Raw genomic sequence first — 72,089 nt, forward strand, 5'->3', positions numbered from 1 at the left:
ACTGCAGGGAGATCCAACCAGTCAGTCTTAAAGGAAATCAGTCCTGAATATTCATTGAAAGGACTGATGCTGAAGCTGAAATTCCAATACTTTGGCCACCTGATGCGAAGAGCTGACTCATTTGAAATGACCCTGATGCTGGGAAAGACTGAAGGCAGGAGGAGAAAAGGATGACAGAGGATGAGATGGTTTGATGGCATCACCGACTCAATGGATATGGGTTTGGGTGGACTCCAGGAGTTGGTGATGGACAGGGAGGCCTAGTATGCTGCGGTTCATGGTGTCACAAAGAGTCGGACACGACTGAGCAACTGAACTGAACTGAACTGGACTGAACAGAACTAATAGATAGTTATTGAAAAATGAAGTGGAAAAGAGAAAATCAATTCCTGAGGCCTCAGGGTAGTTCTCACACTCACAGCTAAGGGTTGCTATTCCTCTACAGGATATAATTCCATGTAACACCAGCATCAGTCAAGGCCATGCAGCAATTCTGATGAATCAAGACAAAAACAGGACATTTCCCAAACTACAAAAATGTCCCATTATCCCTTTGTCCCTGCTAATACGAGTCACTGGTCTTTGTTTTTCAATCACAGTTTTAGTCTTTCTTTGTTCTTCTTGCTTTCTAGATAAAAATTATTAAAATATTATATAACAACATAGAAATAGCCCATTTCTTGACAGCATTCCACAGACAGCAAAGCCCTGCCTCTTCATCTCTTTATCAAAATCACATAATACAAGCCTAATTCCTGTTCTAAGTCTTCCCTAACATTCTTTTATGATATGCCCACAATTCCCCATAGTTCAGTTACTTGTGTGTTCCTATAGATCTTTGGTTATGGGCTTGAAAAGAATGAATTATTGACTTAAAAATAGCCACAAACTAAGAGTTGAGAATTATAATGTATTCAGTGGAAATTTTTAAGTCTTAATTCTGGGAGGCAGCACCTCAAGTAGCCCCGAGAGAACACTCTGAGGAGGTAGCAGGGGAAAAGTCAGGTTATATAGAATTTTTGCAACAAAGGGCAGGTAGTCTCAACATCAAAAGTCTTTCTGTGAATTAAAGAAAATCAGATATCTCAAGTTAGGGAATTTAGCACTTTTCTATGTATGGGAAGATACAAAATCTGGGCTCTCTGAAATCATTCCTTTTATATGCATCTCAGCTATCTTGGGCCAGTATCCTGCATTTTTCACATCCTGAGTTCCTCAATGGTCACTGTAGGGCGTGGCTATAGCCTGATGGCTGTCAGATCATGCAGGTATTTTTGTCTTTCCTGAGTACACTTAGGGTTCAGGAATTCACATTTGGAAGGCTGGAATCACTGATGATTGTGGCATCATTGTTTACTGATATATTAGGAAATACTCCATTTTCTCAGAATGAAGGAAGAAATGAATGAATGACAACCATATGCTTTGTGTATTCAGAGGTGGTATCTTTTCCATCTCAAATTTCTAGATTTACATAGCCACAAAACACATGTGGAATGTACACAATCACCTTGACTCTCTTGCTGCCTTTGTTACCCTTCTTTCTACTGGGATCCTTCTGTGGAAGATACACCCTCTGCCATTGTGAGTGTTGACTCCCTCAACCGAGGATTGAGAATCCAGAACTGCAAAGGCTGTTTTCCATTATCACAGTGCTTTCTAAGTTACAAAACCTTGAAGACTATTTTATTTTGTTTTTAGGTGGTCAGTATCCAAGAGAGTCCTTTGGGCTCTGTGAGTTTTCAGGGCATGGAATCTTTTAAGTGTTGCTTTAATAACCTCAGTTTTTGCCTTTATGGCTGGTCAGGCAAAGATTCCCTCTCTTAATAGCTTCCTCACTCAGGTGCTACTCCTTCTTCACAATATTAATTGAGGGAATTTGCAATTTCCTTGATTCTGTCTTGTCACAAAAAAAAAAAAAGAAAAAAAAAATTGAAACCACAGACAGACCGGTGCTATAGCCCTATGTAATTTCCTCAGATGGACCAGTGTTACAGCTCTGTGTCATAGCTCAGTTTTATTTAGAAAGTAAAGGAAAATACATCTTTGAAGCATGAGGGCAGGCCAACCCAAAAGATGCGAAGAGAAGCCCTGGGCTCAATTTTGGCTCCTCTTTTTATAGCCTTTTTTCTCCTCCCCTTGAGCCTGCCCTATGTAAATTGGGCTAGCCAGGAGGGCTGTTTGTTTTACCTGAGGTCCTCACTCCAGTCCTCAGACCTTCCTTTGTTCTATTTTCTCAGGCTTTTCCCTTCTTTATCTTTGAGCCACCGCCATTTTGGACTCCTTTTTCCTATTCTAACTACCTAACAATATTGAAAAACCCTGAAAATATAAGTAGAGCAAGTACTTGATTTTCTATTATTTAGGGAAGAGAGTGTCTATGTCTTTTAGAGAGGAATTCTTGTAATTCCTAGTGAAACTGAATTCCCCTAAAACCAAGTTTTTGGCCACATTTATAATTGACCTCTCTATCTAATACATGTCCCCTTCAAGATCGAGGAAAATCAAATGAAAGGGGGACTTGAAGTCAAGCAGGACTCTGTGAGAACCTCCTATGTCTCCCACGTATGAAGGCCTTTCTGTGTCCCCCATTTGTTTGTAAGAAAAGGGTTTCAGCCTTTTAGACCTTCCCTGAGTTCCAAAGGGTAGATTCAAACAGTTAATAATAGAGGAGTGAGGGAATGAAAACACACACACACACATACACACACACACACACACACACAATAGTGTAGCCTGGGGCGTAGGCCAGATTCTTCTAGGAGGATGCACATAACAATTTGATGCATATATCTGAGCTCTTCTTGGAGAAGGAAATGGCAACCCACTCCAGTACTCTTGCCTGGAGAATCCCATGGACGGAGGATCCTGGTGGGCTACAGTCCACGGGGTCGCAAAGAGTCGGACATGACTGAGCGACTTCACTTTCACTTTCTGAGCTCTTCTACAGGAATAAAGGCCCCTACCCAAGTGGAGGATGGTGACTTCAAGCTGAGCACAGTGCCAGAACCCCAGACTGATTAGAACTAGAAAGTTGATGATTGGGATTCCTGGAACAACACCTCATTATCTTACCACCAACCAATCAGAGGAGTATTACATGCCCTGCATCCTTCCAACCCACCCACCTCCACCTCAGATTTTGCCTGCAGAAAATGTCTTCCCTGAAACTTATCAAGAGGTTTAGATTTTTAGAATATGAGTGACCCTGGCCTCCTTGTCTGATGCCTTATAATAATTGCTATACTTTCCTTCACCACAATTTGGTATCAGTAGATTGGCTTCATAGCAAGGGAGCAAGTGGATCCAAGTTTGGTTTGTTAACACTAGCTGAGAAAAGTATTTATTTCAAGCATATATGATGTTTTCAGTGGCTTCCTATTACCAATATCTTATGAGGACTATAAAGGCCCTTTGTGAATTAGCCCATCTTAATAGGATTAGAGTTATGCTTTTGTTGTTCACTGCTCAGTCGTGACTGACTCTTTGTGACCCCATGGACTGAAGCAGGCCAGGCTTCCCTGTCCTTCACCATCTCCTGGAGCTTGCTCAAACTCATGTCCACTGAATTGAACATAGAATTGAGATGTACAATTAGAAAATAAGGGAGACAGTTAAGCTCAATTACTGTTTCTGAAAAGAAGATCTAATTTATATTTTAAAAAAGCTTAAAAGAAGAGGAAAAATATCTTAAAGTATAAGTATGTTGCCTGTTTAGTTATTAACTTAGCTCTGTCTTTTATTTTTATTTGCTTTGCTTTCATTTTTGATAATTTATAATTCAGGAGCATGATGTGCTTTGTATATACAACAAGGGAAAAAAAAAGAAAGCCACTCCTGATATAGGTGGTGGCAGAGAAATATTGAGAAGTGGAAATATGTACTTAAGAATGTTAGGTAGTTAGAATAGGAAAAAGGAGTCCAGAATGGTGGTGACTAAAAGACAAGGAAGGGAAAAGCCCGTGAAAATAGAACAAAGGAAGGTCTAAGGACCAGAGTGAGGACCTCAGGTAAAACAAACAGCACCCCTGGCTAGCCCAGTTTATATAGGGCAGGCTCAGGGGGAGGAGAAAAAACATTAAAATAGAGGAGCCAAAATTGGGTGAGGGGTTTCTCTTCGCATCTTTTGGGTCGGCATGCCCTCATGTCTCGAGGATGTATTTTCCTTTACTTTCTAAATAAAACTAAGTGTAACATGGATCTGTAACACTGGTCCATCCAAGGGCTATAACACTGGTCTGTCTGAGGGTTGTAACACTTGTCTATCGCTTCAAATTTTTGTTGCAATGAGACAGAACCGAGGAAATTACAAACTCCCCAGACAAGACTATAAATATGCAATTGTTTAAATTTGTGACCTACACAATTGATCTACAAATTCCATATAATTCAATGTAACATGAGCTTAATTTGACATGGATGCAGGCAGGATGTCAGCTTCCAGGGAGGCACTGGAGAGGAACCTGAGCAGTGTTAAAAGGTGATGAAAGAAAAGACACACTTTTTATTTTGTGTGAAGTTGTGAGTTCAGGTATTTGTGTTTTACAAAAGACAAGTTGTAAAGTAAATCCTTGTTCTTTCCAGTGACCTGAAGGCCAGCCAGTTATGCTTCACTTGTGCTTACTAGTTAAACCTTTTATCATCCAACCTGGGAAACTTGTGAGAACAGAGGGAGTGCTGTTAGTAATTACACCATGATAATGCTCCCAAACCTGGACTGTTTGGGGCATATTCTGTAAACCTACCCTGCTTTCCTGGGCACCACTGCAGTGGATGATTATGAGACTTGAGCTTGAAGGCCTCAGGTTTACTTCCTTGTCAGTCATAATGAATTTAACTGGGATGGATGAAATATGAGAGCATGCTACTACAATTTCATAATTTTTGACCTCATCAGATATAAAATATACTTTACAATAAATATTTTAATACTACTTTATAATCTTAATATATATTGAAAACTATAACCAGTCTATGCAAGTTGTTTTGAAAATAAATGTAATGTTCTGACTGAATTATGAGAGAAGAATAAAAGAAAGTAATTCATAATAAAATAAGAAGTATGCCATAAGTAAATGTTTGGAATATCTTCACTACAAAGTAAAGTGAAGGAGTAAGATATTTGAAGAAAAAAATTTAAATTTAAGAAATGTAAGAAAATATTCAACTGGATACCATTACATTTTTGACTGACATTTAAAAATTATGGCCATATAAATGCATTCTTTTCCTACACATAGAATCATATAATGGGATTCATTGCTTGGCAAATCAAATATCATTAGTGAAAGTGAAGTTGCTCCATCATGTCCGACTCTTTGTGACTCCATGGACTGTAGCCTACCAGGCTCCTCCTTCCATGGGATTTTCCAGGCAAAAGTACTGGAATGGGCAGTCATTTCCTTCTCCAGGGGATCTTCCCAACCCAGGGATTGAACCAGGGTCTCCTGCATTGCAGACAGACGCTTTACCATCTGAGCCACCAGGGAAGCAATATCATTAGTACTGCTATAATTACTGACATGATTTTCCAGATTAATGAGCAAAACTTTGTTAATATTTCTAAACATAAGGAGAAAACTTACCTTAATGTTCATGATGTTGTAGCCATGAAAATTTTCACATATACTAAATCCATGAAAAATATTTTCTGTTTATTTTACAATAGAGTCAGGATTTGGGCTCTGATATTTATAAATAGATTTTCTTCTACAGGAACGTCTGGGAGGACAGTCACATGTATGTATGGACTACAGCATGGAGTCTTTATACAAAGAAATCCTGTACATTTTAGAGAATCTAGACTGTCTGACCTTTGTCCATTGGATGCCCCTAGTTTGGTGACAATTAAAATTGATCCTGTATATTTTCAAAACACCCACCATCAGTCTCACAATTTACGAAGTATTTTATTCTAGGAAGTTTCCTTATTCTTTCTGATCATGAGGGAGGAGTGAGATCAATGATAGGATGTGATAAGAAGGGCACAAATCCTCTATGATCTTCTTTCCCAAATCCTACAACCCTAGCCTGATTATTAAAAAAAAAAAAAAATTAGACAAATTTCAGCTAAGTAAGAGACTACAAAATCTTAACAGCACTTCTCAAAGCTGTCAAGGTCTTGAAGACTATAGAAAAACTGACACAGATTGGAGGAGAATAAAGGCTATATGATGACTAATGGAACATGGATCCCTGGATTGGACCCTGGAACAGGAAAAAAAAAAAAAATACTGGAAAAACTAGTGAAATCTAAATTAAACCTACATTTTGATAAATAGTAATGAATCAATTTCTTAGTTTTGACACATGGACAATAGCAATGTAAGATGATAACAGAAGAAACTAGAATTTTTTGTGGAATATATGGGAGCTTGCTATTCTATTTTTGTAATTGTTCTATAAACCTAAAATTATTCCAAAACAAAAGTTTATTTTAAAAAATAAATATGGTTTACACCTGATTTAGTAACAGCCTATGCTGCAAACTAACTAGCTAAAAGAAAGAAAAAAAAAAGAGGAAAAAAGAAAGCAAGGAAGGAAGAAAAGTACCTCAGAACTATACATGAATGTCATGAAAAATATTTTCCAAAATACATTGTAAAAGTATAATGCATCTAACTATGGGAATTGACATTTATGTGGCATCAATAGAGCTCAAAGATGTAATCATTTCAGTAGAAATTGTCAGGGAGATTAGTACATTTAGAATTCCTTTGGAGGGAAAAAAAAAGAGCATTAAGTGACTAAGCATTTTGATGACTACCGTGAATGCAGAGCAACTGCGTCTTTAGTCTGTTATTATTGAATTATTTCTGCCATACTTAAGCCATACTTCAATAATCATGTTATAGTATTATTTTTTAGCTCCATATTGAAGTCAACTTTTAGCAGTGGAAATACAGGATAAAAAAAATGTGGAGGCACTTAAAAAACTTTACTGTTAGATATTAAAAAACTTCCCACCAAAAGTGTTGCACTGACTTCTACCCCTAGTTCTTTTTTTCTTCTTTTTCTTTTTTTTTTCCTACTCCTAGTTTTAAGACCACTGATATTAACTTAGATCTAAATGTGTATGAAATAGACCAAGCCAGTCTAGCTTATTGACATTCATTTTACTTATTATTTAAAACATGAATGTATATTGAACACATAGCTACTGACTTGAATTTATGTTTTAATTCAGCATTATATGCTTTTATTTTAATCTACTTAAATTAAAAATTGGGTATCTTATGTTCAACAAATAAAAGCTGTGCTCAAAATCTCCTTTTTTGGAAGTATAAATTTCTACTGCCTGCATATTCTTTAGTTTGCTAAACTCAAGTCTTTTCCTTTGAGCACTATCATTCTTTAATGATCTGAATTGTATTCCCTATTGGAAATAATTTCTAACTTCAGATCATATTGCCTGCCCCTTGCTTAATGTATCAATAACAATACATGGTTGCTCTTTCTGGGATTTATTTATAAAGCAATATCCTCTCCTTGGGGCAAATTTTCAGACAGACTTTTGGTTTCCTAAGTGAGAATATCTCTGATGATCTCAATCGGTTTTCATGTGAAATTAAGGGTTGTGATAACTACAAAACTCAATTGTATCACCTAGCATTTGAAAATTACAAGCAGCACATCACTTTGAGAAAACAGAGATGCATGAATTATACAAACAATTTTAAATTGCTAGCTCCATGGAGATATTATGAAGAAATATCCCGCAGGAAATTGATTTCATTTCCTTGTTTGCACACATATTTGTAAAGAATTGATGGCTTATAGAGGTCTTTCACATCAATTTTTTAATCTCATCTTTATAACCCTAAGAGATGCCAGTTTCTCTGTAGTTACACTATGGACAAATGTATTGTATGTGTTCTCTTAGAGAGAAGCAAAAGATTCAAGGAAAAGTCACAGTGAGACTATTAAAAAAAATCCTTAAAGACTCAGTGGACTACTGCTTTCCTAAAATAGCAAAATACCATCTGTCAGACAGAATTTGTGTGGGAAGAGAATAATAATTTTTCATTTACTACATACACCAGGAGAACTGATGATCTTCGTGAGGTCATGGGTACTTTTCTGGAATAGCTTCAATTTAAATTTTGTTTTGAAGATTGCTGTCAGGAGGCAGGTGGAGGCAGTCGATGTGTCATCATGATGCCAGCTGTTCACAGCTCACCGGAGTAAGAGAGAACACTGACCCTGTGAGACAGGGAAACTAGGCCAGAAGGCAAAGGCCAGGACTAGAAGTTGAGCAAACTTTCTTAAGGACAAATTTTAGGGATATTTTAGGGAAAATAAATAAATAAATAAACAGAGGGGAAAGAAATTGAGTGATGGATAAATTAGTTTATGTTTATCTTACTTTTTGAACTCTCTTCTGAACTCACAATACTAACAACATAGAGAGGTACAAATTGTTGATTACTTGTCCTTAGGGACCTCAGTTCAACAGCAAAAATACTGAATATAAATAATTAGCAAGGCAGTGGATTAGGTAATGGTGATTCTCAGATGAGTATGATATGCTCTGTATCCTTGAGGTACTCATAGCATCATGAGGGAGCCAGGTAACCCAAGCAGGCAATTCCAAGGGAATTTATGAAGAACATGCACCTCTCTGGGGGCTTAGTGGTAAAGAATCTGCTTGCAATGCAGGAGACATGGGTTCGATCCCTAGGTCGAGAAGATTCCCTGGAGAAGGAAATGGCAACCCATTCCAGTATTCTTGCCTGGGGATTCCCATGGACAGAGGAGCGTGGTGGGTTGCAAAGAGCTGGACATGACTGAGCTACTAAATGACAACACTCATAGAATCGTATGTCTTGTGGGAGCATTGTGACCAGAAATTTTGGAGGATGTTTTCTAGACGAGATGATACCTGAACTGAATATGAAGCGCAAACATGATTAGAAATGTTTTAGTCAGAGTTTTCTGGAAAAAAAAAACAATCAATAGGTTGTATATAGACATATAAGAATCAACCCTGATTATTCATTGGAAGGACTGATGCTAAACCTGATGCTGCAATACCTTGCCCACCTGATGGAAAAGAGCCTACTCATTGGAAAAGAGCCTGAGGCTGGGAAAGATTGAAGGCAGAAGGAGAAGGAGGGCTACAGAGGATGAGATGGTTGGATGGCATCATTGACTCAATGGACATGAAGTTGAGCAAGCTCTAGGGAAGAGTGAAGGAGAGGGAAGCCTGGCATGCTACAGTCCATGGGATTGGAAAGATAAGACATGAGTGAGAGACTGAACAAAAACAATAAAGACATATGAGTATATTTATTATTAAAATTGATTTATTATTTTAATTTAATTTATTATAAGAACACCATTGTGGAGGCCTAGAAATCATATCATCTGCTATCTGCAAGCTAGGGAATCGAGAAAACTGGTAATGGCCTATGAATCTGAGAGACCTGAATCTGAAATCCCCAGAACCAGGAGTGCTGATATTAGAGGAAAGGAGAAAGTGGGTGTATCAGTTGGAGCAGAGAAATCAAATTTGCCCCTCTTGCATTCTTGTGTGTGAATATACGTATGAATCATATTTTGGTTCTTGTTACCTTTTAGTATGGCCATTGCAAAGTTTAGGCAGTTAATCCAGATTACCTCTATAGAATTTATTTATATAATCTGAATTTTTACTTTTAATTTTATTTTAAAGCTTTTCTTCTTTTTTTCCCTGTACTTTTTGTTGAGCTTTATTTCCAATTTCTGAATGTATTTAATATTAGAAAATTCCATAAAATTTTATGTGTGCAAATCAAATATCTGGCTTAAGCCATCACATAAGCAAAGATATTAGTGTTAGGCTGTACATTTTTGTTTCATTTATATCAGTATTTTCACATTATGAATTAATGTATATGTGCTAAGTTGCTTCAGTTGTGTCTGACTCTTTGAGAAGCTATGGACTGTAGCCCGCCAGGCTCCTCTGCCCATAGTATTATCCAGGCAAGGATATTGAAATGAGTTGCTATGCTCTCCTCCAGATCTTCCCACTCCAGGGATGGAACCTATGTCTCCTGAGTCTCCTGCATTGACAGGCAGATTCTTCACCACTGAGCCACCAGAAAAGCCCCATATTGGACCTGAAGTGAAGTGAAGTTGCTCAGTCATGTATAACTCTTTGTGACCCCATGGACTGTAGCTTACCAGGCTCCTCCGTCCATGGATTTTCCAGGCAAGAGTACTGGAGATGTTTCCCTTTCCTTCTCCAGATGATCTTTCTGACCCAGGGATTGAACCGAGATCTCTCACATTGTAGACAGATGCTTTACCATCTGAGCCACCAGGGAAGTCCTGGTGGACCTACATCACCTAAAATTATGTCTCCTGCATTGGCAGGTAAGCTTTTTACCACTAGTGTCACCTGAGAAACTCTAAGAATTAATAATAGTTTGTTAAATAAATTTAATAGATTTAGAATAGAAGTTTCAAAAACAATATAGGACAAAAGTAATAGAATACAAAGTGTTTCACACATAATAAGGGTGAATAGATCCAGAATATTGTTTTAAAACATTTAAGTGTGTGTGTAGTGTGTGTATGTGTGTGCATATGTTGAACAGCAATATATAGTATATTTCTTCTTATGGATCATTTTATCTATCTGTACCCAGTCAAGAAACAGAAAACATACCAGTTACTTTATAAGGCAGAATTTTAAATTGTTTACTGGACATTTAGGAAGTGAAAAGGCAAAAACAATAACATATTGCTCAGCTGGATCTCCTATTGCTGAGCTGGAAGGAGACATCCCATGGGGTTACCCCCAGACTCAGAGAAGGAACACCAGCAGATGGTACTGGTGTCTCAAGAGGGCACCATGACATTGGATCTGCAAGTGTTGGAAAGACTGCTCACTGGAATCGGTTGTGGCTACTTGAGCAAAGTGCTTGGTGTTTGGGTGACACTTGAACAAAAGGCAGCAACATGAAAGAGGAAGAAAATGAAAAAGATATTTCCAGTCAACCTCTGGTATAGCTCCTTTGAAGACTCTAAAAGGGGATCAGATAGCAAAAGATAAACATAATTTTCAGAGTCTCAGCCCTAGCAACACAAAGAAGCCTGTAAAATGCTGGAATCAAAGCTAAGAGATCTTACAGCTTAAGAATGGATACAGTTGTTTCAAAAGGTCTTCTCTGGATATTTTAAAAATTTCTCTTTCCTTCCACAAGATATGAGGCTACTTCTATAAGCTATACAATGAAAATAAGTGAAACAATCTTTAATTTTGAAGCAACTGTTTCAATCACATATATCTACTAAATATAACTAAACAGAAATAATTTAGCTGATGTCATCTTTTTCTCATAGTGTAGATGCCCTCAAATCATTGCTTTCTAAGTCATGTTGTTTTCCATTAGGAATGCTTTTGTCAAAATGAGAAAACAGAGGTAGAACTAAGTATTTGGAACAAACAACAAAACAAAATAAGAACAAAAATAAAGTTGTGGAATCTGCCGTTTATAAAGGACTTGGAAAGTTGACAAACATTATGCTGAAAGTAGACAAAATAAAGAGACAAAGCTTAGGGCGAAATATAAAATCTGGTGATTAGAATATACTTGGGTTACAGCATTTGTGAACAGGAATGTAAAAAAAAGCAGTTAAATAAGCATAGTAATCAAGGAGTAAAATGGAAATGGTATTGTACAAATTTTCTGGAACTGGGTCTAGGATCTAATTTTTGCAGATGACAATTTACTCATTAAATCCTTCCTTTGATTAATTCCTTTTAGCATCAGGTGAGTGAACTGGATAGATAGTTGGTTTGTGAAGCAATGTTCTTTTGATTAATTCTTCTCTTAATTTTTCCTGCTCTATTATATTAGATAATAATTTCAAGTTATATACAAAATGAAAGATTATCAAGGACAGAGTTTTAAGGCAGCCAATATTTCTATTTCTAGGTCCATTTCATAAATGAGTGTTCCTCACACTTACAAGGTCACCTTTATAGATAACTGTGAATAGATCCAATGTAAATGCTATAAAATTTCTTTAAATGACTGATTGAAATGGCAGATAAAGTTAAAGAAAGTCTGGAGCACTCCTCTGGAATATTACCAATTATTGATCCTTGAGCTTGTCCAGTTGGTGAGTGCTCTAAGTCCAGCCTGGTTGTATATAATTTGGAAAGTTAATTATAAATGAAAAGAAAAAAGGTTGGTATTGACATGGGAGGTAAAAACCATAGGTGAAAAAGGTATGCTTTGGGTAAACATGCAGGTGGAGATCAGTTCAGTTCAGTTCAGTCGCTCAGTTGTGTCTGACTTTTGCGACCCCATGAATCGCAGCACGCCAGGCCTCCCTGTCCATCACCAATTCACAGAGTTCACTCAAACTCATGTCTATCGCATCAGTGAAGCCATCCAGCCATCTCATCCTCTGCCATCCCCTTCTCCTCCTGCCCTCAATCCCTAACAGCATCAGAGTCTTTTCCAATATGTCAACTCTTCACATGAGGTAGCCAAACTACTGGAGTTTCAGCTTTAGAATCATTCCTTCCAAAGAAATCTCAGGGCTGATCTCCTTCAGAATGGACTGGTTGGATCTCCTTGCCGTCCAAGGGACTCTCAAGAGTCTTCTCCAACACCACTGTTCAAAAGCATCAATTCTTCAGTTTTCAGCTTTCTTCACAGTCCAACTATTACATTTATACATGACCACTGGAAAAACCATAGCCTTGACTAGATGGACCTTTGTTGGCAAAGTAATGTCTCTGCTTTTGAATATGCTATCTAGGTTGGTCATAACTTTCCTTCCAAGGAGTAAGTGTCTTTTAATTCATGGCTGCAATCACCATCTGCAGTGATTTTGAGCCCAGAAAAATAAAGTGTGACACTGTTTCCTTTGTTTCCCCATCTATTTGCCATGAAGTGAAGGGACCAGATGCCATGATCTTAGTTTTCTGAATGTTGAGCTTTAAGCCAACTTTTTCACTCTCCACTTTCACTTTCATCAAGAGGCTTTTTGAGTTCCTCTTCACTTTCTGCCATAAGGGTGGTGTCATCTGCATACCTGAGGTTATTGAAATTTCTCCCAGCAATCTTGATTCCAGCTTGTGCTTTTCCAGCCCAGTGTTTCTCTGATGGACTCTGCATATAAGTTAAATAAGCAGGGTGACAATATACAGCCTTGATGTACTCCTTTTCCTACTGGGAAGCAGTCTGTTGTTCCATGTCTAGTTCTAACTGTTGCTTCTGATCTGCATATAGGTTTCTCAAGAGGCAGGTCTGGTGGTCTGGTATTCCCATCTCTTCAGAATTTTCCACAGTTTATTGTGATCCACACAGTCAAAGGCTTTGGCATAGTCAATAAAGCAGAAATAGATGTTTTTCTGGAACTTTCTTGCTTTTTCCATGATCCAGTGGATGTTGGCAATTTGATATCTGGTTCCTCTGCCTTTTCTAAAACCAACTTGAACATCTGGAAGCTCACGGTTCCCGTATTGCTGAGGCCTGACTTGGAGAATTTTGAGCATTACTTTACTAGCATGTGAGATGAGTGTAATTGTGTGGTAGTTTGAGCATTCTTTGGCATTGCCTTTCTTTGGGATTGGAATGAAAACTGACTTTTTCCAGTCCTGTGGCCACTGCTGAGTTTTCCATATTTGCTGGCATATTGAGTGCAGCACTTTCACAGCATCATCTTTCAGGATTTGAAATAGCTCAACTGGCATTCCATAACATCCACTAGCTTTGTTCATAGTGATGCTTTCTAAGGCCCACTTGACTTCACATTCCAGGATGTCTGGCTCTAGGTGAGTGATCACACCATTGTGATTATCTTGGTCATGAAGAACTTTTTTGTACAGTTCTTCTGTGTATTCCTGCCACCTCTTCTTAATATCTTCTGCTCCTGTTAGGTCTATACCATTTCTGTCCTTTATTGAGCCCATCTTTGCATGAAATGTTCCCTTGGTATCTCTAATTTTCTTGAAGAGATCTCTAGTCTTTCCCATTCTATTGTTTTCCTCTATTTCTTTGCATTGATAGCTGAGGAAGGCTTTCTTATCTCTTGTTGCTGTTCTTTGGAACTCTGCATTCAGATGCTTATATCTTTCCTTTTCTCCTTTGCTTTTCACTTCTCTTCTTTTCATAGCTATTTGTAAGGCCTCCCCAGACAGCCATTTGCCTTTTTGCATTTCTTTTCCATGGGATGGTCTTGATCCCTGTATCCTGTACAATGTCATGAACCTCCGTTATAGTTCATCAGGCACTCTATCTATCAGATCCAGTCCCTTAAATCTATTTCTTACTTCCACTTTATAATCATAAGGGATTTGATTTAGGTCATATGAATGATCTATTGGTTTTCCCTACTTTCTTCAATTTAAGTCTGAATTTGGCAATAAGGAGTTAAGTTCAATAAAATGTCAGCTGAAAGGGTTTTCCCATTTTTCCACTGAATTACAAATTATCCTCTAGAAATTGGTGGTTCATTCTCTCTCATTGACTAGATTATGTACCCAGAAAAAAAGTGGATTGCTTGTGAAAATATACACCAGTGTCACTTTAAAACCTAGTAGAAAGCCTAGGGAATTTTGGGAGGTCTGAATAGTTAGGCAATAGTTATATTTTGTTTTAGTACCATGGGGAAGTCTATTTTGCTTTAAAAAAGAAAAAGCCTAACTTTGATGAGGGTATTTGGTGCTATCAAGATAATATATCATCTTACACCTAGAGAAGTCTTCTCTGAAAATTAAGGAAATATCTCAGAAGTAAATACTTGGGTGGGCTTCTCATTTGATTCAGTGATAAGGAATCTGCCTGCCAATGCAGGAGGTACACGAGGTGCTGGTTTGATCCCTGGTCAGGAAGTTCCCCTGGAGGAAGAAATGGCAATCCACTCCAGTATTCTTGCCTGGAGAATCCCATGGACAGATGTGCCTGGCAGGCTACAGTCCATACGACTGAGTACTCAAGCAAATACTAGGGCTGTCAGTGTTTTCTGTAGAGCTTCTGATTCCCACAGATGTTCTTGGCACCAAAGTAGACTTCCTATGTCTAGTTAATAAACTCTTCCATACTGTGGTAAGGATTCCCCTGTAGCTCAAATGGTAAAGAATTTACCTGCAATGCAGGAGACCAGGGTTTGATCCCTGGTTTGGGAAGATCCTCTGGAGAAGGGAATGGCAATCCACTGCAATAATATTGCCCAGAGAATCCCATGGACAGGGAAGTCTGGTGGGCTATAGTCCATGGGGTCACAAGGAGTCGGACACTACTGAGAGACTAACACACATACACATACACCATACTGTGGTAGGGCTTTCCAAGATTTTTTTTAAGATCGGTTCAGTTCAGTTCAGTTTAGTTGCTCAGTCATGTCTGACTCTTTGCGACCCCATGAATTGCAGCACGCCAGGCCTCCTTGTCCATCACCAACTCCCAGAGTTCACTCAAACTCACGTCCATCGAGTCGGTGATGCCATCCAGCCATCTCATCCTCTGTTGTCCCCTTCTCCTCCTGCCGCCAATGCCTCCCAGCATCAGAATCTTTCCCAATGAGTCAACTCTTCGCATGAGGTGGCCAAAGTACTGGAGTTTCAGCCTTAGCATCAGTCCTTCCAAAGAACACCCAGGACTGGTTTCCTTTAGGATGGACTGGTTAGATCTCCTTGCAGTCCAAGGGACTCGCAAGAGTCTTCTCCAACACCACAGTTTAAAAGCATCAATTCTTCGGCGCTCAGCTTTCTTCACAGTCCAACTCTCACATCCATACATGACCACAGGAAAAACCATAACCTTGACTAGACAAACCTTTGTTGGCAAAGTAATGTCTCTGCTTTTGAATATGCTATCTAGACTGAATATACTATCATAGACTTATCTAGGTTGGTCATAACTTTCCTTTCAAGGAGTAAGCGTCTTTTAATTTCATGGCTGCAATCACCATCTGCCGTGATTTTGGAGTCCCAAAAAATAAAATCTGACACTGTTTCTACTGTTTCCCCATATATTAGATATTAATTAAAACAGTGAACAGATTTTACTCAATAACTACTGAAAGAGGAAGAGAACTGACCTCTACTCTTATTTCACAGACATGACTGGACACTTTAAAGGAATAACAAGGGAATAGGGCAGAGGAACCAGTAGGGGCTCAAGTCAAGTCAGAAAAGTGAAAAAGTAAAAGTGTTGTTCAGTGTAAAATAAAGCCATTTGGGTCTGCTTGAAGTGAAGTGAAGTATTAGTTGCTCAGTCGTGTCCTTGTGACCCTAGGACTGTAGCCCACCAGGTTCCTCTGTCCACAGAATTCTTCGGGCAAGAATACTGGAGTGGATTGCCAGTTCCTTCTCTAGGGGGTCTTCCCAACCCAGAGATTGAATCTGGATCTCCTGCATTGCAGGCATATTCTTTACCATCTGAGCCACCATGGAAACTTAAAAATCGAAGTGAAAGTTGCTCAGTTGTGTTCGACCCTTTGCAAGCCCATGGACTGCAGTCTTCCAGTCTCCTCTGTCCATGGAGTTCTCCAAGCCAGAATATTGGAGTGAGTAGCTGTTCCCTTCTCCAGGGGATCTTCCCAACCCAGGGATCAAACCCATGTCTCCCATATTGCAGGCAGTTTCTTTACCGTCTGAGGCCCCGGGCAAACTTAGGTAGCGATATTGAATTTAGGGTTCTACCAGTTCACAGAGACTGAGATAAGACAGAAAACCTATGCTTCACGGAGATTGAGACAGAAACCCTATACTGTAAAATGTATGATGATTACATTTTAAAGTGATGATGATTACATTTTAAAGTGATAACTTTCAGGTCCTTGAGAGAGAGATTCCTGATTTGTAGGTGATTCATGTATATCTCGGAGAAGGCAATGGCACTCCACTCCAGTACTCTTGCCTGGAAAATCCCATGGACGGAGGAGCCTGGTAGGCTGCAGTCCATGGGGTCGCTAGGAGTCAGACACGACTGAGCGACTTCACTTTCACTTTTCACTTTCATGCATTGGAGAAGGAAATGGCCACCCACTCCAGTGTTCTTGCCTGGAGAATCCCAGGGATGGGGGAGCCTGGTGGGCTGTCGTCTATGGGGTCGCACAGAGTCGGACACGACTGAAGTGACTTAGCATAGCATGTATATCTCAAAAGGACAGAGGAAGGATCCATGATTGTGAGCACATTTTAGTGAATAGTCTAACAAAATAATATAGGAGGACTACTGTCACATGTTTATTGAAACGAACAGTAAATACTTTTGATTGTCGTAGGATTTTCCAGACAGAAACTCAAAGTTGGTGTTGGTCATCTCAGGGATATGGCTTATGATACTGAAAGTCATGCTATAGTTTGGTCAGGTTTCTTACTCTTAATACAGGGATTTGGATACAGTCTTTAAGTGCCAAGAATTCTTGCAATTTTCCTTCCAGGGCCAAGGAAAAGTGTTTTGGAGGGACCCTAGGATCTGTCTCATAGAACTTTATTTCAAACCTGGGCATTAAAAACAAATATGTTTATGTGAGTAGTTTATACTGAATATCTGAATTAAAAATGCTTCTGGGTGTGGGAACAGAAGACCACACATGTAAGATATTAGATCTGAAGTTTCATTTTCTCCAAATGCAAAGTTAAATTTCTCGTACATAGTAGAAATCATTGTTCTTATCTGGCTGGATGTTTTATGAAATTCAGCCTTTGGAAAGAGAGAAATTTAGTTTACTACTACTAATTTATAGACTCTTGGAAATATATATCTGGTGCTATTGAGGATGGCCCATGAGATGAGAGTAATGATTATAGAAGTACAGAGGACAAAGGAGATGGATGCACTGTGAAAGACTATCCATGTATTGTACCTAGAGTCACTGAACTTGCATTAGAGTAAATTTGCTTCTTATCTTTGGGTCAGGGATGATATTTATAGTTTATGAAGATATCAGAATACCAAAATTCATTAAAAAGCCTGGACAACTATTTTTTCAATTGTTACTCATAGATTCATTTTTGATATTATAATGGAATTTTTAAAAATGACATCTTGAAAAAAAATAAATAAAATAAAAATGACATCTTGGTCAAGATAGTCTGTATTTCCATTGCAGTGAAACCAATTTATTATTTTCCTTTTTTATTATTTCTGGTCCTGAAATTTAGGAATTTGATTTAAAAGTTTCTAGAAAAGCATTAAATTATCTAAAGTATAGTGAATAAAGTTGTGCTGGAACAACACAGGACTGGTATTAAAACATCTTTTTAAGTGATTAGGCTGGTTGAGTAAAAGAAATGGATTGTCTACCATTTCTCCATATCTAATACTGGGTTATCTATTCTGGCTGGACTACCTCTGAGGGTTGTTATGCATGAACCTAGATCCTAGATGCCAAAGGGAAAAAGATGATCTCATAATTATAAACTGAATCATAGCCCATGTGAGGCAGATGTCTCTGTTGCTTGGACAACTCTTCTTTCATAGACTTTCAAATAGCTCATGGAAATTCCTGCAGGGACTCTTTATGAAGACCTTCCACTGATTCCTTTCTTTTGCCAAGGCGATGATCCCACCATCTATTTCTCATAGGATAAATAGTAAAAAAGATCACCTTGTGAATTTTGACAAATTTCTTTTGTCTTTCTTGAAATACATCTGAAATTGAACTCTACACTAACCTATCAACTTACTCTTAACTTAGGGCAGTCACCCAAGGATTAATGTGTGTGTGTGTGGGGGGGGGGGGGGGCGGCGGCAGAGGGATCGGGAAATGATGAGAAATGTAAGAAGGAAAGAGCAACTGTGCAAGTTTTTCATGTTCAAAGCTGTAAATTTCTCCTGTGAAATGTCAGCGTGTGGTTTCAAGGATGAATTTTAATAAGTTAGCAGCATTCTCAATAAAAGATAATGTTCTCAGTCAAAAGGGTGTAGTAATTCCCTCCAAACTGTTCATTTCTCTTGAATAAAGTTTGGGCAGGAGAAGGTACAGTATATATCTATACGTTAAAACAAATTTTATTCTGCCCAAAAGGGCTGGGGATCAAATCATTCTGATATGTGCCAGACAGTACATATCAACTTAGTAAGTTGCAACTCTACCATGGAAACCAGAGTTAAGTGAGGTTTACAAGATTCTAGTTCTGATGTAACTCTTTTAGAGATTTGGCCACATTCCCATGACTTGCACCTTCACCTTTCTATCATCTCAAGCAATGATGCTTGACAACTTCTTCAAATTCTGTGTGGACTCTGAGATCCCCTGTGGTCTCCTTCATGAGGTCTTTAGCTGTTCAGACTTTCAGTTGCTGTTACAATTCAATCCGAAATGATCCTTTCATGTGTTAATTTTTGATTCAGTGTGAGAGTATACACAAACAGGCTTCAGGTACTATACAATTCAAGATGATTTTTATTAATATAATATATACAATCAGCTAATTCTTCAGCAAACTGTAATTCTGTACTTCTCAAGGTCCATTCCTTGAAATTTTCCTCATAGGATGTTCATAAGTGTTTCATAGGGAGTAACATTAAAAATAAATAGACTTTTTAAAATATTACAGGTTATCTCAGTATTTAATATGCTACTAAGCATATAACTATACCAGATGGGAAATAGTCAATAGATCGATAAATAATATCTAATAGTCCAATTCATAAATTTCATGGCTACAAAATTTCTTTTTTTTCTGGAAAATTTGGAGTGACCTTTTTTTTTCTTTCTCTCTGGGGCACATTTTGATATATGTTGGAGTCTCTTTGCCAACAGTGAGCACATGTGCTATCATTTCACTCATTACACCTAGGTTCCCAATTAAGTTTCAAGTAATTAGGGAACTAAGGCTTCCCTGGTGGCTCAGATGGTAAAGAATCTGCCTATAATGCAGGAGACCTGGGTTTGATCTGTGGGTCAGGAATATCCACTGGAAAAGGGAATGGCAACCCATTTCAGTATTCTTGCTGGGAGAACTCCATGGACAGAGGAGCCTGGTGGGCTACAGTCTGTGGTGTCACAAACAGTCAGACATTACTGAGCAACTAACATTTTCACTCAGGGAGTTCCCTGAGGGAAATGAGATTACATATATGTACAATGTTCTCAGTTTAAAAAGTTATACATATAGACCTAGTAAATCTGTGCGGCTTTCCTACATGGTCTTTAGTATTTTTTGCCATTACATGGTTAGAGAAACTCAATTCAAGGAGTAATTTGTCCAAGATTGTACAACTAAGAGTTGTACAATATTGGATATAGTTGTCAATATTTGAACATAATCACAATTCATGAAATGTTCAGTACTTCCACTTACTTTATTCCTTTTATTATTTGTATCCCATAAACAGTCAGGTGGAACTTTAGTGATTGTTGATGTTTTATATAAAGGGTTAGGTAATTAACCCTCTTAAGTGAGTTAACCTGGACAAATCTCCACAGGAATTTTGCAATTGCTTTATAACTATCAATTTTGTAATAAAAATAACTCATATCATGGCATTATTTACCATTTTGATATTTAGAGGCAACAATAGGCACAAAACATTTCCTGGGAATTAATGACCATCTAAAGTAAACTGTCCTCAACTCTGCCTTAGACCATCAACTTCTCCCTATTTGTCATTAATTCCTTAAAAATACCACATATTTGAATTTTTATTTCTTGAACATAGCACTTTGACTGTTGGGTGAGCACAGTAAAGGAATTCATTATTAAATCTTTTCATTTTTTTTGTCTCCTTATTTGTATAAGAATCAAAAGATGTCAAATTGCAAGCTCAGTCCTAATGACTAGATACTTGAAAAACATATTATTATTGATGTTTAGGATATTAACTCATCCTAAGCATTTCCCCTAAAACTTGTACTGCAGAAAAAAATCTTTTATTGCTCTATCAATAGCCAGGTGATATGAATTTCTTCCTCATAAATGCTACAACTTTTCTCCAATATAGAGAGTACAAGGCTATACTTATCCTCCAAATAATAGTGTATCTTAGAATATTTGTTTTGATAAATGTTAGTACAAATTTATGGTCACAAATGTGGAATCTTTTTCAGCAAAAGACAGATGCCTTTTGTGACCTAGTTGGTTTCCTGTGGCAAGCTGTATTTGATTTGTGGCCCTTCATCATTTTGTGAATTGTCTGAGTGTCTCAGAGAGTTTACAGTACTCTATAAACTCAGGGAGATAAGGTGACAAGGGAAATATCAAGTCTTCATTTCTGGAGGCTGTTGACTCAGAGCTGAATATACTAATCTGGTAAAAATTATAGTCTGATGAACACTTTCTTGCTTATCTTTGAGAAAATCACTAAATAGAGAGATCTGTTAAGTGATGCCTTATTTGACATAGACAGTTTATCTTTATGATCTGGTTTTCCATATTATCTTTTTCATTCTAAATTGTTGGCTTACCTTTTTGTATCACTACAAATATCACAAGGCACAAAAAGTCTGTGATGACTCCTCTAATTTCCCACAGATGAGATGTGTTTTTATTGGAAAAAAAAATACTGTTAAATGAACTCAGTTCATTGACTTCTATTCAGAAGCACCTAACTAATAATATCTTGCTCTCGCTTTCCATTTCATTGTTTATATAACCTTTGGCATTTAATATGAGAAGACTAGTGCCTCATAGAAGGGAAGAAAAGACTTCTGACTTTAATCCATTTTAAATTCTGCTATTTACCACCCCCTTTGATATTGTTCTTTCTTATGTAAAATATATTCTATTACTTATCTAAACAATAGGACTGCCACTCTTCATACAACTTGGCTTCTGGCTTGCTTTGCAATTTGTGGTGAACAAATGGTAAATTCGAGGTATTTAATTAGTTTGAATGTTGACTTCAATGTACAGATGCCAAGAGTTTATTTTTCGATATTGAAAAAAAAGAGAATACTTGCTGACAATGTACCACTTGATTAATATATTTGAAACAAACATAATATTATTTGAGAATTTTACTTTGTCTGCAATACGCTACGAAGGGTATGACAAGTAGCTTGTTAGGCAGTGTGTTATTATCAAGGGTTTCCAATCCTTTGATCAGATTAAGGCTGTTAAGATTTCATGCAATGAAAGTTGTTAGGGTTCCTAGAAATAAATGAATGTGACCAAGGCATAACCACACTCAGAATTTCAGCTGGATTTGGAATAATACACATACTCTGGGGATGGAAAATTGGAAAATTGGTGTGGACTAGGGAAACAACATTCACTGCCATTTAGGGCACAGACTTTATCTTGCCAAAAAAGTAGACACAATATGTGGGAAACTGGAATCTCACAGTGGTAAAGAGTTTGGGGTGGTACCCCAGATAGCATGGATAAATCTACTAATTAGTGAGGCAGAAGTTGAAGAAACTTTTTCTTATTAGGCTCACCAACTGGGATCCATGGATGATCTTTGTGTGTTTATTCAAATGAGAGATTATTATTTTAGTTGTGTAATTATGGACAAGTTTAACTTCTCTGTACCTCCATTTCTTCTTTTTTTTAATACAAACTGGGAATAATAGGAGTATTTATATCATAAGTTGATTGTAAAAGTAAATTGGATTTTATATGTAAAACCTTTAAAGTGATGTCTGGAAGATAGTAAATCAGTTGTAGTTGCTATTTATATTGCATTATTATTCTATGTGGAACTGATTTTTGCTAGAAGAAAAAGATAGTAAGGCAAGGACTTTTCATTTAACAACTTGGACAAAGGAAATGGCAACCCACTCCAGTACTCTTGCCTGGAAAATCCCATGGACGGAGAAGCCTGGTTGGCTACAGTCGACGGGGTCACAAAGAGTCGGACACGACTGAGCGACTTCATTTCACTTCACTTCACAATGAAAATAGATAAGAAGTAATAAGTGAATTATTTTTCTCTGTGTAAAAGAAGCTTTGTAAAATTTTCCTGAACTCAAAAATTGGTGGATACATTACCAAACTGAGTCGCTACTTAATTTTTTTTTTTTTAATTCTCTTTCACACTCTGACTTATACCCTACCTGCTCCCATACTCTATAAATCAATTCAGAGCATCTGGATGGTTGTCCTTCTCTCGACTCCAGGGTATTTTGTAATCCAGGGTGACTTCGTATTGGAGACTTAATTTTTTTTTTTTAATTCTCTTTCACACTCTGACTTATACCCTACCTGCTCCCATACTCTATAAATCAATTCAGAGCATCTGGATGGTTGTCCTTCTCTCGACTCCAAGGTATTTTGTAATCCAGGGTGACTTCGTATTGGAGTACAACTTAGCTTATGTTCCTGACCTCCTTAGCTCCAATGACCCACATCTCAACTTTATTTGATCATCCATTCCAACATCTTTGCTTTGTCATCATGGACTCCTCTAAAACTGAAATCTTGAATGAAAATATCTTTGTTTCTGACTGTAATCCCATTCTCCCAATCTTCCTCTGCCTTTACCAACTCACTTCTTTGACTTCCCTGAGACCTGTTCTATCTTCCATTCTGCCACTTCTGACTCTTCTTCTTTTGTCTCATGACGCTTCGGTCACATTCACCTGGGACACTCCAAAATAAAGATGGTTCTCACATTCTACCTTTTCTCCTTTATTCTTACAGGAGCTCCTAAGCAAGACTGAGGACAATCTTCTGACCACTCAGTTTTGTGACCTTATATAATTCTGCTGCTGAGTCCCACTGGGCACTCAGTACTGCACAGTAATTTTCTATAGTGATGATTTCATATCAGCTCTTTTCTAGTCCTTATCCCATGTTCTTCTTCTAACCCATTACATTTCTATATATAAACAACATAATTCTGAAGACAGAATCTTATTTACTCCTGCAGAAAATATTTCCATATACACATGTATGTGTATTTGTGCATATATATGTATTATATAATGCTCAGATCCATGGAAAGTACACAGTCAATGCCATATAAGTATTAGTGTTTTTATCATCACTGTACTCACCAGCAGGTGAAAGTTCTTCTGCTTCCACCTGCACAATCTTCTTTGTCTCTCCCCACTGTCAAAAAGGAAAATAGACAACAAATTCCTGTCCAAGGTGATCTTTTCTTGTATTATGGACCCATGTGGATTTTCGGTGACCAATTTTTCACTCTATCCTCAATTTTCCTTCTTTAATGGCCTTTTCCATCATTTCAACATATTTGGACCCCCTCTACAGCTTCCCTGATAGCTCAGTTGGTAAAGAATCCACCTGCAATGCAGGATACCCTGGTTTGATTTCTTGGTCAGGAAGATCTGCTGGAGAAGGGATAGGCTACCCGTTCCAGTATTCTTGGGCTTCCCTTGTGGCTCAGCCAGTAAGGAATCCGCCTGCAATTTTGGAGACCTGGGTTCACTGGATTGGGAAGATCACTGGGCTGGGAAGATCCCCTGGAGGAGGGAAAGGCTACCCACTCTGGTATTCTGGCCTGGAGAATTCCATGTCCAAACATAAGCCTTTGATCCTATGATATCTTTTCTTTCCTTTCAAGGGCTACAAAAAGGAAGAAAAAAAATGTTATAGAAAAGGAGCTTTATTAAAGCTTTTTTGACCTTGTGCATTTCTACCTTCTCTTTCACCATATGTTTCTCAACCCACAACAATCTAGTTTTTGCTCTAACACTTCACAAAACTGCCACACAAAGGGTATTCTTACTCAGTTTCTTACAAATTCCTATGAATACCTTTCATTTTTAAAATTGTGCAATTCATTCTTCTGAAAACTGTTTTTTGGGGTAGCTGGTATTAAGTCCAACTCTCCAGTAGTACATTCATGATATCACTTTTTGCTTCCTCTTATTTCTTTGCTCGAAATGTTGGTGTTCTTCCCAATTCTCATCTCCAGAGGTGTGATTTCATTCACATCTGGAGCTGTGAGAACTGTGTTTCATTTTTAATCACTGTTTATTTCCCTAAATTAGTTTTAGACTGATAGAGCCAACTACTTACTGCATATGTAGCAAACCCAGAATATGAATCTAGAAATCATCATGTCTTACTGGCCTACCCAAAATGTATCTACTTTCTGTAATCACTATGGTAGTTAGTACCATACAACTATTAATTAAAGAAATAAAAAATTTGCCAGTCCATATTAAATCTGCCTTTTCAGATTGGAGAAATTCAATTTATTCTCCAAATTGAATAAATCCACTTAATGATTTTTAAAATTATACTTTCAAAATCTCTATTAAGTTTACTTTATTCTCTGTTACTGCTACCAATATACATTTTGAGAGCCAGGTTTTCTTTGGTCCAAACCATTCTCCACACTAACTCCGCAATGATTGCTCTGAAAGACAATCATGACAGCAGCAGACATTTGTGTCAGGTCTCTGCTTGAGGTCCTAGTAAGTAGTGAGCAATTTCCTTGAATTACATTTACTTATACTAACCTTTCCTGTTTCCCTTTTAAATCTTCAGTTTGTTGGTGAAAACAAAATAGCCACACATGCAAGGTAATTGAATTGTCAGGAAACCACCATCTCTCCTCAAAATTATGACCTTTTTGAACTTAACTTACAATGGCAGGTAATCCCAGAATAAAAAACTAAATAATTTTATTTATTAAACACAAATTTGTACTAACAGATATGATGTCATTTTGAAAATGTAAAACTGATGAGTTTATAACATGCCAAGGGAGATTATATTTAGCATAGCTAATTTCTTATTATTTTTAATATTTATTAATTAAAACTATTATTGTGATTTTAGAGTCAATACACCAAAACTGGCAATTTGATTATACTATTTACAAGTTAACTTAAAAAGGTGGGCTAGCCAATATATAATGAATCATGCATCTCTGGTTAGAGCAGCATTTTTACTCTAGTTGAAATTCTAGCTAACCAATATATACTATTTAATAAATGAGAGTTGTATGAATGTTTATGTTCAATATGTTTTCTGTAGGCTGCATACAAGAAGTTGTTTTCAAGATGGCTGTTTAAATCTGCCTGAGTTGTTTCCTGCCTACTACCACCACACTTTTATTTATGATCATTCCTTGTCATTAATTCATGCCTACAATTTAATATTTATTTGTTGATAATGCACTAAAAAGTTTCCTTAAGATAGACTGCAACATTTCAACATTATGTTCTAATAAATGCCTTCACACAAACATCAGTGTTTATGAGGCATAAATTAGAAAACGTTGTTTTGTTTTGCACTATTTTAGTTTATTTGCATTTGCCTTTTCCAGTAATATAATATGCTTCTAAGAATTTGATTTCAGGACTATCAAAAAAAAGTTCTGACATTTTATTACCGATTTAAGTGAACTCAGGTTTCTTGAGTATAATTATAAAGACTAATTTACATAAAGCTGACTAGTATAAACTGAATATTGAGATTGTTAAATTTTTACAGCCCAGTTTTGGCAACTCAACGCTTTATAAAGACAGCTCAAATTTGTTTAACTTCAATTAATTATTCTGTCATTCAAAAATTTGCTTAACATTTATAACTAGTAGAAGGGCTAAGTTATGACTATCACAAAGCTAGGCATTTTTGCCTTCATGGGCCCCTTTCTGTATAAAAAATATTAACAATTATATTTTGCAATTGCATTGGTATAACAATAAATATAACCTAGGCTCAAATTGCTATTATATCTCCATTATAACTAGTATACTATTTACCTTTTCTTCTGGTTTAAAAGAAATTAAAATTGAGTCATTTTTGTGGGTCCCTAAAAATGTCGTGGACTCTGTGCCTTCAGTCCCTAATGGATAAGCCAGTGAGTCAAACTAACAATTCTTGTTTTGAATTTTTTCTCCATTCCTCACCCTCCTGCTCAGATTGTTGATTGAACATAAACTTTTGAATAACAAGCAGAGACAATTCATCTTGGTTTATTGGCAACTTACTCCTTTTAAGTCATAATCTATAAAAATTGTTAGGTTAGTGAGGGCAAAAAGAAACTAACACTAATTCTGTGTTCAGAATTTAAGTGATAGGCAAGTGACACAGTAAAACATACCTCTCAGTTAAGATTTTGGTTGAAAAACCAACAAAAACTTCCTTTGTTAAGGGGTGAAAGAGTTATGTTTTATTTAAAAATGCTCTGATTTATTCTCTATAATCAAAATCTGTAATAAAAGCAAAGAAGTCTACTAATCAATTTGGCATTATGATGATGATAAGAATAATCACAATGTATTGTTGAAATTCTGATGGAAGGAATTAAAGAAGCTAAGCTCTTTTAGATGCATTGGCACAGACTATGAAACTTAATGGCCTGTTAGTTCTTTCCTAATTTATTTGCTGCATTGGCAAACTTTGGATAACACAGAAAAATATAAAATGCATCAGAAAAATATAAAATGTATTGATCTCCCTCTACTTCAGATGCTTCCTGTCAGGTAGTTTACAAATGAATAATAAAATGATTGTCAACTCATCATTTTTTGATTAATATAAAATAAAAATGTCAATTTTTAAAATTTTAACTAATTTTTATTGGGAGGTAGTTGATTTATAATGTTATGTTAGTTTCTGTTGTATAGCCAAGTGAACCAGTTATACAAATATATGTATATATATTCACTTTTATTCAAATACTTTTGTTCATGTCATATGGGTTATTACTGAGTATTGAGTAAAGTTCCCTGTGCTATACAGTAGGTCTTTATTAGTTATCTATTTTAGATATAGTAGTGTGCATATGAGAGAAGGCAATGGCAGCCCACTCCAGTACTCTTGCCTGGAAAATCCCATGGACAGAGGAGCCTGGTAGGCTGCAGGCCATGAGGTCGCTAAGAGTCGGACATGACTGAGCGACTTCACTTTCACTTTTCACTTTATGCATTGGAGAAGGAAATGGCAACCCACTCCAGTATTCTTGCCTGGAGAATCCCAGGGATGGGGGAGCCTGGTGGGCTGCCGTCTATGGGGTCGCAGAGTCGGACATGACTGAAGCGACGTAGCAGCAGCAGCAGCAGCAGTGTGCATATGTTAACCCCATAAAATGATATATTTTAAAAATGTAAAGAAGAGCTTGATTGATGTTTCCAGTGGAGATATCAGGCCTATATATATACAAGAGCATGTTTATGTAAATATTAAGAAGCCACAAGAATAGACTGTACTTTCCTTAGGGGAAAAAAAAATCATTTTCAGGAAATTTACATTGATATAATTGCAAATGTATTATTGAATTCCACAGTGAAACTTAACATCTGACTGATTCAGTCAGCAAGCATTTGCAAAAGCTTTGAGATGAAACTTAGATGAATTTTAACAGTAAATTGTGAAGTCTAAAGTGTCTATAGAAGTCCTACAGCTATGTATCATCAAATTTTAACTGATTTCATTTGTAATACTCACTGAACCTGAGCTATATAGCAATGTTTATTTCTTTCAGAAGACACTGATATTCACAATTCATTTATCTCATTGTCCCTCTGCTGAAAAACATGTATTTACTTAGCATTTAAGGACTCCTGCAATTCTACTTACTAGAATTTCATATTTGAAAGGAGACGGAAAGAGGATGGGTATTGAGTTTAAGTAGGGGAGGAGGTTCTGTATGCATTTTGAATTACCAACCCTGGTCTCGCGCATTGTAGGCAGACACTTAACTGTCTAAGCCACCATGGAAGACCTGGTAATATGTCTAGTTTTCTCTATTTAGTTAAAAATGTCAGAGGGTACACAATAACATTTATTACTTATTTATACACACACATGCATGCAAACACACAGACAAAGTAAACAAAAAAGGTTACGCATGAAGCAGTAAAGGGGACCTAGAGATAATCATACTAAGTGAACTGTATCACACAGAGAAGGAAAAATACCATATGATATCACTTATACATGAAATCTAAAATAGGACACAAATGAACTTATCTATAAAGCAGAAACAGATTCACAGACACAGAGAACAGACTTGTGGGTGCTAAGGAAGGTGGTTTGAGGGAGGAATGGATTGGGAGTTTGGGATTAGCAAATGCAAATTATTATATATAGGATGGATAAACAATAAAGTCCTATTGTATACCACAGCGAACTATTTTTAATAATCATAATGAAAAAGAATATGAAAAAGAATGCATATATATGTGTGTGTGTGTGTGTATAGCAATTAACATAACACTGTAAATCAACTATACTTAGATAAAATTTTAAAGAAAAGGTTACTCATTTTTGGCAAAAGGACTTCTATTCACAGTACTCAAGAATATTTTAGTCTAGAATGAATCTTTAGCTGCTATAACAAACAATCCCCAAACCTCAGCTGCTTGGCAAAATATATGTTCATTGCTTCCTTACTTCAAACAAATTGGATATTTTTTCTTGATTTTCTTTCAGCCTTTAAAAGAATATGATGTTATTTTACCTTTAACCTTCCATTGCTCAAAGCATTGATAGCTGTATTCCTTCTACATACAAAGATAAGCATGTCAAGTATATAAGGCACTTTAGTTCTCCCAGAGAAGTTTAGAATAAAAATTTTTAGATATAGATCTAAGATTTAATGTTGATCAGAGGTTAATTCTGATCAACATTAGATGGCAGAGGAACCAGAACTCAAATTGCCAACATCCGTTGGATCATCGAGAAAGCAAGAGAGGTCCAGGAAAACATCTACTTCTGCTTTACTGACTATGCCAAAGCCTTTAACTGTGTGGATCACAATAAACTGTGGAAAATTCTGAAAGAGATGGGAATACCAAACCACCTGACCTGCCTCTTGAGAAATATGAATGCACGTCAAGGAGCAAGTTAGAACTGGACATGGAACAACAGACTGGTTCCAAATTGGGAAAGAAGTACATCAAGGCTATATATTGTCACCCTTCTTATTTAACTTATAAGCAGAATACATCACGTGAAATGCTGAACTGGATGAACTACAAGCTGGAATCAAGATTGCCGGGACAAATATTAATAACCTCAGATATGCAGATGACACCACCCTTATGGCAGAAAGTGAAGAACAGAAGAGCCTCTCAAAGAAAGTGAAAGAGGAGAGTGAAAGAGTTGGCTTTAAACTCAACATTCAGAAAACTAAGATCATGGCATCTGGTCCCATCATTTCATGGCAAAGAGATGGGTGAATAATTGAAACAGTGAGAGAATTTATTTTGGGGGGCTCCAAAATCACTGCAGATGGTGACAGCAGCCATGAAACTAAAAGACAGTTGCTGCTTGGAAGAAAAGCTATGACCAACCTAGACAGCATATTAAAATGCAGACATTACTTTGCCTACAAAGGTTAACTTTGCTAGTCAAATCTATGGTTTTTCCAGTAGTCATGTATGGATGTGACGGTTGGACTATAAAGAAAGCTGAGTGCCATAGAATTGATGCTTTTGAACTGTGGTGTTGAAGAAGACTCTTGAGAGTCTCTTGGGCTGTGAGGAGATCCAACCAGTCCATCCTAAAGGAAATAAGCCCTGAATATTCATTGGAAGGACTGATGCTGAAGATGAAACTCCAATACTTTGGCCACCTGATGCAAAGAACTGACTCATTGGAAAAGACCCTAATGCTGGGAAAGATTGAAGGCGGGAAAGGAAGGGGTGATAGAGGATGAGATGGTTGGATGGCATCACGGACTCAATGGACTTGAGTTTGAGCAAGCTCTGAGCATTGGTGATGGACAGGGATGCTTGGTGAGCTGCAGTCCATGCGGTCACAAAGAGTCAGATATGACTGAGTGACTGAACTGAACTGAGAGATTAATTTTAGGCATTCCTAGACCAAGACATGTACAAAGGGGTGGGTGGGGATAATTGGCAATAGGAGTTGTCAGCCCCAACAAGAAGGAGTACTGTATCAATGATATTGCCACTGCATGGTGATAATGAAATCAGACTGACTTTCAGTTTTGTTAATCATTTGCTTCTCTACAGAAAATAAGCCTTTTTTTTTTTTTCTGCCTGTACTCAAAATAGACATTTCCCTTATTCTATTCTTTAAATGCTACTGGAGACCTTCTAAACCAAATGTTTTTCATTTCTAAGAATTAAACCTTCATTTGATGGTTGGATTCAGATTCAGGCTTTCTACTCAGTACTCAAGTTTGCTATTACACTTGAAATTCACCCTTAACCCTGGTTTTCTGGCCTGGGGCTGAAGTACCTGAATATTTTATGCCATTTTTCATTCCAGTTTGATTTCCAGTAGGTATTTGACAAAAGGTTTTTAAAAGCAAAACAAAACCAAAACTGAAACACCCTAATCTGTAGGTTATATCAACCTTTCTGCTTTTGACCTCTGCATTTATCCACATTCAAAACAATACCTAGAATTTTGCTTTGGTTGACTAGATTTCTTGGCACCTTAATGATTTTCTGATTTGAATTAGAATATGCTCAGCTTTCCCCAGGCAGTTCAGTGGGTAAAGAAACTACCTGCAATGCAGGAGACATGGGATCGATCAGTGGGTTGTGAAGATAACCTCGAGGAGAGCATGGTAAGCCACTCCAGTATTCTTGCCTGGAGAAATCCAAGGACAGAGAAGCTTGGCGGGATACAGTCCATGGGGTCACAAAGAGTCAGAGAGGACGGAAGTAACTGAGCATGTGCACGCATATGCTCAGCTCTTGAGCCTCATGAACAGCAGTGCTATGTCTACAAGACTAGTGGTCTTTCTTCCACTACCAGGACTTTCTGCTGAACTGAACCACACAAAATGCGACAGTTTTCAGCATGAGACCTGCACACCTGGTTTTCCCCTTGAGTTTCAACTTTCTGTAGTTAAATCAGTTTCTCCAGAATCTTCTTCTAGTCAACCTCACATCTAACTCTTCTCAATATTGGATAAAATAATTAATTTATAATCAAAAAAGAAATATAAACATTATTTTCTTGTCAAATATAACATTATAAAGAAAAATAACTAAGAAATAACTAATTTCCAATCTGTATTTGGAAACTATACATTGTAAATTATCTAAAGGCATTTTTCTTTTTCTTTTTGAAGAAACAAATCAAGATAATGAAAAATTTTAAGGATTTTTATTGTGATCATTTCTAATGTGCCAGAAAGAATATATATTGATATTATGTATTACTTACTTCACATTTGCTGTCTTGAAATCTTATTTTTGAGTATAGGAAGGAAATGACTGTGTGTATTGGTGAGGAACACAGCTTTCTTAGAAAAATGAAATTTTCAGATCATCCCCAAATTGGATTTTCTCCAGTACTTTAAATTTTAGCCTCTATCAAATATTTCATTTAAGCTTTCGGATTTTGCTTATCTCTGTGGAGACATAGAAATATAAATTTTTAAAAGCTGGACAACCACAGGCAAAGAGAAGGAGCAAAAGTACAGCTTTGAATCATCATTCTGGTGTAGTTCTGATCATCTGTACTTCGTTCAGTAAGATTCAAGCATTTTAGAAGAGAAAATTGGAAGAATAGATGGTCTGGTAGTGTGTAGATGACAATAAAATTACTGATCAATAGAGAGGAGAAACTTAAATAGACAGTAAATATTCATTTTAAATTCTATATTTGGCAGTATAGTTAGAACAGAGAGAAACAGATTTTAAAATCTCTATATTTTAGATTAAACAAATGTCATGAGATAATTTTTTTGAATTACTTAAGTTATTGGCATTAATATATACACACTACTATATATAAAATAGACTTCCCAGGGGGGTCACTGATAAAGATCCACCTGCCAATGCAGGAGATGAAGCTCTAATCCCTGGGTTAGGAAGATTCCCTGGAGAAGGAAATGTCAACCCATTCCAGTACTCTTGCGTGAGAAATCCTATGGATAGAGGAGTCTGATGGGCTACAGTACATGGGGTCACAAAGAGTCAGACATGACTGAGTGATTGAGTACTCATGCATATATAAATTAGATAATCAACAAGGACCTACCATATATAGCAAGGAACTCTACTCAATACTCCGTAAAAACCTATATGGAAGAAAAGAATCTAGAAGAAATGAGTGGATGGATATATGTATATGTATAATTAATTCACTTTTCTGTACATCTGAAAGATATACAACATGGTTAATCAACTGTACTCCAATATAAAACAAAAATTAAAATAAAAATCCCTTTTTAGCTTAAATATCTGTTAGTTTAATCCTCTTCCCAAACTTTATTTTCTGTATTATCCCTTGGGGCAATGTATCAAATAAAGAATTAAATCATTTAATAGTAAAAAAAAATGAGTCATATTAGTCTTTATTCATCTTTTTCTCACAGTCCAAGTTATCCAATTTTTTCCCGTTTAGAAACCAAAGTTTCTTTGCTTATGTAATAATATTGTGATTAGTTGGGTAGTAAAAATGAGGGTAAGAAATTAATTTTAACTAAACTTCCTTTGATCTTCATAGGTCTTTATTTCTATCCAAACTTATTTTTCAATAATTCACAATAAAATGACTGGTTACTCATGTGCATAGTGGCCAGATCCTATGGGCCATGTGAATTCAGAACTACATAAGAATCTAGAAAGCCAAATCGCAGCATCTATAGCAATCAAAATCATTAGGCTTTGGTAAGTGACTGCAGATTTTCCAATTTTTACCCCTGTTTCCAAGTCAAGACCAACATGAGGAAGCAGAATATGGTCTCTCACCATTAATTAGGTAAGATATTCCATTTATCATTAGCCTAGTTCCAACTTCTATATATCAACAATCACCAATCATGAAGATATATATTGTACAGCACAAAGAATATAGCCAATATCTTACAATAACTCTGATGGACTATAACCTCTAACATTTGTGAAGCACTATGTTGTACACCTGAAACTTACATAATACTGTAAATCAACTATATCTCAAGAAAAAGGAAAGACAACATTCTCCAATTGGAACATACCTGAAGTCTCCTCACATTTTTGGACTATAAAATTTATTTCCCATTTCCCTTATAGCATTTGAATTTCTGCCAAACACAAGTGATTAAGGCTGACTCCCTTGCTATAGCAAGTTCTGAATTACTAGCCTCTATTTATTCTAATTTTTGTGAACTTTATTTCCATATGCCATATAACCTCTTAGCTGATCTCTTCCACATCTCACAGATTTACTATGTTTGTACAAGTTGAGTTTTTACTCATCCTATTCTTACGTTCTGAACTGTCCTCTAGTCCTTTCAACTCAGTCAAAACCTACCCATCCATCAAAATCATCCTCAAATTCCAACTCCACCAGGAAATAAATTTTCATGATCCAATAACTCCAAGATATATTCTTCTCTTTCTTACTTAGCCCTTTGTAGCCTGGAAAGTCTGCACACACAAACCAAACATTTTGTGCTTGAATTTTTGAATCTAGCAGAGTTCAACCACAGTTCAAAAAGTCCATGTTGGAAGGTAATGGGTGATGCTCAAATGCCATATAGAAAAATTATGAAGGTCCCTTCTTATAAAAGTTTTTATCTTTTTATACCAGTTTACAGTTGTCTAGCAAAAATTCCAGTTTTTCTAACTCTCAGTTCAGTTCAGTCATTCAGTCGTATCTGACTGTGATCCCATGGACTGCAGGCCACCAGGCTTCCCTGTCAATCACCAACCCCTGGAGCTTGCTCAAATTCATGTCCATGGAGTCAGTGATGCCATCCAACCATCTCATCTTCTGTCTTCCCCTTTTCTTCTGCCTTCAATCTTTCCCAGAATCAGGGTCTTTTCTAATGGGTCAGTTCTTCGCATCAGGTGGTCAAAGTATTGGAGCTTCAGCTTCAGCATCAGTCCTTCCTAACTCTCAAGAATTCTAATCCCTACAAGAGTCTGTGATGATGAGAGTGAAAGCTTTTGAAAAGACACATTTGTGTAGTATGTGTGTGATATCTGGATGGATTAACTGATTCTACCTCTTATTATTTAATTTTTCAATCAGTTCAGTAAGTTCAGTAGCTCAGTCGTGTTGGACTCTTTGAGACCCCATGGATTGCAGCAGACCAGGCTTCCCTGTCCATCACCGACTCCCGGAGCTTACTGAAACTCATGTCCATTGAGTCAGTGATGCATCCAAACATCTCAAATTTTAGTAACATTAAAAATCAAATATTTTATCATCAGTTAAATTTACTTCTAACAAATCGTATCTTAAGCTTTATAATGTATATTATCCTCTTTATGGGCTTCTCTGGTGGCTCAGGGGTGAAGAATCCACCCCAGTGCAGGAGACCCAGGTTTGATTCCTAGGTCAAGAAGATTCCCTGAAGAAGAAAATGGCAACCCATTCCAGTATTCTTGCCTGGGAAATCCCAAGGACAGAGGAGACTGGCAAGCTATAGTCCCTGCAGTTGCAAAGAGTTGGACAGGACTTAGTAACTAAACAACATCCTCTTTTATAAGCTAAGGATACTTTTTCATTTCATATACAGAACATTCCCTTACCAATTTAATATATTCTGCTATCTATTGTTATAAAAAATGATAATATGTTAAATCAAAATAATATCCCAATTAACATTATCTTGACCAGTACCAGAAAAACCTTTACTTTTCTTCAGGGAATCAAACTGATATTCAATATCTTTGCATCACAAATGAAAAGTAAAGGATATATTATTGTGACTGTTTTAAACTTTGAGCTTTTTTATCCATCCTGTTTCAAATTCAGTCTTTCTATCCATATTGTCAGTATTGTCATATAAATTATGGGCAAGCATGCTGTAAAAGGACTTCTCAAGTGGCTGAGATGGTAAAAAATCCTGCCTGCAATGTTGGAGACCTGGGTTTGATCCCTGAGTCGGGAAGATCCCTGAAGAAGGGAATGGCAACCCACTCCAATATTCTTGCCTGGAGAATTCTATGGACAGATGAGCCTGGTGGGGCTACAATGCATGGGGTTGCGAACTAGACACAACTGAGTGACTAACACACTCACACACATGCATGCACACATGCACACACACATACACACACACACACACATACACACACACACACTTGATGTAAAAATTGAGTTTCTCAGAAGGCATTGACTAAATATAAACATATATTACCTTATAATCCATGGATTAAAAAATCATTCAATCCAATTAAGAATGTTGTTAAATACAATGTCAGACTCTCTGCAGCCCCATGGACTGTAGCCTGCCAGGCTCCTCTGTCCATGGAATACTCCAGGCCAGAATACTGGAGTGGGTAGCCATTCCCTTTTCCAGGAGATCTTCCCAACCCAGGGATGGAACTCAGGTTTCCCACATTGCAGTGGATTTTTTACCATCTCAGCCACCAGGGAAGCTATTAATTACAACAATAAAATAATAAATTTTGAAATACAATGATTGAGAAATGTTAAACCATTCACTGAAAAGGTTCAAGTGGAAATTCTTGTGGATTCATATGATTTCTGGATTATCTTGGTCCTGTATAACCATTTCCTATGTGATGCCAGTTTTTCTTCTTATAACATATTGCAATTGCAATCAACATTCTGTGTTTTGTATTACTTTTATGATAGTGTTAGCAATTTGCTATTAATGGAGAAAATCAGTTGTGTACATGTGAACTTACTTAGAATGACATACTTGCTTAGCACAGTTTTGTGACACAAGTTACCATGGATCCAGAGTCCAAGGCATGGCATTGACTCCTTACCCTGAGGATGTGAGGGCTGCCTATATTCATGAAAACATCTCTACAATCAAGATAAAGAACATCTCACCATCCTTCAAAGTGTGTTTATGACATTTTGTAGTTAGTCCATCTCTCTCTCTCTCTTTTTTAACCCTTCCTTAGGTAGCCCTGATCTGCTTTATCTTAGATAGTTTAATTTGCATTTTCTAGGATGCTATAAAACTGGTATCTAAATATATGGTCTGGCTTCCTTTATGTAGTAGAGTTTGAGATTCATCCAGGTTGCTGTATGTATCAATAGAATAATGAAATAAATTAAGCATATATTAAAAGCATAATTTTTTCCAAAGTAGTTTTTCTTTCTTAGGCTTTTGAAATTCCAAATACAATTTAGAATCAGCTTGACAATTTCTATATGAGAACCTGTTAGAATTTCAATTGAAAATGCATTGAATCTATAGATACATTTGGGGACAATTGATATCTTAATAATAATTATTATTAAATTTATCTGTCAACATTATTAGGCTAAAGGATGCCTGGATAGCTGGTAAAACATTATTTCTGGTAATGTCTGTAAAGGTGTTTCTGGAAAAGATTAGCATTTGAATTGGCAGTCTGAATAAAGAAGACCATCCTCACCAATTCAGGTGTGCATCATCCAATCTGTTGAGGTCTGAATAGAAAAAAAAAAGGTGGAGGAAGGATGAATTTGCTCTTTTTCCTTGAATTGGGTCATTTATCTTTTTTCTGCCTTGGACATCTCTGCTCCTGACTCTTTAGCCTTTGAACTTGGACTGGGACACCAGTTGTTCCCTGGCTCTCAGTCCTTAGGATCAAACTAAATTACAAAATGAGCTTTATTGGTTCTCCAGTTTGCAAATGGCAAACACATTAGCTTGGTACATCTGTATATTCATTTAGATATCACTAAATTTCATCTTTATTAATTTAGAGGCCTAATACAATACTTTGTTCAATTTATTCCTAAATGTTCCTTTATTTGATATTTGAATTTCCAGTTATTTGTTACTAGTAAATAGAAATGCAGTTTGTATTTGTACTTCAACTTCATATCTTCCCACCTTACTAGACACATTATTAATTATAGTCGATTTTCCATAATTCTTAGAATCTCCTATATAGTCAATCTTATCACCTATGAATAAAAACAAATTTAATTCTTCCTTTCAAATCTATGATTTTATTTGTTTTTACAACTTTACTCCATCAGATAAACCTCCAATACATGTTTTAATAGAAGAGTTAAGAATAGTTATATTTTTCCTCATTTTTTGATCTCATAGAAAAAAATTAATTTTTAACTAAAAATATTATGTGTGTTATTAGCTGGGTTTTCCTTATATATGCCCTTCATCAGTTTAGAAATTTTGCTTTTATTTTAGTATTTTCAAAACCTTGAGATGATCATACTTTTTTGTTGTTAATCTGGTGAAAGGATAATTTTGTTTTTAAAAACTATGTAGTTTGTATTTATTTGGGGAATAGTTACTTTACAATGTTAGTTTATGCTGTACAATGAAGTGAATCAGCTATATGTACACATATATCCTCTCCTTCTAGAATCTTCCTCCCACAGCTTCCCATCCCATCCCCTAGGTCATCACTGAATACCCAGCTGCGCTCTTTGTGCTTTATAGCAGGTTCCCATATCCATATATTTTACACATGGAAGTGTATATACATCAGAAACAATCTCCCAATTCATCCCACTCCAAGCCCCCCCTCTCCATGTCAATATGTTTGTTCTCTCCATCTGTGTCTCTATTCCTGCCGTGCAAATAGGTTCATCTGTACCATTTTTCTAGTTGTCACGTGTATGTGTTAATATATGATATTTGATTTTGTCTTTCTGACTTGCTTCACTCTGTATGACAGAATCTGGGTCCAAACACATCTCTAGAAATGACCCAACTTTGTTCCTCTTTATGGCTGAATAATATTCTTTTGTATACATTCTCCACATCTTCTTTATCCATTCATCTGTTGATGAGCATCTAGGATTCTTCCACATCCCAACTATTGCAAATACTGCTTCAATGAGCATTAGGGTATATGTATTTTTTTTTTGAATTATGGTTTTCTCAGGGTATATGCCCAGTAGTGGGATTGCTGGGTCATATAGTGGTTCTATTTTTTTTTTTAAGGAATCTTCATACTGTTCCCCAAAGTGCCTGTATCAGTTTACATTAACATCAACAGTGCAAGAGAGTTCCCCTTTCTCCATGCCCTTTCCAGGATTTATTTTTTGTGCTTGCCTGCTAAGTCACTTCAGGGGTGTCCAACTCTTTGTGACCCAATGAACTACAGCCCGCCAGGTTCCTCTGTCCATGGGATTCTCCAGGCAAGGATCTGGAGTGGGTAGCCATTTCCTCCTCCAGGGGATATTCCTGATCCAGGGATCGAACCTGTGTCTCTTATGTCTCCTCCATTGGCAGACAAATTCTTTACCACTAGCACCATCTGGAAAACCCCATTTATTGTTTGTAGATTTTTTGATAATGGCCATTTTGATTAGTGTGAAGTGATACTTCATTGTAGTTTAGATCTGCATTTGTCTAACAATTTGTGATGTAGAGCATCTTTCCATGTGCCCCTTGGCCATCTATATTTCTTCTTTGGAAAAGTATCTATTTCAGTCTTTGCCTATTTTTTTACTGGGTTGTTTGTATATTGATATTGAGCTGCATGTACTGTTTGCATATTTTGGAGGTTAATCCCTTGTCAGTTGCTTCATTTGCAGATCTTTTCTCCTATTCTGAGGGTTGTTTTTTTTGTCTTTATGGTTTTCTTTGCTTTGCAAAAGGTCACCAAATCTATGACAAAGAACTCAAGAATATAAAATGGAGAAGACCATCTCTTCAGTAAATGGTGCTGGGAAAACTAGATGGCTACATGTAAAAGAATGAAATTAGAATACCATACTCAAAAATGGATTAAAGACCTAAATGTAAGACTTGACATAATAAAACTCCTAGAGGAAAACATAGGAAGAACACTTTTTTTTTAAATTGTTTATGTTGTATTGGGGTATAGCTTATTAACAAACAATGTTGTGATAGTTTCAGGTGAATAGTGCAGGGGCTCAGCCATACATATACTTGCATCCATTCTCTTCCAAAGCCTCCTTTCATTCAGGCTGCCATACAACACTGAGGAGAGTTCCCTGTGCTATAAGTAGGTCAGTGTTGGTTACCCATTTTAAATATAGGAGTGTGTAAGTCTCATTCCCATAGACAGAGGACCTGGTGGGCTATACAGTCCACAGGGTTGCCAAGAGTCTGACACGACTGAAATGATTGAGCACGCACACATGCACATGCCTATCCCAAACTCCCTAACTATCCCTTGCCCTCATGCTTCCCCTGACAACCATAAATTCCTTCTTGAAGTCTGTGACTCTGTTTCTGTTTTGAAAGTAAGTTCATGTGAGAGGGAGATCTGGTTGCAATATCTCACCCCACTGATCACCAGTGTTAATTCAGCTGATTTGGCTGGCTTGGTGGGTGTCCCCTTCCTCCTTCAACCTCCATGTGCAAGCTGCACATGCCTTCGAAGAGGACGACCATACTAGATAGAGGAGGACTGATTTTCTCTTAAATATAGGAGAAGCTGTGCTCCCTTACTAGAACCTCCAAACAAACTCTCTAGGAAGAACAAACTTTGACATAAATCACAGCAAGATCTTTTTCAACCTACCTCCTAAAATAATTAAAATAAAAACAAAATAAGAAAATGGGACCTAATTAAACTTAAAAGCTTTTGCAAAGCAAAGAAAGCTTTTCTAAAAAATATTAAATCAGCTTTATATTCCTGAGAAAAAACTCTCTTGACCATAATGAATTATCTTTTTATATATCACTGAATTTGATTTGCTAAAAACTTTGTTACAGACTTTTATAATTATGTGGATGATGGATGTTGCTCTATAATTTCTTCTTATTGAAATATCTTTGCATGGTTTGTATATCTGGGTAATGTTGACCTCATATTGGGAAATGTTTCCTGGTATTTTTTTGTTGTTGTTGTTTGTTTTGCATTCATTTATTTTTTTAAATTTAATTTTACTTTTAAACTTTACAATATTGTATTAGTTTTGCCAAATATCAAAATGAATCTGCCACATGTATACCTGTGTTCCCCATCCTGAACCCTCCTCCCTCCTCCCTCCCCATACCATCCCTCTGGGTCGTCCCAGTGCACCAGCCCCAAGCATCCAGTATCGTGCATCAAACCTGGACTGGTGACTCGTTTCATACATGATATTATACATGTTTCAATGCCATTCTCCCAAATCTCCCCACCCTCTCCCTCTCCCACAGAGTCCATAAGCCTGATCTATACATCAGTGTCTCTTTTGCGGTCTCGTACACAGGGTTATTGTTACCATCTTTCTAAATTCCATATATATGAGTTAGTATACTGTATTGGTGTTTTTATTTCTGGCTTACTTCACTCTGTATAATAGGTTCCAGTTTCATCCATCTCATTAGAACTGATTCAAATGTATTCTTTTTAATGGCTGAGTAATATTCCATTGTGTATATGTACCACTGCTTTCTTATCCATTCATCTGCTGATGGGCATCTAGGTTGCTTCCATGTCCTGGCTATTATAAACAGTGCTGCGATGAACATTGGGGTGCACGTGTCTCTTTCCCTTCTGGTTTCCTCAGTGTGTATGCCCAGCAGTGGGATTGCTGGATCATAAGGCAGTTCTATTTCCAGTTTTTTAAGGAATCTCCACACTGTTCTCCATAGTGGCTGTACTAGCTCAACTCCAGAAAAATAAATGACCCAATCAAAAATGGGCTGTACTACCTCAACTCCAGAAAAATAAATGACCCAATCAAAAAATAGGCCAAAGAACTAAATAGACATTTCTCCAAAGAAGACATACAGATGGCTAACAAACACATGAAAAGATGCTCAACATCACTCATTATCAGAGAAATGCAAATCAAAACCACTATGAAGTACCATTTCACGCCAGTCAGAATGGCTGCGATCCAAAAGTTTACAAGCAGTAAATGCTGGAGAGGGTGTGGAGAAAAGGGGACTCTCTTACACTGTTCCTGGTATTTTTTTTTTTTTATGGAAAAAGTTATAGAATTGGAATTTTTCTTCCTTAAATAGTAGGTGAAATATTCTAGTGAGGTAATCTGAAAAAAGAGTTTTGTGTGAAGGTTTTATCTACAATATAAATTTATTTTATGATAAACAACTACAGTGAACATGAGAAATAAATTTAAGGGACTAGATTTGATAGACAGAGTGTTTGATGAACTATGGATGGAGGTTCATGACATTGTACAGGAGACAGGGATCGAGACCATCTGAAATAAAAAGAAATGCAAAAAAGCAAAATGGCTGTCTGAGGAGGCCTTACAAATAGCTGTGAAAAGAAGATAAGTGAAAAGTAAAGAAGAAAAGGAAAAATATACCCATTTGAATGCAGAGTTCCAAAGAATAGCAAGGAGAGATAAGAAACCCTTCTTCAGTGATCAGTGCAAAGAAATAGAGGAAAACAATAGAATGGGAAAGACTACAGATCTCTTCAAGAAAATTACAGATACCAAGGGAACATTTCATGCAAAGATGGGCTCAATAAAGGACAGAAATGGTATGGACCTAACAGAAGCAGAAGATATTAAGAAGAGGTGGCAAGAATACACAGAAGAACTGTACAAAAAGATCTTCATGACCCAGATAAGCATGATGGTGTGATCACTCACCTAGAGCCAGACATCCTGGAATGTGAAGTCAAGTGGGCCTTAGGAAGCATCACTACAAACAAAGCTAGTGGAGGTGATGGAATTCCAGTTGAGCTATTTCAAATCCTGAAAGATGATTCTGTGAAAGTGCTGTACTCAATATGCCAGCAAATTTGGAAATCTCAGCAGTGGCCACGGGACAGGCAAAGGGTCAGTTTTCCTTCCAATCCCAAAGAAAGGCAATGACAAAGAATGCTCAAACTACCACACAATTGCACTCATCTCACAGGCTAGTAAAGTAATGCTCAAAATTCTCCAAGCCAGGATTCAACAGTACATGAACCATGAACATCCAGATGTTCAACCTGGTTTTAGAAAAGGCAGAGGAACCAGAGATCAGATTGCCAACATCAGCTGGATCATTGAAAAAGCAAGAGAGTTCCAGAAAAACATCTACTTCTGCTTTATTGACTATGCCAAAGCCTTTGACTGTGTGGATCACAACAAACTGTAGAAAATTCTGAAAGAGATGGGAATACCAGACCACCTGACCTGCCTCTTGAGAAATCTGTATGCAGGTCAGTTAGCAACAGTTAGAACTGGACATACTGGTTACAAATTGGGAAAGGAGTACATCAAGGCTGTATATTGTACTTTGCTTATTTAACTTATATGCAGAGTGCATCATGAGAAACACTGTGCTGGATTAAGCACAAGCTGGAATCAAGATTGCCAGGAGAGATATCAATAACCTCAAGTGTGCATATGACACCACCCTTATGGCAGAAAGTAAAGAAGAACTGAAGCGCCTCTTGATGAAAGTGAAAGAGGAGAGTGAAAAAGTTGGCTTAAAACTCAACATTCAGAAAACTAAGATCATGGCATCTGGTCCCATCACTTCATGGCAAATAGGTGGGGAAACAGTGGTTGACTTTATTTTTTTGGGCTCCAAAATCACTGCAGATGGTGATTGCAGCCATGAAATTAAAAGATGCTTACTCCTTGGAAGGAAAGTTATGACCAACCGAGGCAGCATACTAAAGCAGAGACATCACTTTACCAAGAAAGGTCTGTCTATTCAAAGCTATGGTTTTTCCAGTAGTCATGTATGGATGTGAGAGTTGGATTATACAGAAAGCTGAGCACCGAAGAACTGGTGCTTTTGAACTATGATGTTGGAGAAGACTCTTGAAAGTCCCTTGAACAGCAAGGAGATCCAATCAGTCATCCTAAAGGAGATTAGTCCTGGGTGTTCTTTGGAAGGACTGATGTTGAAGCTGAAACTCCAATACTTTGGCCACCTTATGTGAAGAGCTGATTATTGGAAATGACCCTGATGCTGGGAACGATTGAATGCAGGAGGAGAAGGGGACGACAGAGGATGAGATGGTTGGATGGCAGCACTGACTCAATGGACATGAGTTTGGGTAAACTCCACGAGTTGGTGATGGACAGGAAAGCCTGGCGTGTTGCAGTCCATAGGGTCACAAAGAGTCGGACATGACTGAGTGACTGAACTGAACTGAACTGATATTAATATTACTTCTTGAATGAAGTCAGTAGTTTGTATCATTCAAGGTGTTTGTCCATTTTGTCTAAGCTTGACTATATCTGAAATATAAATCTTTGTACCATTGCTTTATTAACTTGTCAGGGCTGCAGTGATTTCATCTTTCTTTTTCCTGAAATTGATAATTCACAGTTTTTATTTCTTATTTTTTATAATCAAGCTGATTGGAGGTTTATCAGTTTTTTGATCTTCTCAAAGAAAAATCTTGTTGCCTTGGTATTCTCTGATATTTTTCTATTTTCTAGTTCACTGTTTTCTGACTTTATTTACTTTTCACTTTCTTCTGTTTAGTTGTAACTTAATAGTTTTTTTCTAATTGCTTAAGGTAGATATTTAGGTAGTTACCTTTAGATATCTTTCTTTTCTTTCCCATTTCTTTCTATTTTAAATGCATATGTCCAATTCTATTCTTTTTCCTCTGAACCCTCTTTAGATAAAGCATAGAAGTTGACCTGTTGATTTTTTTCATTGATGCATAAGTTATTTAGAGTATATCATTTGACTATATTAGGAGATTTTTTTAGATAGCTGATTATTATTTCTTTAATGCCCATATATAAGACAATATTTATTATATTATTTAAATCCACTGAAAATGTTGAGACTTGTTCAATGGCCCAGAGCATAGTCTATCTTATTACACATTCAGTTTGTACTTGAGGAGTGTTTCTTCTCTTGTTTGGGTGTCTTGAAAATATTAAAAGTATTTTTTTAGTTTATTGAAGATTTTTGAATTATTTTTAATTCTGAATTTTCACAGATGCACTTCTCATCAAATAGTTTAAGATCTGATTGTGCTTTATATTCAGGTCTTAGATTTGCATGTAACCTGGGGTTCACATGAAATGAAATGCTTATTGTACTCCTGCATTTGTGTTTAGTGTTGTCTACACTGTTGAAAAGTCATACTTTTCCCCTGGAATTGAGATTTCTTTGAATAAAGCAACTATATTTGAGGAAAAATTGTTAAGTGAGAGGAAATACTTTTGAAGTTATAGCCAGATTTTTTTTGTAAATAAACTTTTAAGGATGAATAGAAAGTCTATTCCTACAGTGACAGAGTAATAAGAATTAAGATTACAAGATTTTAGTGATTATAATTAACAATTTTGACAGATAAGTGTTCTTAAAAATTGGCAGATCTGACTCCTATTTAAGTTCAATTAATTTATAATAGTTTCAGGTAAAGAATTTCATGAAATAAGTCAGACAGAGAAAGACAAATACTCTATGCTTTCACTTACATGCGCAATCTAAAAAATAAAACAAATGTGTACAACAAAACAGAAATAGACTCACAGATGTAGGAAAAAAAAAACCTAGTAGTTATCACTGGGGAAAGGTAAGGAGGGAGAGGTAACACATGGTTTGGGGCTTAAAAGATATAGACTTTATTTTATTTATTTTATTTTATTACTTGCTTATTTTATTTATTAAAAATTTCCTTGGAAAGCAAGTAATTGATGGTTTAAAATTTTAAAATAGAGAGATATGACAAAACAATTAATTTCACCTCAAATTTTTTATTTATCATTACCCAATATAGTTAGGAAAAGAAAATAATTTGAAAATAATTTGATATAGATCATCTGATCTGTTTTAGATGTTTCTTCTGAGTTTCTCTATCTTGACATTCAGTATGATATGGTAGTCTTAACTTATTACTCAAAAACTTGAGATTGTCTTTCCGTGAAAAACAAATTGGTAAACTCATTTATACTATCTCTGTGTGTGTTAGTTGCTCAGTTGTGTCTGACTCTTTGCTACCCCATGGACTGCAGCCCTCCAGTCTCCTCTGTCCACGGGATTTTCCAGGCATGGATACTGGAGTGTGCTGCCATTTCTTCCTCCAGGGTATCTTCCCAGCACAGGGACCAAACCCGCGTCTCCTGCATTGCAGGCAGATGCTTTACTGTCTGAGCTACTAGGAAAGACCATGTTTACTATACTATAATAGTGTTAGTGAAAACCCTTCAGAAAAACAGAACTAATTGCATGTACATATAAAGAGAAACAAAGAAATTTATAATGAAGAGTTTTTTCACATGCCTGTGGAAGCTGAGAAATCTTGAAATCTATGGGATAAGTCAACAAGCTGCAGACCTAATGAGAAAAGAGTTTTAGCTTTCCAGAGTTCCAGTTCAATAGAAGGCTTGAGACCCAGGAAGAACTGAGCTGGTATTTCAGCTTGTCTGAAGGCAGGAATTCCATGTCCCACATTGAAGACCACCAGAATTGAAAAATTCCCCAATATTCAGAAGAAGGTCAGTTCTTTTTATCTTATTTAAAACTGAAACTGATTGGACAAGCCCCACCCACATTATGGAAGACAGTCCTCCTTACTGCATCCATTTTTTGGGAGTAGAGAGAAGCTGTGCTGTGTTATCATTGCTGCACGGGCTTTTCTCTAGTGGTAGTGAGTGTGGGCTACCCTCCAATAGCAGTGTGCAGGCTTCTTATTGCAGTAGCTTCTCTTGTTGTGGAGCACAGACTTTAGGGTATTTGGACTTCAGTAGTTGTGGCATGTGGGCTCAGTAGTGGCAGTTCCTGGGCTCTAAAGAACAGGCTCAGTAGTCTTAGTGCATGGTGTTTAGTTGCTTAGTCTTGGTGTACAGGCTTAGTTGCTCCACGTGATGCAGTATCTTCCCCAACCAGGGATCAAACCCATGCCTCCTGCATTGGTAGGTGGATTCTTTACACTGACCAACAAGGGGAGCCCTCCATCTATTGATTTATATGTTAATCCATCTAAAGACACCCTAATAGAAACATTAGAATAATGTTTGACCAATTATCTGGGCACCCTGTGGGCCAGTAAAGTTGACATATAGAATTAACTATCATAAACAATCCAGGGAAGTGACTGATCAAAGAATAATTTTTTTTTTTTTTTTTACTTAAGGATGTCTTACATTTAAAGGACACTATTTGAATGCCCCTTACAAATGAAAACACTTCTTATTGAGAAAGTATATATAGCAAATCAAGTTGGTCAGGTTCTACTTTGGGGCCCTTCAAGTCTCTAACTCTGGGCAGTTAAATGAAATAGTCTACTGTAGACATACTGCCTTGGTATTTAAATTATATTTGCAAGGAAATATACATGTAGCATCATAGTGCATAGAAATAGAAGAGGAAACAGTTATAAAAACTAAAATGTAGATATGATATGTTTATATTTATATAAAATTGAACCCTAGAGTCATAGTATAATAATTACAGGCCAACAAGGATACATAAGTGTTATTAAAGATGTTTATCTGTGATCTCTTTGTAGGGGAAAAATGCCTCAACCACCAATCACTGACAAGACAGCAGTAATTTTATAATCTGCTTCATAGTGGGAGTAATGAATATTATTTCTTGGTGCACAAATATCTGCCTCTTGTCATGTAGTTTCCTTACATTTCATCTCTTCATTCTTGACAAGTTGGAATTAAGAGTCCTCAGTTTCAAAGTGATTGGTGTGAAATGATGTTATGATAAAACCTGCTGTGATGCCAAGGAAACCAAAACCAGAAGCAAAACATAAGACATTCCATAATAACACAAATGCTCAATACCAAAATATTTTTGAAACTCACACACACACAGACACATTCAGAAAATGCATGTCTTGCCAAATGTTGCAAAGGATAGTAGTTTTTCTTTCAGTAACTTCTGAAAATTCTCCAAAACTTATGTTTCCTTTGAATTTCCGTTGGTAAGTTAAAATTTTCATCCCCATATGTAAAGGCTTATGGACCATATTGGAGATCTCAATCTTCCTCCCACAAATCAGAGGTTATTCATTATTGGAACCCCATAATTGAAGGGAGTGTCTCACTGTGAATAGGAGTAAGGCTTGCCTTTCACTTTTCTGATACCACCTGGATGGATGCCTTCATTTTTCTCACCTTCCAGCAAATATCACCTATCCCATGTTCCATTTCACTCCAATGCAAATTAAACCCATAGACAGATGAGTTTAGAGACTCCATTTTGAGAAGGAAACTCAATGGAATAAAATCACATTGCCCAACAGAAGGTAATGAAAAAGAAGTGGTGTTGAAAAGAAAATCAAATGAATGACTTGTTGCCAGAAATGGGAATAGGTATTATTTCACATTCAACATCTAATTAGATCAGATGTACTTTGCACAACCTTGTAATGTTAAATTAACAAAAATAAGCACTTTCTGAAAGTCATTGGAAGATTCTGATAGGGCATTTTCACTTAAGAATTATGATAGATTCTATCACTTGGGGGGTGAGGGGACAGCAGCCAAGATGAAGGAGTAGTAAGACCCTGAGTTCTCTTCCTCTCATGAGCATAGCAAAATCACAACCATCTGCAGAACAACCATTGACAGAAATAAGTGTAAACTACCAGAAAAGTGGAGAAGGCAATGGTAACCCACTCCAGTACTCTTGCCTGGAAAATCCCATGGATGGAGGAGCCTGGTAGGCTTCAGTCCATGGGGTCGCGAAGAGTCAGACATGACTGAGAGACTCCACTTTCACTTTTCACTTTCATGCATTGGAGAAGGAAATGGCAACCCACTCCAGTACTCTTGCCTGAAGAATCCCAGGGATGGGGGAGCCTGGTGAGCTGCCGTCTATGGGGTCGCATAGAGTTGGACACGACTGAAGTGACTTAGCAGCAGCAGCAGCAGAACCAGAAAAGATTTTCTACAACTAAGGACCTAAAAAAGAAACCAAATTGAGATGGGTAGGAGGAACAGACTCATGATAAAATAGAATCCCATACAGCCCTGGGTGGGTGACACACAAATTGGAAAATAAGACTATTAAGGATATCCTCCCACATAATCGAGAGTTACTAGCCCCATGTCAGACTCCCCAGTCTGGGGGTCCAGGACCAGAAAGGCAAAACCCCAAAACATTTGGTTTGAAGGCTCAGTTCAGTTGCATAGTCGTGGCCGACTCCATGCGAGCCCATGAATCACAGCCAGGCCTCCCTGTCCAGCACCAACTCCCGGAGTTCACTCAAACTCAGGTCCATCAAGTCAGTGATGCCATCCAGTCATCTCAAACTCTGTCATCCACCTCTCCTCCTGCCCCCAATCCCTCCAAGCATCAGGGTCTTTTCCAATGAGTCAACTCTTCACATGAGGTGGCTGAAGTATTGGAGTTACAGCTTCAGCATCTGTCCTTCCAATGGAACCCAGGACTGATTTCCTTTAGGATGGACTGGTTGGATCTCCTTGCAGTCCAAGGGACTCTCAAGAGTCTTCAACACCACAGTTCAAAAGCATCAATTCTTTGACTCTCAGCTTTCTTCATAGTCCAACTCTCACATCCATACATGACTACTGGAAAAACCATAGCCTTGACTAGACAGATCTTTGTTGGCAAGGTAATATCTCTGCTTTTCAATATGCTATCTAGGTTGGTCATAACTTTCCTTCAAGGAGTAAACATCTTTTAATTTCATGGCTGCAATCACCATCTGCAGTGATTTTGGAGCCCAAAAAAATTAAGTCTGACACTGTTTCCACTGTTTCCCCATCTATTTCCTATGAAGTGAAGGGACCAGATGCCATGATCTTCATTTTCTGAATGTTGAGCTTTAAGCCAACTTTTTCACTCTCCTCTTTCACTTTCATCAAGAGGCTTTTGAGTTCCCCTTTACTTTCTGCCATAAGGGTGGTGTCATCTGCATATCTGAGGTTATTGATATTTCTCTCTGCAATCTGGGTTCCAGCTTGTGCTTCTTCCAGCCCAGCATTTCTCATGATGTACTCTGCATATAAATTAAATAAGCAGGGTGACAATATACAGCCTTAACGTACTCCTTTTCCTATATGGAACCAGTCTGTTGTTCCATGTCCAGTTCTAACTGTTTCTTCCTGACCTGCATATAGGTTTCTCAAGAGGCAGGTCTGGTGGTCTGGTATTCCCATCTCTTTCAGAATGTTCCACAGTTTATTGTGATCCACACATTCAAAGGCTTTGGCATAGTCAATAAAGCAGAAGTAGATGTTTTTCTGGAACTTTCTTGTTTTTTCGATGATCCAGCAGATGTTGGCAATTTGAAATCTGGTTCCTATGCCTTTTCTAAAATCAGCTTGAACATCTGGAAGTTCACAGTTCACGTATTGCAGAAGCCTGACTTGGAGAATTTTGATCATTATTTTACTAGCATGTGAGATGAGTGCAATTGTACAGTAGTTTGAGCATTCTTTGACATTGTCTTTCTTTGGGATTGGAATGAAAACTGACCTTTTCCAGTCCTGTGGCCACTGCTAAGTTTTCCAAATTTGCTGGCATATTGAGTACAGCACTTTCACAGCATCATCTTTCAGGATTTGAAATAGCTCAACTGGAATTCCATCACCTCCACTAGCTTCATTCATAGTGATGTTTTCTAAGGCCCATTTGACTTCACATTCCAGGATGTCTGGCTCTAGGTGAGTGATCAGACCACTGTGACTATCTTGGTTGTGAAGAACTTTTTTGTACAGTTCTTCTGTGTATTCCTGCCACCTCTTCCTAATATCTTCTGCTTCTGTTAGGTCCATACCATTTCTGTCCTTTATTGAGCCCATCTTTGCATGAAATGTTCCCTTGGTGTCTCTTATTTTCTTGAAGAGATCTCTAGTCTTTCCCATTCTGTTGTTTTCCTCTATTTCTTTGCATTGATCACTGAGGAAGGCTTTCTTATGTCTCCTTGCTATTCTTTGGAACTCTGCATTCAGATGCTTATATCTTTCCTTTTCTCCTTTGCTTTTTGCTTCTTTTCTTTTCACAGCTATTTGTAAGGCCTTCCCAGACAGTCATTTTGTTTTTTTGCATTTCTTTTCCATGGGGATGTTCTTGATCCCTGTCTCCTGTACAATGACACGAACCTCTGTCCATAGTTATCAGGCACTCTGTCTACAAGATCTAGTCCCTTAAATCTATTTCTCACTTCTACTGTATAGGGATTTGATTTAGGTCATACAGAATGGTCTAGTGGTTTTCCCCACTTTCTTCAATTTAAGTCTGAATTTGGCAATAAGGAGTTCATGATCTGATGCACAGTCAGCTCCCGGTCTTGTTTTTGTTGACTGTATAGAGCCTTTCCATCTTTGGCTACAAAGAATATAATCAATCTGATTTCAGTGTTGACCATCTGGTGATGTCCATGTGTAGAGTCTTCTCTTGTGTTGTGGGAAGAGGTTGTTTGCTATGACCAGTGCGTTCTCTTGGCAAAACTCTATTAGGCTTTGCCCTGCTTCATTCCGTACCCCAAGGCCAAATTTGCCTGTTACTCCAGGTGTTTCTTGACTTCCTACTTTTGCATTCCAGTCCCCCAAAGGTAGCAGGTCTTAATTTCAGGAGCCTCACAGGAGTAGGGGAAATAGAGACTTCACTCTTAAAGCACACACACAAAATCTCATATGCTTGGTGTCCACAATAAAAGCAGTAACTTGATAGACTCCTGGGCCAGACCTACCTGTTGGCCTTTGAGAGTCTCCAGATGAGGAAATGGGGAGCAACTTCACCTCATCCTGGGGACATGGGCCCTGGTGGTGACAGACGTATTAGGGAGTGTTCACCCAGGTGAGCACAGTTGCTGGTGGTGGCTGACAACTTGACTCCATTGTGCCAAGACCTGGCCCCACCCAGCAGGCTGCAGGTGCCAGGGTTGGGACACCTCACATCAAACAACTAACTGGGCAGGGACACAGCCGCACCAGTCAGTAGACAAACTGCCTAAAGACCAAAGAGCCCATATCCACCTCTGAACACGTTCTCTAGACACATTGCTAACCCCGGCCCTGCCTACCAGAGAACCCAGTCCATTCAGGAAGCCTACCAGAGAGAGAGTATGTGTGTGTGTCACTCAGTTGTGTCTGACTTTTTGTGACCCTATAGACCCATCAGGCTCCTCTGTCCATGGAATTCTCCAGGCAAGACTACTGGAGTGGATTGCCAGTCCCTTCTCTAGAAAGCCTACACAAGTCTCTAAAGCAGCCTCAGCCACCATGGGCAGACACCACAAACAAGAAAACTATGATCCCACAGCCTGCAGACTGAGTCCAGCAATGGATGGCCAGACCCTATTATGGGATTATCTGGACCCTGGTCCTGCCCGCTAACAGGTCAGTTCAGTCTGTAGGACACCCTGCACTCATACCCAATTATGGCAGGAACCAACCCCATATCTCTACCTCCTCCACCTCCTCCCCCTGGTCCCCACCAATGATTTGAAATGAAATCTGAGATCCCTGGCTCTGAAGCCAGTTCTGCCTTCCAGTAGTCTGGAACTAACTGCAAGATATCTGGCTTCATCTGCCAGTCAGTAGGCAAAAGTCCCAGAGTCTTTGGGACTCTGACTGCCAACAAGTGAGCCAATGCTAACCCAGTGGGGCTCTGAAGATTTTAACAACCAGCTGCCTTGTGACCAGGCTCCATTAAACAGCAGCAAGCAGCACACAGGGCATAGTAACCAATCAGACTAGGTGCCAATCAAGCCTACTAGACCAGAGTCAGCCAGCCACAACAGAAGGATACACACAACCCTCAGGTAGAATTCATATCAGTTCAGTTCAGTCACTGAGTCATGTCCATCTCTTTGCAAACCCATGGACTGCAGCACGCCAGGCCTCCTTGTTCATCACCAACTCCCAGAGTTTACTCAGTCTCATGTCTGTTGAGTCTGTGATGCCATCCAACCATCTCCTGTCATCCCCTTCTCCTCCTGCCCTCAACCTTTCCCAGCACCAGGGTCTTTTCCAATGAGTCAGTTCTTTGCATCAGGTGGCCACAGTATTGGAGTTTCAGCTTCAGCATCAGTCCTTCCAATGAATATTCAGGACTGATTTCCTTTAGGATGGAATTGTTGGATCTCTGTGCTGTCCAAGGGACTCTCAAGAGTCTTCTCCAACACCACAATTCAAAAGCATCAATACTTGGTGGTGCTCAGCTTTCTTTATGGTCCAACTTTCACATCCATACATGAGTCTGGAAGAACAATAGCTTTGACTAGAGGGAACTTTCCTGGCAAAGTAATGTCTCTGCTTTTTAATATGCTGTCTAGATTGGTCATAACTTTTCTTCCAAGAAGCAAATGTCTTTTTATTTCATGGCTGCAGTCACCATCTTCAGTGATTTTGGAGCCCCCCAAAATAAAGTCTGTCACTGTTTCCACTGTTTCCCCATCTATTTGCCCTAAAGTTGTGAGACCAGGAGCTATGATCTTAGTTTTCTAAATGTTGAGTTTTAAGCCAACTTTTTCACTCTTCTCTTTCACTTTCATCAAACATTTATCATGATGTACACTGCATATAAATTAAATAAGCAGGGTGACAATATACAGCCTTGACTTACCCCTTTCCCAATTTGGAACCAGTCTGTTGTTCCATGTACAGTTCTAACTGTTGCCTCCTGACCTGCATACAGATTTCTCAAAAGGCAGGTCAGGTGGTCTGATACTCCCATTTCTTTAAGAATTTTCTGCAGTTTGTTGTGATTCACACAGTCAAAGGCTTTGGTGTAGTCAATAAAGCAGAAATAGATGTTTTTCTGGAACTCTCTTGCTTTTTCCATGATCCAGTGGATGTTGGCAATTTGATCTCTTATCCCTCTCTCTTTTGTAAATCTAGATTGAACATCTGGAAGTTCACGGTTCATGCACGGTTGGAAGTTTGGATTGGAGAATTTTGAGCTTTACTTTACTAGCATATGAGATGAGTGCAATTGTGTGGTAGTTTGAGCATTCTTTGGCATTGCCTTTCTTTGTGATTCGAATGAAAACTGACCTTTTCCAGTCCTGTGGCCACTGCTGATTTTTCCAAATTTGCTGGCATATTGAGTGCAGCACTTTCACAACATCATCTTTCAGGATTTGAAATGGCTCAACTGGAATTCCATCACCTCCACTAGCTTTGCTCCTAGTGGTGCTTCCTAAGGCCCACTCAACTTCGCACTACAGAATGTCTGGCTCTGGGTTAATGATCACACTGTTGTGGTTATCTGGGTCATGAGCTTTTTTTTTTGTACAATTCTTCTGTGTATTCTTGCCACCTCTTCTTAATATCTCATACTTCTGGTAGGTTTATATCATTTCTGTCCTTTATTGTGCCCATCTTTACATGAAATATTCCTTTGGTATTTCTAATTTTCTTGAAGAAATCTCTAGTCTTTCCCATTCTATTATTTCCCTCTATTTCTTTGCACTGGTCACTGAGGAAGGCTTCCTATCTCTCCTTGCTCTTCTTTGGAACTCTGCATTCAAATGGGTATATCTTTCCTTTTCTTCTTTGCCTTTCACTTCTCTTCTTTTCTCAGCTATTTGTAAGGCCTCTTCAAACAAGAAAGCCTTTTTGGCATTTCTTTTTCTTAGGGATAATCTTGATCCCTGCTTCCTGTACAGTGTCACATACCTCTCCATAGTTCTTCAGGCACTCTGTCTATCAGATCTAACCCCTTGAATCTATTTCTCACTTCCACTGTATAATCATAAGGGATTTGATTTAGGTCATACCTGAATGGGCTAGTGGTTTCCCCTATTTTATTCAATTTCAGTCTGATTTGGCGATAAGGAGCTGATGGTCTGAACCACATCAATTCCTGGTCTTGTTTTTGCTAACTGTATAGAGCTGCCCCACCTTTAGCTGCAAAAAAATATAATCAATCTGGTTTTGGTGTTGACCATCTGGTGATGTCCATGTGTAGAGTCTTCTCTTGTGTTGTTGGAAGAGGGTGATTGCTATGACCAGTGCGTTCTCTTGGCAAAACTCTATTAGCCTTTGTTCTGTTTCATTCTGTACTCCAAGGACAAATTTGCCTGTTACTCCAGGTGTTTCTTGACTTCCTACTTATGTGTTCCTGTCCCTTATAATGAAAAAGACATCTTTTTTGGGTGTTAGTTCTAGAAGGTCTTGTAGGTCTTCATAGAACCATTCGACTTCAGCTTCTTCAGCATTACTATTTGGGGCATAGAGTTCGATTACCTTGGTAGTGAATGGTTTGCCTTGGAAACGAACTGAGATCATTCTGTCATTTTTGAAATTGCTTCGAAGTATTGCATTTCAGATTCTTTTGTTGACCATGATGGCTACTCCATTTCTTCTAAGGGATTCCTGCCCACAGTAGTAGATATAATGGTCATCTGAGTTATAGCATGGTGTAAGACATTTTTTAGGTCATAGATCTATGAGATAAAAATTAAAACTAATAAGAACTAATATAAATACACACATATATATATAGGAAATCAATTTTGTATATAATCTGTATATACTAATACAAGCATACATACATATACCATATATATTATTTTCTACATTTATTTAGACTGTGTTTTTATAAATAGTGCTTCCTCAGTGGCTCAGTTAGTAAAGAGTCTCCCTGCAATGTGGGAGACCTGGGTTCAATCCCTGGGTTGGGAAGATCCCCTGGAGAAGGAAATGGAACCCACTCCACTACTTTTGCCTGGAAAATTCCATGGGCTGAGGAGCCTGGTAGGCTTCAGTCCATGGGGTCACAAAGAGTCAGACAAGACTGAGCGACTTCACTTTATAAGTAACCTGTAAAAGGAATATCTTAATATTTGATAAATGGTATCTTCCTGCATTGAAATTTATGAATCTATAAGCATAATGATAATATATTTATATTTCCTCTTATCTTTTTATTTTAAAACTATTTAAAGAAATACATCAGAAAGGAGAAAAAATATTATAATGAAATAATGAGTTTTAACAACATCAACACATTGGAGTAAATTCTAACATGACTGTAATTTTTTCAGATCATATGTAGTTTTGATGCCTCTGTCTTTTTCAGAGAAGATCTCTACAAGTAATTTATGCTTTACATCACATGTATATTTTCTATTTTCCATTATTTGTGTATATGCATACACATTTCATAACTATATATTTATGCTGATTTGTTTTTTTGCATTATATTTGAAACATTTATATATGTGTATATATACGCACATATACATATGCATATATAATATACATATTTAGAGGAGATGGGGAAAAGAATGATTCAGTCACTGAATTAGTGTTCCATAAATTAAATATCCATTTTATTTTTGAAACTCATTTATGTGGTTTCCAATTTTTTGTAGTGTGCAACAATAAACATTCCTGTAATTATGTACTTGTGAATATAGGCTAGTTTTTAAAATATATCTGAGTGGAATTTCTGATATGTTGCCAAATTTTTCTCCGAATTAGATTTACCAAATTATGTATTCACAAACAGTTTGTAATAGTTTGCTTTACATTCTTGGCAACATTTTGAATTCACAGACTTTTAAATTTTAGTACAAATACTCCAAATAATCCAATTTTTAGGTGACTCCAAGTATCTGGGTGTGCTGAAAAGGGTAAATTAGTGATCTCAATTTCAGTGAAAAATATTTTTCATATCCTTTCTAGTAGTTTTTGTTGTTAACCCTGGTGAAAGCAAATTAAGAGACATTCAATATTTGCTTATCTCATTTTTAAAATTTTTTTTAGCATTTTCCTTTTGATTTATTGCTTTGTTCAGGTCACCTGAACACTGATTCTTTCTCAGTTATGTATATTAAAAATATTTTGAATAGTTGTTTTATCTTCTTACTTCATGTGAAAATATTAATTTCAATGTAGGTAAATAACGGCCGAGAGGAGCTACCCCGCGTCTGAGGTCAGTGGGGGCGGCCAAGAGCAGATACCCAGCATCCGAGGTCAGGGGCGGCGACGAGAGGAGTTACCCCGCATCCGAGGTCAGGGGTGGCGACCAGAGGAGTTGCCCCAAGCCCGAGGCCAGGGGCAGTGGCCGGGAGGACCAAACCCACGTCCAGGGAGCCGTGGCTTCTCGGGCGCAGGAGGGCCTAGAGGAGCTATCCCACATTGAGTCAGGAAGGGCGGTGGTGAGGAGATACCCCTCGTCCAAGGTAAGAAGCAATGGCCGCGCTTTGCTGGAGCAGCTGTGAAGAGATACCCCACGCCCAAGGTAAGAGAAACCCAAGTAAGATGGTAGGTTTTGCAAGAAGGCATCAGAGGGCAAACACACTGAAACCATACTCACAGAAAACTAGTCAATCTAATCACACTAGGACCACAGCCTTGTCTAATTCAATGAGACTAAGCCATGCCCGTGGGGCAACCCAAGAAGGGCGGGTCATGGTGGAGAGATCTGACAGAATGTGGTCCACTGCAGAAGGGAATGGCAAACCACTTAAGTATTCTTGCCTTGAGAACCCCATGAACAGTATGAAAAGTCAAAATGATAGGATACTGAAAGAGGAACTCCCAGGTCAGTAGGTGCCCAATATGCTACTGGAGATCAGTGGAGAAATAACTCCAGAAAGAATGAAGGGATGGAGCCAAAGCAAAAAGAATACCCACTGTGGATGTGACTGGTGATAGAAGCAAGGTCCGATGCTGTAAAGAGCAATATTGCATAGGAACCTGGAATGTCAGGTCCATGAATCAAGGCAAATTGGAAGTGGTCAAACAAGAGATGTTAAGAGTGAATGTCAACATTCTAGGAATCAGCGAACTGAAATGGACTGGAATGGGTGAATTTAACTCAGATGACCATTATATCTACTGCGGGCAGGAATCCCTCAGAAAAAATGGAGTGGCCATCATGGTCAACAAAAAAGCCCGAAATGCAGTACTTGGATGCAATCTCAAAAACGACAGAATGATCTCTGTTCAATTCCAAGGCAAAGCATTCAATATCACAGTAATCTAAGTTTATGCCCCAACCAGTAACACTGAAGAAGCTGAAGTTGAACGGTTCTATGAAGACCTACGAGACCTTTTAGAATTAACACCCTCAAAAGAGTTCCTTTTCATTATAGGGGACTGGCATGCAAAAGGAGGAAGTCAAGAAACACCTGGAGTAACAGGCAAACTTGGCCTTGGAATACAAAATAAAGCAGGGCAAAGACTAATAGAGTTTTGCCAAGAAAATGCACTGGTCATAACAAATACCCACTTCCAACAAAACAAGAGAAGACTCTATACATGGACATCACCAGACACCAGATGGTAAACATCTAAATCAGATTGATTACATTCTTTGCAGCCAAAGATGGAGAAGCTCTATACAGCAAGCAAAAAAAGACCAGGAGCTGACTGTGGCTCAGACCATGAACTCCTTATTGCCAAATTCAGACTTAAATTGAAAATAGTAGGGAAAACCACTAGACCATTCACGTATGACCTAAATCAAATCCCTTATGATTATACAGTGGAAGTGAGAAATAGAAATAAGGGCCTAGATCTGACAGATAGAGTGCCTGATAAACTATGAAATGAGGTTCATGGTATTGTACAGGAGACAGGGATCAAGACCATCCCCATGGAAAAGAAATGGAAAAAAGCAAAATGGCTGCCTGGGGAGGCCTTCCAAATAGCTGTGAAAAGAAGAGAAGTGAAAAGCAAAGGAGAAAAGGAAAGATATAAGCATCTGAATGTAGAGTTGCAAAGAAAAGCAAGAAGAGATAAGAAAGCCTTCTTCAGTGATCAATGCAAAGAAATAGAGGAAAACAACAGAATGAGAAAGACTAGGGATCTCTTCAAGAAAATCAGAGATACCAAAGGAATATTTCATGCAAAGATGGGCTCGATAAAGGACAGAAATGGTATGGACCTAACAGAAGCAGAAGCTATTAAGAAGAGATGGCAGGAATACACAGAAAAACAGTACAAAAAAGATCTTCATGACCCAGATAATCACGATGGTGTGATCACTGACCTAGAGCCAGACATCCTGGAATGTGAAGTCAAATGGGCTTTAGAAACATCACTACGAACAAAGCTAGTGAAGGTGATGGAATTCCAGTTGAGCTATTCCAAATCATGAAAGATGATGCTGTGAAAGTGCTGCACTCAATATGCCAGCAAATTTGGAAAACTCAGCAGTGGCCACAGGACTGGAAAAGGTCAGTTTTCATTCCAATCCCAAAGAAAGGCAATGCCAAAGAATGCTCAAACTACCGCACAATTGCACTCATCTCACACACTAGTAAAATAATGCTCAAAATTTTCCAAGCCAGGCTTCAGCAATATATGAACCGTGAACTTCATGATGTTCAAGCTGGTTTTAGAAAAGGCAGAGGAACCAGAGATCAAATTGCCAACATCTGCTGGATCATAGAAAAAGCAAGAGAGTTCCAGAAAAACATCTATTTCTGCTTTATTGACTATGCCAAAGCCTTTGATTGTGTGGATCACAATAAACTGTGGAACATTCTGAAAGAGATGGGAATACCAGACCATCTGATCTGCCTCTTGAGAAATTTGTATGCAGGTCAGGAAGCAACAGTTAGAACTGGACATGGAACAACAGACTGGTTCCAAATAGGAAAAGGGGTACATCAAGGCTGTATATTGTCACCCTGTGTATTTAACTTATATGCAGAGTACATCATGAGAAACGCTGGACTGGAAGAAACACAAGCTGGAATCAAGATTGCCGGGAGAAATATCAATAACCTCAGATATGCAGATGACACCACCCTTATGGCAGAAAGTGAAGAGGAACTAAAAAGCCTCTTGATGAAAGTGAAAGTGGAGAATGAAAAGTTGGCTTAAAGCTCAACATTCAGAAAACGAAGATCATGGCATCCGGTCCCATCACTTCATGGGAAATAAATGGCGAAACAGTGGAAACAGTGTCAGACTTTATTTTTCTGGGCTCCAAAATCACTGCAGATGGTGACTGCAGCCATGAAATTAAAAGACGCTTACTCCTTGGAAGGAAAGTTATGACCAACCTGGATAGCATCTTCAAAAGCAGAGACATTACTTTGCCAACAAAGGTCCGTCTAGTCAAGGCTATGGTTTTTCCAGTGGTCATGTATGGATGTGAGAGTTGGACTATGAAGAAAGCTGAACACTGAAGAATTGATGCTTTTGAACTGTGGTGTTGGAGAAGACTCTTGAGAGTCCCTTGGACTGCAAGGAGATCCAACCAGTCCATTCTGAAGGAGATCAGCCCTGGAATTTCTTTGGAAGGAATGATGCTAAAGCTGAAACTCCAGTACTTTGGCCACCTCATGTGAAGAGTTGACTCATTGGAAAAGACTCTGATGCTGGGAGGGATTGGGGGAAGGAGGAGAAGTGGAAGACAGAGGATGAGATGGCTGGATGGCATCACTGACTTGATGGATGTGAGTCTGAGTGAACTCCGGGAGTTGGTGATGGACAGGGAGGCCTGGCGTGCTGCGATTCATGGGGTCGCAAAGAGTCGGCCACGACTGAGCAACTGATATTTACTGATCTGATCTGATCCTCAATATTTAATTTTATATTTTACCCTTTTTGAGTGTTCAAAAAATTATTCCTTGCCCTAAATATTTATTTTAAAGATTTCAAGGTATGCTTTTCAGTTTTGTATTTGTTATCTAATTTGGAATTGGTTTACATGTGTGGTGAATTATGGGGTACTGTGAATAGAATAATTTTCTTTGTTTTCTTTTTAAAGCGTGATTATTACTGATGGATAGAAATTTTGATTTATTCATGGTCATTTTAATTTAAGCAATTTAATATCTTATTGCATGCTTAATTGCTCAGTCATGTCCAACTTTTTGCAACCCTTGGGCTGTAGCCTTCCAGACTCCGCTGTCCTTGGGATTTTCCAGGCAAGGATACTGGAGTGGGCTGCCATTCCCTTCTCCAGAGTATCTGCCTAACCCAGGGACTGAACCCACGTTTCATGTGTATCCTGCTTTGAAGACAGATTCTTTACCACTGAGCCATCAGGGAAGCCCAAACTCTTATATCTTATTGGTTCTAAATATTTGTTTGCATATATTCTATACAATCATATTAATATATTAAGTGACAATTTTAACATATATATAAATATCCAGGGAAATAAAATAATTACAAATAGTTCATTTCATTTTAATGTGATATACAAAGAAATATTTAAAAATTTAAAATGTGAATAAAACTCTACCACTTTCTGGTTGTATTTTGGTCCACTTAACATCAATGTTCAAAATGCTGACCAATTCATTATAAAATGAACTCAACTGAGTGGGTAACGATTTGAAAACATGCTTTAGGAAAGCAATCTTATGTGCTGTGATTCAAAAAATTATAAGATTGTGGAATGCATGATATTTATATTTTTAAAAATGAGGGAAATTTCATCATGCCAAAGTAAAATCTTGTATAAATAAAGAGTTAATGAAATAGCTACATGAAGAAAGCCTGAAGACTGAGACTGATGTTGGTAGATGAAAGACTAAAATGAAACTTTGTCTAGTAGTGAAACAGGAGTGAGAGGAAGATTTGTTTATTTGTTGCTTTAATGATGTTGTTATTTAAGACCACCAGAGTGGATTATGGAGAAGGCAATGGCACCCCACTCCAGTACTCTTGTCTGGAAAATCCCGTGGATGGAGGAGCCTGGTAGGCTGAAGTCCATGGGGTCGCTAAGAGTCAGATACGACTGAGCGACTTCGCTTTCACTTTTCACTTTCATACATTGGAGAAAGAAATGGCAACCCACTCCAGTGTTCTTGCCTGGAGAATCCCAGGGATGGGTGAACCTGGTGGGCTGCCATCTATGGGGTCGCACAGAGTCGGACACAACTGAAGTGACTTAGCTGTAGCAGTAGCAGAGTGGAATAAAAGAAAGTAGGTTGTAAAGAGGCTGGTTTGAATCATTGTAGAAAGAAATGTCAGAGCACAAAGTGGAATAAAACACTAGAGAAATGTTTCTCAAAATGAGGTTCTCACAAGCAACATTTTCATCTAGCAACTTGGAGGAAATAAAATTCTCTGGCCCCACTCCACGTCTACCATCCCAGAACCACTGAAGAGGGGCCTGGAAATATGTGTTTTAACAAATCCTCCAGGTGACTGTGATGCAACTAAAATTTGCTGCACAGGGCCTATTGTGAAGCCCTCTTAAGTTTATTAATTTAGGAGCTTCACTCAGCCCACCAGAGTCCCACCCTTGACCACCACCGCTGAGACTCTAGAATTTATTTCTAAAATTTCCTGCCACTTTTTTTGTTTCTACCCCAACCACTTAAATAACAAGTAATAAACATCATTAGTCATTAATCTATGTTTAGATTAAAACCACGGTGAGTTATTAAAAATAACCATGGTGAGTTACTACAAATCCATTAGAATGGATAACATCAAAAATACTGAGCCAAGTGTTGGTGTGATGGCTAATTTTATGTGTCAACTTGACTGGGCTAAAAAATACCTAAATAGCAGGTAAAACATTTCCTCCTGGATGTGTCTTAAAGGTCATTTCTGGGAGGGATTAACATTTAAATGATTAGACTGTAAAGAGGGTCACCCTCAACAGCATGGATTTGCATCAGGTCAGGAAGCAACAGTTAGAACTGGACATGGAACAACAGACTGGTTCCAAATAGGAAAAGGAGTATGTCAAGGCTGTATATTGTCACCCTGCTTATTTAACGTATATGCAGAGTACATCATGAGAAACACTGGGCTGGAAGAAGCACAAGCTGGAATCAAGATTGCCAGGAGAAATATCAATAACCTCAGATATGCAGATGACACCACCCTTATGGCAGAGAGTGAAGAGGAACTAAAAAGCCTCTTGATGAAATTGAAAGAGGAGAGAGAAAAAGTTGGCTTAAAGCTCAACGTTCAGAAAACTAAGATCATGGCATCTGGTCCCATCACTTCATGGGAAATAGATGGGGAAACAGTGTCAGACTTAATTTTTTTGGGCTCCAAAATCACTGCAGATGGTGACTGCAGCCTGAAATTAAGACGCTTACTCCTTGGAAGAAAAGTTATGACCAACCTAGATAGCATATTGAAAAGCAGAGACATTACTTTGCCAACAAAGGTCCGTCTAGTCAAGGCTATGGTTTTTCCAGTGGTCACGTATGGATTCGAGAGTTGGACTGTGAAGAAAGCTGAGCGCTGAAGAATTGATGCTTTTGAACTGTGATATTGGAGAAGACTCTTGAGAGTCCCTTGGACTGCAAGGAGATCCAACCAGTCCTTTCTAAAGAAGATCAGCCCTGGGTGTTTTTTGGAAGGAATGATGCAAAAGCTGAAACTCCAGTACTTTGGCCACCTCATGTGAAGAGTTGACTCATTGGAAAAGTCTCTGATGCTGGGAGGGATTGGGGGCAGGAGGAGAAGGGGACGACAGAGGATGAGATGGCTGGATGGCATCACCGACTTGATGGACATGGGTTTGAGTGAATTCCAGGAGATAGTGATGGACAGGGAGGCCTGGCATGCTGCAATTCATGGGGTCACAAAGAGTCGGACACGATTGAGCGACTGAACTGAACTGAATCCATTGAAGGCCTAATAGAACAAAAACGTAGAGGAAGAATACATTTCCTCCCAGCTTTTGCTGGAACATCTGTCTTCTCCTGCCCTTAGATTCTGGTTCTCAGGCCTTTGGTCTTGGACAGGAACTCATGCCATCAATGCCCCAGATTTTTGGACCCTCAGATTCAGACCAGAACTTACGCTAGTCTCATGATTCTTAGGTCTTTGAGTTTGGACTGGAACTTTCCCACTGTCTTTCCTGGACCTCCAGACTGCAGATAGCATTTCAGAGGACTTCTCATCCTCCATAATCATGTGAGTCAATCCTTCATAATAAATCTCTTTTAAATACCTATGGTCCTTTTTCTCTGGAGAACCCTAATACCATTGGCAAGTATGTGTAAAAACTGGAATATCCAAATAGTACTGGTAGAAATGTAAAATCACATATCACCTTGAAAAACTGTTTGGCAATTTCTTATAAAATTTAATGAATATTTATTGTGAAACCAAGCTATATGACTGCAAGATACTTACCTAAGGGAAATAAAAAGCATATGCCATAATATAAAACTATTTATAGCAGCTTTATTTATAATAGCATCAAACTATATGAAGTCCAAATGTCTACCCAGTCTATCTTGACTGGATAAGCAAGTCTTGACATATTAATCCAAAACACTACTAATCCATAATAAAAATTAATGAGCTAATGACAAATTAAATAACATGGATGAATCTCAGAGATACTATACTGAATCAAAGGAGACTGAAATAAGAGTCCATGCCCTGTGACTTTGGTTAGGTGAAATTCCCGAAAAGACAAATTTAATATAAAGTGAAAGAAAACTCATTTATGATTGCCTGAGCATGGAGAAAGAAATCCTTTGAGTTCAAAGGAGCACAAAGAAACATTTAGAGGTTATAGAGATAGATACAGTTGCCTAAACTTATAGATACCTATGTTTAGATTTATTGATTTTTTTTTATCCAGCAACCTTATTAAATCCTCGTATTAATGTTGATTATGTATTTGTAATTTCTTTTAGGACTTTTACATGCACCATAATACAATTCATGCATATAATATCAATTTTCCTTCTCTATAGACTCCTTAAACAGTTTTCTTGTTCTTTCCTTAATCCATGAGATAGCACTGCCAGTAAGCTGAATGGAAAGGGCAAAGGTGGATACTACTGATTTCTTTACAATTAAAAGGAAAAACTTCTATATATAAGCTTATATTTATTAAACATACATATATATATAGATAAATATTTTCACGTTTTATATTATATATACATGGTTAAAATACTGACAAATATGCATATATAAGATATAATTCATATAAAATGTATCCATGCATTATACACATGTATGCACACACATAGACACATTAATCAGATTAAGAAAATATTCCTTCATGCCTAGTTTTCTAAGAGTTTCTATCATGATGATGATTTTGCATCTCCAAGATCGCTATATGAATTACCTTTTAAATGTGCTTATATGGTGAATAACATTGATTAATCTGTAACTGTTAAAACAGCTTTAGATCCCTGAGAAAATCTACCTTGTTCATAATGTACTATATTTTCATGTATTGCTGAAAACTTTTGCTAGCATTTACATCTCTTTTCAATAGTAACATTAGCCTATAATTGATCTTTTTTTCACTGTCCTTATCATATTTTGATCTTGAGGTTCTGTTAGCCTCATCGAATGAGTTGGGAAGTGGTTTCTTTTGTTCTAATGTCTAGGAAAGTTTTTGTTCTAGAAAATATTGTATCTCTTAAATCTTCAGTTGAACTCATTAATGAAGCCATCTGCACCTGATGTTTACTTTGTGAGAAGATTTTTGACTACTGATTGATTTTCTTTAAGGATATTACACAATTCATATTTTCTACTTCCAATATCCATAAGAAATTTTTCTAAGAAGTAAATACATTGTCTAATTTTTAAGTATATTGATATATTTTTTTAATGTACTGTTTTCTTATCAAAAGCATCTATAATGATGTTCCTCTTTTAATTCCTAATTTTGGGTGTCTTTGTTTTCTTTCTTTCTTTTTTAATGGTGTTACCAATGGTTGGTCAATTTTATTCTTTGAAAGAACCAGACTTTAGCTTATCTGCTGCATGGATTTATTTTAGCCATTTATAATATTAACTCAAAACTTCTACTAGTATGAGATTGAGAAATTATGTGCAATCTCATTAGTGGTACAAATACAAAAATTAAAAAAAAAATTAACAAACAAAATTGAGCAGGTGGTAGAAATAGTAATCTATTTTGAACAAACTGAGTTTATTCCAGAGAGAAAGGTTTGTTTCAATATTAGAAAACTCTACTCATAAACCATATTATGAGATACTCATATACCATATTATGAGATTCAAGAGGAAACCTCCCATCCCAGCTCCCATGTAGCTGCAGAAATGACAATTAGTAAAATACACATTGATTTATAGGTCTTCCCTGATAGCTCAGTGAGTAAACAATTTGTCTGTAATGCAGGAGACATGGGTGCCATCCCTAGGTCAAGAAGATCCCCTAGAGGAGGAAATGGCAACCCACTGCAGTATTCTTGCCTGGGAAATCTCATGGATCGAGGAGCTTGTCAGGCTACAGTCCAAGGGGTCACTAAAGAGTCAGACAAGACTAAGTGGCTAACCACACAACACATGACACATATTGATCTATGATAAAATTCATGTACAAATATAAATTTCATGTAGACATAAAAATTTATATGCTCTTATCCTCATAAAGGGCATATGTCTAAAATTAATACCAAATCAAAGGTTGAAACAAAAAATAAAATTAAAAATCAGGATGGTTGATATTGCCCATTGCATAGAGTGTATAGACAGTGTAATAAAGATTGCAAAGGATGTAAGGAGGGATATTGGGTTGTCCAAAAAGTTTGTTAGGCTATTCTGTACAATGTTATGGAAAAACCCAAATGAAATTTTTGGCCAACCCAATATGATTCTCCCATAATATTACTTTCTTGATAGATTAAAAAAATGAGTCTACAGAGAAAATTTCATAATTGTTAAAATTTGTCAAGTTTTCTGGACATAAGATATAAAAGTCAAATGTGTTTCTATACATAAATAGTAGTAATCAGAATATCATTTAATAATTAATCCACAAATATTCATACCACATGCAAGAAAAGTCTTCAACCTCTTCTTCAAATGAAGAAACTCATGAGAGTTTCTTTATAAAACAAAACGAAGTCCAGATTCACAAAGATATTGCAAGTGATTCAAATCTTCCATGGTGTGTTATATAAGGCAAGAGTAGTCAAGGAACAGTAACATTCTTCATGAACTTTCAGTTTAATAATAAATGCTAGCTTTAGTACTAAGTTTTGTGTTAAGCTTCAGTTAATAATAACCTTTTGCCATAAGATCCATTAGTCCTTTGGCTAAGTCAACATCTTTGATATAGTTTGTTATCAGTGTAAATATTATTGTGAAACCATTCTCCAACTGCAATGCCATAAAGATAGAAATAACTTTAAGAAATAGTTCTAAAGGGTACACAAGTGTTTCTAGATTTCTTCTTTAAAAAATGATAGATGATTTTGTATCTCAATTCCATCACGGTAAAGCTATTATTTCAACATTTAAATGTTTACAAGAACTTCAGGAGCAAAGATCTTCCTTCATATTGATCAGATATATAAGAATTTCTACACACACTTTAGTTCATCAACAATGGTGATTTTAGAACTTTGTATTGAATTGCACTCCTAATTTGGTTTTAAAGAAACATCTGATGGATAAGCCAACCTATATATATAATTCTTCATTGAAAAGTTTCAGGAGTGGTCTTTTTCTTAAAAAAAGAAGAGTCACTTGGCTGCAGTTCAGGTAAGATTTGAACTTGAACTTTGGTTCAAATAAAGCTTTTCTTGAAAGCCAGCAAGCTTCTGTGCAATAGAGAATCACTTTTGTATTCTGCTCATATTTATTGACAAAATCTCCTTTAAATGAAAAAGTCTATGACTTTTATGGTTATTGACAAAACTTTCAGACTTCCCAGGTGGCTCAGTGGTAAAGTATCTGCCTGCAATGCCAGAGATGCAAATGCAGGAGTTGCAGGAGACGTGGGTTCGATCCCTGGGTAGGGAAGATTACTTGGAGGAGGAAATGGCAATCCACTCCAGTATTCTTGCTTGTAAAATTTCATGGACAGAGGAGCCTGGCCGGCTACAGTCCATAGGGTTGCAAAAGAGTTGGACACCACTGAGGAACTGAGCAGGCATACGCACAAAACTCTTAGGTTTTAGAAGAATCTTTGATATAAATATAAGTCCCTGGAAAAAATGCTACATATAGCAACAGTATGAAGAACCTCTTTTCTGCTAAAGTAGAAAAAAACCCAGAAACTTTCAAATATGTCAGGAATTCCATCTGTGGCAAGATGCTGAAGATTTTATTTCCACTAAAAGTTATGTTCTAGGGGAGAAAAAAGTTTTTAACTATTTCAAAAGTTAAAGTCAGTCTTAGTACTTTCCAAAATGGACACATTAGAAGTGACTTTTTCTTTTATAGCATCAGAATGCACCTAAAGAATAACATATTTTTAAGATCAAATGACCACTATGAAAGTTTTACCCAGTTGCATAATGAAAAGCTGCCAATATCTTCATGAACTATTTCAGGAATTTGAAAGGTATACTACTACATAAATAATATATTTAGAAATATGTTGATATAAATATCGGGCTTCTCTCGTAGCTCAGCTGGTGAAGAATCCACCTGCAATACAAGAGACCCTGTTTTGATTTCTGGGTCAGGAAGATACCCTGGAGAAGGAAATGGCAACCCACTCCAGTATTCTTGCCTGGAGAATCCAATGGACAGAGGAGCCTGATGGCTATAGTCCATGTGGTTGCAAAGATTTGGACAAAAGTGAGCAACTAAGCACAACACAGATACGGATATAGAGTAGATATAAAACTTTGGATAGAAAGATGATAGATAGAGCCTAGATAGATAGAGAGTTGGGAAGAATGTATCTTGAAGTATATCAGAACATAGAAAATTATTTGGAGAAGGAATAACTTTTCAGTCTTTTCTTCTTTTTTGATCCCCTAATATTTGAAAAGCTTTTGTGAGACATGTGCCTTTTTTAAAAGGTCTATAGTACTGTGAATTCTTTTTTTTTTTTTTTTTTGCTTGTTTGTTTATAAACAGGAAAACTGAACTAAACTTAGATGTCTGGGTCACTGAGTTGAGAAGATTCAACTCTACCTTATAGTGACTAAATGACTCACAGATGTCAATTTGCCAATATGGGGCTGATTATAATAGGAAAGTATCTGCAAACAGGATGACTGTGATCACATAACTTCTAGACAGAGTCTAGTAACTACTATGATTTTGAAATCATGAATATAACTGACATTTGAAACAACTGCAACTGATGATGAAAATGTCCTTAGTTTCTATTGGTGACTACATTATAGGTACTGCTAATAGTAATTTTCTTTATTTTTACTTTTGTCTGGATTCATAATTGAAGCGGGGCTTCCCAGGTGGCACAGTTGGTAAATAACCTGCCTGCCAATGCAGGAGATGCAAGAGAAGTGGGTTCGATCCCTGGGTCACGAAGATCCCTTGGAGTAGGAAATGGCAACCCACTCCAGTATTCTTGTCTGGAAAATTCCATGGACAGAGGAGCCTGGTGGTCTACAGTCCATGGGGTTACAAAGAGTCGGACATGGCTAAGTAACTGAGCCCACACACATAATAGAAAGAACTGCCAAAATTTGATTATTAAGTAGTGAAAAATAAAGATGTAATTTCCCCACTATCCTAGTGTGATGACTTTAGAAATCTATTCATAGGCATCTTTCATTAAATATAGCTGCTTTAAAGTTGCTTATATCTTTAAACTGTACTTTATATCTTTAAATATTTCACTGTATTTTTCAAAATATGTGTCATAAATTTTTATTATTTATTAAAATGTACCTACCTGTTATATGAGGAATTTTTTAATATGCCATATATACCAATAAAACAAAGCAATTATATTTTGGGTTATTTTATTATCCAGGATTGATTGACTAGCTTTTCTCAGTTGGATAAATGTCAGCCATTTCCAATGGAGGCATAATTTCTAAACTCCCTTACCTTGGATATAAATTGACTCATAATTTTCAGGATGAATTAGGGTAGCAACATCCTTTCCTGGAGTCTGTTTTTTCTAAAATCATGTTGAAGTAGATACATGACTTAATATGGGTAATGTAAGTCATACGTAGAAGTATAGAGAAAAGATGAAACTGTCTGCATTTTTTCATTTAATTTGTCTTTTAAGAGACCCTTCACTCCTCTATTTATACCTTTTTCCATTTAGGTTTTTTGAGTTTAATAGAGATTGCTTAACTCTGCTTTGGAAAACAATATGTGACACTAGAATAATTAAAATGTGGAAAGAAAGAGAAATGATTTTTGAAAAACAAAATATATCTAGATATGCTATATCTTAGTAAATGTACAGTATTTGGAAACATAAAGCTCCTTTTTAATCCATTTTGTGGCTCTCAATATGCAAAGCATAATGAGTTAAAAGTGAAAAGCAAAGGAGAAAAGGAAAGATATACGCATTTAAATCCAGAGTTTCAAAGAATAGCAAGGAGAGATAAGAAAGCCTTCCTCAGCGATCAATGCAAAGAAATAGAGGAAAACAATAGAATGGGAAAGACTAGAGATCTCTTCAAGAAAATTAGAGATACCAGGCGAACACTTCATTGAAAGATGGGCTCAGTAAAGGACAGAAATGGTATGGACCTAACAGAAGCAGAAGATATTAAGAAGAGGTGGCAAGAACACAGAAGAATTGTACAAAAAAGATCTTCATGACCAAGATAATCACGATGGTGTGATCACTCATCTACAGCCAGACATCCTGGAATGTGAAGTCAAGTGGGCCTTAGCAAGCATCACTACAAACAAAGCTAATGGAGGTGATGGAATTCCAGTTGAGCCATTCCAAATCATGAAAGATGATGCTGTGAAAGTGCTGCACTCAATATGCCAGCAAATTTGGAAAACTCAGCAGTGGCCACAGGACTGGAAAAAGTCAGGTTTCATTCCAATCCCAAAGAAAGGCAATGACAAAGAATGCTTAAACTACCACACATTTGCACTCATCTCACATGCTAGTAAAGCAATGCTTAAAATTCTCCAAGCCAAGCTTCAGCAATACATGAACCGTGAGCTTCCAGATGTTCAAGTTGGTTTTAGAAAAGGAAGAGGAACCAGAGATCAAATTGCCAACATCTGCTGGATCATGGAAAAAGCAAGAGAGTTCCAGAAAAACATCTATTTCTGCTTTATTGACTATGCCAAAGCCTTTGACTGTGTAGATCACAATAAACTGTGGAAAATTCTGAAAGAGATCAGAATACCTGACCACCTGACCTGCCTCTTGAGAAATCTGTATGCAGGTCAGGAAGAAACAGTTAGAACTGGACATGGAAAAACAGACCGGTTCCAAATAGGAAAAGGAGTATGTCAAGGCTGTATATTGTCACCCTGTTTATTTAACTTATATGCAGAGTACATCATGAGAAATGCTGGGCTAGAGGAAGCACAAGCTGGAATCCAGATTGCTGGGAGAAATATCAATAACCTCAGATATGCAGATGACACCACCCATATGGCAGAAAGTGAAGAAGAACTAAAGAGCCTCTTGATGAAAGTGAAAGAGGAGAGTAAAAAGTTGGCTTAAAGCTCAACATTCAGAAAACGAAGATCATGGCATCTGGTCCCATCACTTCATGGGAAATAGATAGGGAAACAGTGGAAACAGTGGCTGACTTAATTTGTTTGGGCTCCAAAATCACTGCAGATGGTGATTGCAGCCATGAAATTAAAAGATACTTCCTCCTTGGAAGGAAAGTTATGACCAACGTAGACAACATATTAAAAAGTAGAGATATTACTTTGCCAACCAAGGTCCATTTAGTTAGTTCAGTTCAGTTCAGTCGCTCAGTCGTGTCCGACTCTTTGTGACCCCATGAATCGCAGCACGCCAGGCCTCCCTGTCCATCACCAACCCTCCGAGTTCACTCAGACTCACGTCCATCGAGTCAGTGATGCCATCCAGCCATCTCATCCTCTGTTGTCCCCTTCTCCTCCTGCCCCAGATCCCTTCCAGCATCAGAGTCTCTTCCAATGGGTCAACTCTTCACATGAGGTGGCCAAAGTACTGGAGTTTCAGCTTTAGCATCATTCCACAACAGAGGATGAGATGGTTGGATAGCATCACCGACTTGATAGAAATGGATTTGGGTGGACTCCGGGAGTTGGAGATGGACAGGGAGGCCTGGCATGCTGCAGTTCATGGGGTCGCAGAGTCGGACATGACTAAGCAACTGAACTGAACTGAACTGAATGAGTTAAAGATTTCTATTAAATGGAAATAAAGCATAATAATAAAGATATTACTGTATCAGTTATCAAAACACATTTCCAGGCCACTCTACAGTTGACAAATGAGACTGAATAGTATAAAACAAAAAAATAGCCCTGGGCAGATGTGAATAATATTCCTAGGTGATACCTTAATTTATCTTGGTATATGGAAATGCTACGGGTGATCTATGAATTGGCCATTATCTCAAATGGCTTCATCTAGTTGTAATGATGAATTGAACTAAGCTAAGTACAAGTCTCTTGTTTCCGGAAGCTAAACCTTGTTCATCAGAGAAAGAGAGATAAGGTTCAGTCCTCAGACAAAGAATAATCAGACAGGGAGTGATGCCTTAGGTGATGGAAGAGTAAAGTGTTTAAATATTAGGTCCCTCCACTGAAACAGCCATAAACTGGTAAGAACTGACAGAATCAACTTTTGTGGACCTCTGGAACCTAATCTAATCCAAAATTTATAGCAACCAAGGGACTTCTTTAAGAAAAGGGCAGCTGAAAAATAATGAGACCCTTGGATCATTTTCATTCATCTAATTATCACCACCACCACCACCCACCTCCTAAGGAGGATATGGCAACCCACTCCAGTATTTTTGCCTGTGAAATTCATGGACAGAGA

The sequence above is a fragment of the Bos taurus genome, chromosome 2 (assembly GCF_002263795.3).
Source record: "Bos taurus isolate L1 Dominette 01449 registration number 42190680 breed Hereford chromosome 2, ARS-UCD2.0, whole genome shotgun sequence".
Taxonomy (NCBI): domain Eukaryota; kingdom Metazoa; phylum Chordata; class Mammalia; order Artiodactyla; family Bovidae; genus Bos; species Bos taurus.